Consider the following 72,089-nt stretch of genomic DNA (forward strand, 5'->3'; position numbering starts at 1 on the left):
CAGGCTTGATCCCCTGTAGGGGGAGTGCAGGAGGCAGCTAATTGCTGTTTCTCTCTCATTGGTGTTTCTATCTCTCTCTAAAAAAAAATCAATAAAATCATATTTCAAAAATAAATAAATAAGAACCTTGTTGTCCTGATATTGAACTAGAAATATCATTATAACTTCTAATTTTATCTTAAAAAATAAATATTTCCTAGCTCTGCCCATTAAAAAGGCCCACTACAATGATTCTTTCAGTAGCAATGAATATCCTTGCACCAGGATTTTGTCTCCAAATACCATTTTCAACTAAAAAGAACTAGGGATCCTTGGAGAAATGTTTGATTCCAGATCGGGGGCAAGGAAGATAGAAGTTGATCCTGGACAATCTTGTCATAACAGATAGCAAGTGGAGTGTCAAAGGGCTCAGGAGCATACCTGAAGAGGCTCCCAATGGCCAAAGATGGGAAATTTTGAAACTTTACCCTAGAGTATCTGAAGAACTTGAAACAGAAAGTCTCCAGACAAGAAGAATCAGGCAGAGAGGAGGATAGAGATGCAGGACTGAGCTGAAAACAGAAGGACTAAGTGAAAATCTGGATTCTGGATACTTCAAGTCCAGCCTTTTCCACTGCCAACTCTAGAGCATAACCAGCCAGTCTTACATTCCCAGGCAGGAGATGATAGTATCCTTCTCTGGAGGAAATGAGCTAGAGTAGAAAATACATGCTAACGTGTGGGGAGTTCAATTAAAAAACTTTATGCTCCCCAATTGTTCCACAGCATGATCTACCAATTGATTAGCCTGAATATGCACAGAGCTTACAACCAGCTTTTAGTGCCCTATTCTTATCCATAAATGAACAAAGATTACCAGATATTGAGAACAGCCTCAAACGTGAGCAATCAAAATTAACTAAGGAGGGAGGAGGGACACAGAGATAATGCAGAGTACAGAAGATCATTTCAATAATACTACAATTGATAGTTTCAAAGGAGAGAAAATGGTAGCAAAAATGACAAACCCAATGGGGGACTAGAAAATAAGGTCTAGGAAAAATCAGGAAGTTCAACAACAAAAAGAAAGAGATTGGCATTAAGAGAGGAAAGATAAGAAAATTAGAGAATCAACCCAGGGATCCAGATTAATAGGATAGAAAAGAAATTATCAAACAAATTAAGAAAAGTTCCTAAGACTTCTGGGCATTAGTCTCCAGATTAAAAAGCCAATAAAGTTAATATTAAAAATAAAGACCTGCATTATGAAATTTAAAACACTAAAAATAAAGAGTTTGAAAGGTTCTGGGGGATGGAATGAGAAGAGGAGAACAATTATACCATGGATCACAACATAAAATGGCATGAGATTTCTAACACTAAATTTAAAGGACAATGGAGCAATGTCTCAAAAATTCTGAACGACAATGACTTTTAGTCTAAAATTCTCAACTCAATCAAATTGTTAATCATATGTGAGTATAAAGGCTTTTTAAAACTAATAAATTTTGGGGCACTCTCCCCCAGGGGAGCACACCCATGCATTCTCTTCCCCACTTCTTCCCTGTAAGGGACCCCACAGGAATTGCAAGCAAAGGAGCATTGGGCAGCAACAGCTCATCCCAGGCTAATTTCCTGAATCTGTCTCCAAGGCCCCCTTTTCTTTGACTTCCCAGTGAGCCAAGTCGGCCCAGCCTCAGCTCTCCTGTTGCTTCTTCTAAGCCTTTCCTGGTGTCACTGTCCTAAGTGTGTTTTTGTTGCAGCCAGTAAATTCTTGTTTGCTTTACTGCAAAATAATTAATTAATTAATCAATTAAATTAATAGACTTTATATTTAGAGCAGTTTTAGGTTTACAGAAATTAGAGAGTCCTTATATATTGCTTTCCCTCACACTTCCCCATTTTCTCCCCACCAACCACATAGTTTTCCCTATTATTTACATCTTATAATAATGTGGTACATTTGTTATAATAGAGAAATGAATAGTAATAGATTATTATTAACTAAAGTTAGTAGTTTACATTAGGTTTCACTCTTTGTGTCATACATTCGTGTTCAAATATGATGTCGTATATCCATAACAAAGTAGTTTCGCTGCCTAAAAATCCCCTATATTCCATCTAATCATTTCTCTCTCTCTCCTCCAAACCCCTGTCAACCACTGATGTTTTTACTGTCTATAATTTTGCCTTTTTCAGAATGTCATGTAGTTGGAATCATATGGTGCATAGCCTTTTCAGACTAGCTTTTCACATTTAGCAGTCTGTGTTTAAGTTTTCTTCATGTCTTTCATGACTTGATAGATTTTTTTTAATTGCTAAATAATTTTTTATTTATGGATGTTCTACAATTTGTTTATCCATTTCGCCTATTGAAGGAATCTTTGTTGTTTCCAAGTTTGGGCAATTATGAATCAAATCGCTATAAATATTTACATAGAGGCTTTTGTGTAGACATAAATCTTCAACTTAATTGTGGTAAACACCAGCTAGTGTGATGGCTGGATCATATATAACTGTCTTCCAAAATGACTGTACCATTTTGCATTCCCACCAGCAACAAGTGAGAGTTATTGCTGCACAACCTTATAGCGTTTGGTATTTTCGCATTTTAGATTTTGGCTATTCTAATAGCTATGGAATGCTGTCTCATTATTGTTTTATTTGCAATTCCTTACTGACATAGTGATCTTGAGTAGCTTTTTATATGTTTATTTGACATCTGTATATCTTCTTTGGTGTGGTATCTATTCAGATCTTTAGCCTATTTTTTAACTGGACTATTTGCTGTCTTGTTGAGATTTGAGGGCTCTTTGTATATTTTGGACACACATCCTTTATCAGATAAGTGTTTTACAAATATTTTCTCCTCAGTTGTATTTTTATTCTCTTATATAAAGACATTTTTTAGACAAGTAAAATCTCAGGAAATGAATCTCCTTTGCACCTTTTCTTAGGAAGCTACATCCAAATGAGAGTGAGAACTCAGAGGAAGGAAACATGGAATCCAAGAAGCGAGGTCTCACACAAGAACTAGCCCAAAGGAATTCCTAGACTGATGGCAAAGAAAGCTCGCAGCACAATCACTGTGAGTAAGCCTAGAGCAGTGGCCTCACACCCCAGCGAGTGAAAGACAATCACTGGGGGCACAAGAAGGAAACATTTTTAAAAATTTATTTTTATGTTAGTCTATCAAAAACTTCTTTTTTTGTTTATGATCCATAATATACATATTACTTTATTACATAAAAATATATTTATAAACAAATAAATAATACAAATATTGGAGGTATGTGCTTTATAAAACAATTGATAATAGTTCACCACTTTAAAAATCTACAGGCTCCTTGCCTAGGGAGAAGCAGTCCAGGATGGAGCCAGAGGTCAGAGGCCTTAAAAGGAATTTTGCAGAATAAAATAGAACAGATAAATTATATGACAGGTTTGGCCATGTGGAAAATTGTATAGAGAGCCATTTTACAGAGCTATTGAAAGGTAGCGAGACTTAACACATGTCAAAGAAATTAACGCAAATGAACATGACAATTATTAATTCCAAGAAAAAAAATACACAAGAAAGAAAATATAGTCATGCATATTACTTACATTGGTAATAGACAGTACTCATATAATTATCATGAAAATACCATATATTTAACTAAATAATAAAATATAATTACATTAAGAAGATTCAAGAAAGAGAGGGTACAGTAAGCAAAGTCCTCACTTTATGTACTAAACTGGGCAAATGAAGAAATAATAAAATATTAACATTAGTTTAAAATATGGAGGTAAATATCAAAAAAGGCTGCTATATAAGAATTGGAAGTAATTCCTCTTGAGATAAGAAAAAAATATGTGAGGGTGAGTAGAGAAGGAATTTGATTATTTTTTATGACATTTACCACGATTTCATTTTGTAGAACATTTGCATATAATATTTGCATATTATATTTTAATAAAAATGTAAATGACTTAACATTTATAGTAACCTCTGTAAAGAAATATGCATATTAAATCATATTTTTATAATAGTGAATATAGAAAAATATTCAAAATATAACGTTAACTGAGAAAGATGATAAAACCCTGGCCAGTTTGGCTCAGCAGTTAGAGTGTTGGCTTGTGGACCAGAGTCCCAGGTTCAGTTCCCGCTAGGGGCACGTACCAATTGCAGTTTGTCCCTGGCCCAGGTTGGGGTCTTGTGGGTGGCAACCAGTCGATGTGTCTCTCTCGAATCAATGTTTCTCTCTCTCTCTTCTACTCTCTCGCCCTCCCACTCTATCTGAAGATAAATGCAAAAATGTCCTCGGGTGAAGATAAAAAAAAAGAAGGAAAGAAAAGAAAAAGAAGATACAAATTTGTAAAATTTTTATAGTAATATATAGCTATTTAGATAAATTTTCAAAAGTTAGCCAATTCCACCCAGCCAGTGTAGATTGAGTGTCGTCCCATGGACTAAAAGGTCCCAGTTCAATTCCCAGTCAGGGCACATGCCTGGGTTGGGAGCTCGATCCCCAGTAAGGGCACATGCCTGGGAGGCAGCCAATAGGTGTTTCTTTCTTATAAAAATGTTTTTCTCTTTCTCTGTCTCTAAAAAAAAATCAATAAAAACATATATCTTTTAAAAAAGTTAGCCAATTCTCACTGTGGCCGGTTTGGCTCAGCGGTTAGAGCATCGACCTGCGGTCCAGAAAGACCCGGGTTCAGTTCCCACTAAGGGCATGTACCTAGGTTGCAGTTTGTCCTTGGCCCTCGTTGGTCGTGGGGGTGGCAGCCACTTGATGTGTCCCTTTCACATCGATGTTTCTCTCTCTCTCCTTCTCTCTCTCTCTCTCTCTCTCTCTCTCTCTCTCTCTCTCTCTCTCCCTCCCACTCTATTTGAACAAAAAATGGGGAAGAAAGAAAAGAAATAAAAGAAATGATTCACAAAACTAAAATAAATTAAAAAAAAAAAAAAGTTAGCCAATTCCTAATATACATGTCTCTTGTTGGTATAAAATCTGGATGCAAATACATCAAAATACATTTTTTAAAATACCTGAAAAGTAGTCATCACTGCATGATAATGGTGATTTTAATCTAATTTTGTATCTTTCTACATATTTTTTTAACTATCCACAAAAGTAAATAAGTATTACTTTCTTAGGTAGGAGGAACATTTTTTGAAAACTTTTCTGACCTTCACTTACAATAGAAATTGCTGGATTGCAATCAGGATTAATGTACCTGATGTGCCCCAGACCACAAAAGCCTGAAGGATACGAATTGGGCAGCACTGGGTGATAACAATTCTTTCGCTGACTTTTAACCTGCCTACTTTTATTACAGGGCCCTTCTCATGCCAAGAGCTACCACCCTCAGGAATTTCTGGACATTCTCAGGGACTGTCTCGAATGTGCTCAGGAACATGCCATCTGGTATCAGATGAAGCTGCTGCTTCTGCTGGGTGAAGATCTGCCAGGCACCTCTGCCACCCAGCAGAAGCCCTGGGGCCCTGACACTGACAGTATTGGCCTGTGGCCTCCAGAGCCGTCAATAGACCAAAGCCAGCCTCTACCCTCCCGTCACCCTGAGTTACAATCTGTTTAAGGGCTAGGAAAGGAACTCCACCAATCCCCAGGCTTTTAGAGAGCTTTAGGTAAAATAGCTCTTCCAGGATTTCATTTATTTGCTGTAAACCCAAAGTTTGCGCACACACTGCAAGAGTCAGTGCACAGAACTGAGCCAAAAGAAAATATTACATTGCTCAGATGTTCTGCTTGACTCCCCTAATTGACTGGGGCTTCAGTTGAGCCAGACCTGCCAGCCTGACTCCCGCTTCCCTAAGTCCGCTCTCCCTAGTTCTTTCTTTGGGGGCTCCCATGGTGTATCAATGAAAAAGGTTGTTGAGCCCACCCACAGACCTGTGGAAATGTTCAGTCATGTCTGAATTCCAAAGGAGAGAATAGATAGGTGCTGTTATTTACTCACATTTTACAGATGAGGACACTGAGGCACCGAGGAGTTGACTGAAGCATCCAGGTTGAGAAAGCTACGCAGTGGCAGTGTGGCTGCAGAGAATGTGTTCTCATCCACTGCACTGCACTGGCGCGGGAGCAGGCGTGAACTCTGCTCTGTGCTAGGCTCCTGTGGTTACCGAGAGACCGCTGCCCTCAGAGACTCGACCACCTAGTGATAAAGTGACAACCCCAGCTGCAGATATCTGACAGAAATTGTAGGAATAATCTTATGCAACCTTCAAGTCCCAGTTAGATTACCACCTTCTCCATGTAAGTAAGGATCAGCCTCCAGATGCACGCGCCACCTTCACAGTGAAGTCTTCCCGGGGTGCCCCAGGCAGGAATGAATCTCATCCTCTCTTATTCTCATAGCATTTCAACTCCAGGGAATGTATCCCTGTCTGCTTCTCCTTACAGGGAGTGATTCGTGTTAGCTTCTCACACTAGAACACGAGCTTTGTAAAGACAGGACTCATCTGGTTGCCCTAATGTTTGCTACAGTGCGCACCACCCACCTGGCGCAGAGGAAGTGTTCGATGGACGTCTTTGTTGAGATGCACTGGCCTTGCGCTGACACTTGGTGGGTATGCGATGATTGCTGGTTGCTGATTAAATGATGAACAATGTGTGCTGAGGCCTCTCACAGGAGGTCCTGCAGAAGCAAGTAGTAGGTCAAACCCTGTGAAATTGTCATTTTATCAGCCAAATTGTTCAAATATGAACAATTTCACGAATCATTTCGATATAAGAAAAATATTCTAAGGAATAGCCGATAAACCCTGGAAAGTGTTTCCTAGCAAAGTTTTGAAATCTCCCTTCTTATATATCTTTTATAGTCTACCTAGAGCAGTTAAATATATTTTGTAAAAGTACCCAAAAAGTCCAAATTATAGATCATAACTCCTCAAATATTCCAAAGCCTGGAAAACAAAGATGAAATTTCCTTCCAACAACTTTGTTCAGCCTTGAGTCCCTAGGGTCGTGTGCACAAAGCCAGTTGCGAACAGTCCATCAGAAGAGAAAGTAGTTTTACTCAGTGAGTAAATCTTGGCCAAAAGGCCAGCTGAGAAAAACCCTCTGGTGCCTGGTAAGTTGGGGTTTCTATGTGCACTAAATCCCTCATTGTTCCCTCCATTCCCTCTTCTGTTCCCTGACTTCCTTTAGCAGATGATCTGCCTACGTATTGGTGTTTGGGGACCAACATCTGTTTGGAAAAGATGTCAATAGTGGGAATTCCGTCCAATAGATGAGAATTTTCCTCAACTGGCAGGTTTTTGTTTTTTGGTTTTTGCCTGGTTCAAGCCTCTGGAACTAATAGCAGTAAAGGTAGATGACAATGTAATTTGTGGACATTTCACCTGGAAACAGTATCTTTTCTTCTCTAGAAACACTTGCCGGAAAAAGTTCCAAGATGCCTGTGAGACCAAACAATACCTATCCTATTTTATTACATGGGATGAAACATAAGACTTTATGCTCCATTAGAAGAAGGTTTCATTTTCACTCTAGGAAGGTAGTTCAACATCACAGCATCTTATCTTGTTCTTTCCTTTGTATTTAATATAAAGGACCTTAAAATTCCCCAATTCTATCCCCCATACCCACCACCTCAGGCCTTCTGAAGCTTTATCATCCGATTTTACCATCTGAGAGAATGTGCTTTGTAAGAGTGCTGATATATGTGTGGTGTATTTTTTAAAATAAAACGACAGCCTGATAAAAAGAAGAAGTTTGCTCTCTAGTGGCTGACTTACAAAAGGCTCTGAAAGCCACTATACAATAAGATGTGGAAGAAAAAGAGAACATTTAACAGAAACACTTATGGAACAAGGTCTGAGTAAGTATTTGGTGTTTTTTTTTTAATTTTTCCTTACAGTGAAAAACTACACCTTAGAAAATGTGCTCTGGATACTTTTACTATTAAAATTTTTCTTGTCATTGAGCTAATTTTAATTCTAAATTCTTAGAGTAGCAATTAGGTTTCTGGTGGTTTATTAGCCTATTGTACCTTTAGAAAGCTCTGTGGATTAGTTTAATACCATATAATTAATGTCTATTATAAACATGCTGCCCTGGAATATAATATCATTAGAGCTTTTTAAACCACTTTTAGTTCTTTGCAGAAAGATTATATATATTCAGGGATAAATAGTGTAGTTACTAATATAATGCTGATTAGTACTATTTTATTACTCCTTTTACTATAACCAAATTTATAAAATTTTACTATAACATGAATTATTAAAAAAAAAAATTACTATGTGCCCCTCTTAAACCTGCCTGCCACGTTACTTCCTCACTTATTCTCCAACCGATCCTCTTCCGTCTCCCCGAGTCCACATTACTTTTCCCAACTTTCTCTAGTAACTTCATCACATAATAAGAAAGAAACATCACCATTGGTCCCTGGAGTTCCCACCGTCCACGCTTCAAAAAAGGGAGGGCGGCCTAGGAAGCTTTCTGCCTGCACAGTAATAAATACTTTAAAAGATTTTCAGATTTGTAAATATTTCTGGCCTCATTTCACCTATGAGAAAGGAATTCGATGGCAGAAAGAGGCTTAAACTCCTCAGAGGCTCAGGACGACAGTGGAAGTGAAGTGCTGGACAGTGCAAAGAAGAGCTTGTATGGGGTGGAGGAGCAGGCATGAAGGGACAGTGTGGTGAGGCGTGGTTAGAAGAGAAATTACACAATCTGATTTTTATTTTTTTAAATTATTCTGGCTGCTGTATGGAAAAAAATACCACAATAAAGACAAGAGTAGACACGGGGAAACCGCTTTGGAAAGTATTGCAGTCATGAGCACAAGAAAGAGGACAAGCGTGATGGCAGTGGAGCTGGGAAAGTGCATGGATTTCTGATGTGTTCTGGAGATAGAGGGGATGGTGGTGGATTAGAGGTGGGGTTGGGGTGTGACTTTGAGCAACTGTGTGGGTGGTGATGCCACTTAGTGGGATTGGAAAGGCTGAGAGAGAAACACGTTGGGGAGGTGAGTGGCAGAGCGAATAAAGAGTTCTGTTTGGGTTGGTCGTGGTTCAACTGGAGAAGAGGAGATGTTGGGTAACCTTCAGGAGATGTTAAGAGAAAATGTCAGGAGATGTCTGCACAATCAGATCTCTTGGTAGAAGTCTGGAGCTTTGGAGAGAGGTAGGGCTGATGATTCATACTTAGAAGCCTTCAGGATATAAATAACATTTAAAGGTGAGATCCCCAAGGAGAGAGTCTGGATGGAGAATAGGAAAGGTGTGGGCCTGACCATGGGGCATAAACATGTGAAGTAGAGAAGAGAGGGTCAGCCAGGAAGATTGAGCAAAGGGGGTCGGGTGTGGGAAGGAGAGCCGAAGGTGAGACAACTCTGCTGGGAGGTTGGGTAAGATGAGGACACAGAACTGACCATCAAATTTGGCCACACAGGAGCCACAGGTGACTTATACATCCCAATATAAGCATAAAGTTTTTTCTCAGTACAAATATGCAAGACAAAGAAACTAGACATTTGTACATAGTGTTTGGGAAATTTCCCTGTTGTTCATGTTGATAGATAGTTAATTTATACTTAATCTTAGATCTGGAATAATTTTCTTTGAATTCTTTTAGAGTCAAATTGGGCAAGAAAAAGGGATGTTGGATATCAGAAATGGAGTTGTGTTCCATTTCCCAAAGTAACTTGTCTTCTCACAGATTAGGTTTAGGGAAGCTGAGATACAGGAGAAAATAACTAGGAAAGGGTAAATTTGACCTAGAAATTCAAGAAGATACAGGGAAGGGGGAAGCAGAGGTAGGAAAAGAGTACCTTGGGGAAGAAAGAAGATATAAATAGGAAAAAAAGAACTAAGGATGGACTTTTTCCGTCAAGCACAGCCCGAAACGAAATTTGAACTACCTGCCAGTCTCAGAGGAAGCAGACCCAGACAGACTAAATATGGAAAGCATTTCTGCTTCAGACTACATGCCAAGGGGTGGGGAACAAGGACAGAGAGTAACACATTCAACAGGAGAAAGAAGTTGTAATGTGAACAGGTGGATTACAGAAGTTGCTTATTTTCTGTGAGCCTTTTTAAAGTTCACATAGCTATTTAAAACACACACCTTAAACCTCCTTACTGGCTAGTTTCTGCACAGCCGTGTCTCTTGTTCGGCTGTGGGAAGGCCTAGGAGGACTCAGGTGGGAGACAGAACTGAAGAATTGTGGCCAGCAGAGTCCCCCCTCCCTTTTGAAACTTGATGTGTGATATTTTTAAGAGCTCGAAGAAGCACATTTTGAAAATGCAGAAACTTAAATAACAACTAAAGGAACAAAAACCAGTTGATTCTGCTTTCTCACTCAGATGGGTCTTTGTTCAATTCACATTACGCTATATGCAATTTAATGCCTCACTAATAATATGATGCTGAATGAAGACTACTGGGCTTCACTGGAAATGCTTGTTTGTGCTGATTCCATAGACAGAGACATCAGTAAGTCACAGTCAAGGGGGGTAACTTTCAGGACTGGCCAGAACCCTCAAACCAGGCTTGGAATCACACTTCTCATTTCCAATCATGACCTCCAATCACCAGGCAACTCCAGGTTTTACCACTGCAGCCTCCTTTTGCCAGGGACCCCAGCAGGGGTTGTTCTCGAGGTCCAAGGTTAGAAGCCTCTCTTTACATGGTTTCTGTATGGGATTGCAATGCTGGTTCACTTGACCCATTTCTTTGGCACATCAGAAACTCAAAAATGTCATTATTCAGGTTCTAACTTGTTTCTCTTTTTCTAATTTGTGGTCATTGATTTTTCCACTGGTATTTAAAAAACAGAGCACTCTGAATAACAGTGGGGAAGAGGATCATACGTCTCAGCTCTCCAAACCAAAGAAACACACAGGTGGTCAGTTGTGGCTACATAGGTTTCCCTTCTGTGCAGAAGCGCAGGATTGAAGCAGAAAGCTTCCTCCCCAAAAGGAAGGAGGTCATACTGTGCTTCACTGGCAATAATATCTGTAGAGAAAATAACAGTTGATGAAATGACTTTAAAATTATTTCATAACTTCTGTCTCTCCTGCAGTTCAGAAGGGAAAAATCAAAAAAAGGTTCAATATTGATTTATGGCCCTACTGTCTAGAATAGACCAGAAATATTACCTTCTCAGTCTACCGTGCTCCCATCCCTGAAGCACCTCCTCAGCCAAGAATATCCCCAAGTCTTCACCTCCAGAATCAAACTTCAACCAGCATGTTCCTGAGAATTTTTCTGGTTCCTTACTAAATTAATTTCAAGAGGGCTCCAAGCTTATGCAATGCCAGATCATACCAGAAAGTTATGTTCTTGGATCTTTGCTGAGACTTTGCAGACTAATTTTGGCATGTTAAGGTAAGTCTCCTCTCCATCACAGAAAAGTAAGAACTTAAAACAGAAGAAACCTCAAGAAGCTTCCAATAATTAGTTCATATTACAGAGGGTTTATCTGAAAAATAAATAAATAGGGCAGCCCAGCCCAGGGGCTAAATATTATTTTATAGAATGACAATAAGGCATATATCTTTACCTTGTTTTTATGGCTTCAAATAAACATTTAATTTGCCTCAACATTTATACATGGTGGTTTTTATGGTTTTGGTTGTTTGCATTTCGAACTGACATTAAGGCATACGTGTATGGAAATCTAGAAAGTTCAAGAAAAAAGGCCTTTATAGGTTGTTTATGTTCCTGAACAGTTTCAAGGAGGGAAAAAAGCTAGATATACATGTGCTTTAAATACAGCATCCTGAACAGCAGTGCTATGTGCATTTGTATAAGCTGGGTTTACCCCAAATTATAAATAATTCTTATAGGAATGCATAAGTCTATGTTTTATCTTACAATAAAAAAAGGATGATTAAGTATAGTTGGGGACTAGATTTGGGGATAATAAAAATAGGGGTAACCCCACATTCTTGATATATATTTCTTACTGCAAGTGTTGCTAAGGAAACCGCTTCCTATGCATACACTGCACATATATTTCCCCTATTTGTTATTCTCGCAAAGTGCATTATATCACATTTTAAAACTTGAGGACAAGAGCCCAGTGACACATATTCAAGGACACTCAAAGCTTAAAATAATTTGGAAAAGATTAATGAGGTTGTCCCAAGAGTTAGGGAACACAGTGCACTTAGCAAAGAAAAAATCCTACTCTCTATTGTCAGTATTTACTGTCCAATCCAAGCTAGACTCAATGCCCTTGAGCCTCAAAAGAGAGGTTTCTTCTATTTCTATGGCTCTGCCTCTCTCTCAGGTAAGAATGTTCAAACACATGCTTCATAGAATCATACAGAATATGACAGTTTAAAATAATCTAAGCTCCTCATTTTACAATGAGGAGACAAAGAGACTTTGCCACTTCATGGAGAAACTCATGAAACAAGAAGTCACTTTCCCAATACAGGAACAGGAATTCAGGGAGTGTTGTCTGATGTCTGGAATCTTAGAGTGAGATGACTCCTTGTCTTTCTCATTCAACGTGCCTTGCATTATAGAAATTTCCATGTAGTTTCGTTTTTATTTACACTACGGGCTTGGGCAATCATAGCTTCTTGCTTAATCCATCAATAAAAATTGATGCAGAGCTCACAGTGCCTGGGAAGACAGGAGTTTGAGGGTAGTTCAGATCCCAGTGGAACAGATGTAAACACGATTACTTGTTCATCTCCCAGGAGTACTCCAAGGCTGGTGGAATCCTGCCCGCAAAGCTTTTCTCACAGCTCTAGAAACTGGTTAGTTCGCATTTTTTCTCTTCCTCTTCTCTTTCCAGTTCCTTCTCATTGTGCCTTTATTGGCTACATTAATATCCAAAGAAATGTTCCCCAAAGGAAAGACAAATAAGAGAAGGGGCTAAGAACAACCAAGAGACAACCAAGAGAAGAACCCGGCCTTTGATGTAATACTACATGATTAACAATGATGATGGTAAAGAAGAATGTTATACCAACTTGGCTTTCCATTGCTGAAAATCTAAATTATTCTAAACAACTAGCTTCAACAACAGTTATCTAATCCCTTTTTTTTCCTAACAAGAAATCCCTTAAATTACCTGAAGTTAATTAGAAGCGACCAAACATTAAATACATATTTCTTTTTTGAATTATTGCATTATCTTTTTCACAAATGCTTGATTGAAATATTTTAGCCCAATATTTATCAGTCTGTCAAATGTCCATACTTTCTAGGAATGCAGTCTTATTTGTGTATTGTCTGAAATTCATTAGTCCTCTCCTTGTCCATACTCTCTGTCACCCACCCACCCTACCAATAAACATGCACCACACACGCACCACAATATAGTATTTTGCCTCGACCTTCTGGAACTTGTTTTTAAATCCAAGAACTCTGAGGCTCTATGGAATACAGAAAAAACTTATGCACTTAAAAATAAATGTAATTGAAATTTTTCTGGGTTAGATTTTTTTCCGTTTATGATTCCAAGCCTGAATATGGGCCCATAGAATTGCTTCCCTTAATCAGCACACTTGACCTCTGGCTAACACAAGAGGAACATAGTGAGTGATGAAATAAAAACAAGAAATCACAATGACATGAAACTAGAAATCAATTGCAGCAAGAGCATGCAAAGACATTTGTACACATGAGGCTAAATAGCATGTTATTAAACAATGAATGGGTTACCAAGGAGATCAAGGAAGAAATTAAAAACTTTCTGGAAACCAATGAAAATGAACACACAACAACACAAAATCTATGGGATGCAGTGAAAGCAGTTCTCAGAGGGAAGTTCATAGCACTACAGGCCTTCCTCAAGAAACAAGAAAAACTTCTAATTGACTATCTAACCTCACAACTTAAAGAACTAGAAAGCAAACAGAAAGAAAACCCCAAAGCAAGTAGAAGGAAGGAAATAGTAAAGATTAGAGCAGAAATAAATGACACAGAGACCAGAAAAACAAAGGATCAATGAAACAATGAGCTGGTTTTTCAAAAAAATAAACAAGATTGATGGACCATTAGCTAGACTCACCAAGAAACAAAGACAGAAAACCCAAATACACAAAATCAGAAATAAAAGAGAAGTAACAGCTGACACCACAGAAATGCTAAAGATTATTAACAACTACTATGAACAATTAATTACATGGCAACAAATTCGACAATCTAAGCAAAATGGAAAAATTTCTAGAAACACATAGTCTCCCAAAACTGGACCAGGAAGAGATAGAAAACTTGAACAGACCAATAACAACTAAGGACATTGAAGATGTAATCAAGACTCTCCCAGCAAACAAAAGCCCAGGCCCAGATGGCTTCACAGGGGAGTTTTACCGAATATTCAAAAAAGAACTAACACCCATTCTCCTCAAACTATTTCAAAAAATTCAAGAAGAAGGAAGACTTCCAAACTTGTTTTATGAGGCCAGCATAATTCTAATTCCAAAACCAGAAAAAGACATTACAAAGAAAGAAAACTACATACAGGCCAATATCCCTGATGAACATAGACGCCAAAATCCTGAAAAAAATACTAGCAAATGGGATCCAGCAATACATCAAAAAAATTATTCACCATTAACAAGTGGGATTCATCCCAGAGATGCAAGGCTGGTACAATATTTGCAAATCAATAAATGTGATACACCACATAAACAAACTGAAGAATAAAAACCACATGATCATATCAATAGATGCCGAAAAAGCCTTCGACAAAATCCAGCATCCATTTCCGATAAAAATGCTCAGCAATGTGGGAATAGAGGGATCATATCTAGACATAATAAAGGCCATATATGAAAGACCTACAGCCAACATCATACTCAATGGCAGAAACTAAAAGCATTACCCTTAAGAACAGGAACAAGACAAGGATGCCCACTTTCACCACTCTTATTTAACATAGTACTGGAAGTCTTAGCCACAGCAATCAAACAGGAAGAAAAAATAAAAAGGATCCAAATTGGAAAGAAGGAAGTGAAACTGTCATTATTTGCAGATGACATAATATTATACATAGAAAACCCTAAAGACTCCATCAGAAATCTACTAGAGTTAATAAATGAATTTGGCAAAGTAGCAGGACACAAAATTAACGTCAAGAAATCAATGGCATTCTTATACACCAATGATGAACTCACAGAAAGAGAAACTAAAAAAAAATCCCATTTATTATAGTGGCAAAAAAATTAAGATACCTAGGAATAAACTTAACCAAACAAATAAAGGACCTATTCGCAGAAAACTACAGGTCATTGAAAAAAGAAATAGAGGAAGATATAAAAAAGTGGAAGCACATACCGTGTTCATGGATTGGAAGAATTAACATCATTAAAATGTCCATATTACCCAAAGCAATCTATAGATTCAATGCAATCCCCATCAAAATACCAATGACATATTTCATAGAACTAGAACAAATACTTCAAAAGTTCATATGGATTCAAAGAAGACTCCAAATCGCCACAGCAATCTTGAAAAAGAAGGACAAAGTAGGTGGGATCACAATACCAGATATCAGGTTATACTACAAAGCTACTGTAATCAAAACAGCCTGGTACTGGCACAAGAACCAGCATATAGACCAGTGGAACAGAACAGAGAACCCAGAAATGGACCCAAGACATTATGCTCAATTGATATTTGACAAAGGAGGCAAGAGCATACAATGAAGTAAAGACAGCCTCTTTAATAAATGCTGTTGGGGAAATTGACAGCTACATGCAAAAGAATGAAACTAGACCATCAACTTACACCATACACAAAAATAAACTCAAAATGGATAAAAGACTTAAATGTGACCCGTGAATCCATAAAAATCCTAAAAGAAAATGTAAGCAGCAAAATTTTAGACATCATACGCAGCAGAATTTTTACTGATACGTCACCTAAGGCAACAGAAACAAAGGAGTAAATTAACACATGGGACTACATCAAACTAAAAAGCTTCTGCACAGCAAAAGATACCACCATCAAAATGGAAAGGCAACCCACTGTATGGGAGAGCATCATTGCTAATGATACATCAGATAAGAGGTTAATTTCCAATATATATAGAGTACTCATTCAATTCAACAAAAGGAAGACAAAGAACCCAATTAAAAAATGATCAGAGGAGCTGAATAGACACCTCTTCAAATGGGACATACAAATGGCTAAGAGACATATAAAGAAATGCTCAGTGTCACTAATCATCAGAGAGATGCAAATTAAAACAACAATGAGGTATCACCTCACACCTGTCAGAATGGCCACCATCAACAAATTATCAAACAAGTGTTGGCGAGGTTGTGGAGAAAAGGGGACTCTAGTACAGTGCTGGTGGGAATGCAGACTGGTGCAGCCACTATGGAAAACACTATGGTGTTACCTCAAAAAATTAAAGAATTGCCATTTTACCCAGTGATCCCACTTCTAGGAATATACCCTAAGAAGCCTGAAACACCAATCAGAAAGAATATATGTACCCCCATGTTCATAGCAGCACTATTTACAATAGCTAAGATCTGGAAACAGCCCAAATGTCCATCGGTAGATGAATGGATAAAAAAGCAGTGGTACATATACACAATGGAGTACTATGCAGCTGTAAGAAAGAAAGATCTCTTATCCTTTGAGACGACATGGAGAGACCTGGAAAGTATTATCCCAAGTGAAACAAGCCAAGCAGAAAAAGACAAATACCACATGATCTCACTTATTTGCGGAATATAATGAATATAACAGACTGAAGAATAGGGTAGACCCAGAGATGTAGAAGTAAGGTACAGAATGACAACCCTTCGGAGAGGGGATGGTGGGGGAAGGGAGGAGATAAACTACAGAACTTATATGCATGTACACATAACCAATGGACATGGACAACAAAACCGGGGATGGGGTGGGGGTTTGGGGAGGAGGGTGTCAATGGGGTAAAAAAGGAGAAACATATGTAACAAAAATAAAATAAAATAAATGTTAAAAAAAAAAAAAGAGAAGTCTTAGCAACCCAAGCTGACTTTCCATTCTTTTAGTTTTCTACTTCTGTGCTTTTGAGACATTGTAACATCCCTGATATCATTAACTATTTGTTTCAACTTTATTTCTTGTACAATTTCTAATCCTATGATGAAGAACTTGATGTTGGTCCTTAGAAACCATCTGAGAAACTAGCTATCTCTTTTTCAAACCGGGTCAGAATAACTGTTGTTATTATTATGAAATCATTGAAAGATGTATGATATAAAGTATTATAACATTTATAAAACCTTTCCTCAAGAGCAGTTTCCATAGAATAATGTTTTTATTTGTATAAATATATGTACTGTCTAATAATAATAATAATAATAGCTAACATTTTATTGAACACTTACTATCTGCATGACATTGTTTTACATACTAATACCTTTCATTATCTCACCCATATTTTAAAAAGAAAACCAAGACACTGTTTCCTATGTAAATTTTAGTTCCTCTGCTATAAATAAAAAATTATCTTACTTGAGCTTTCATCAATTTGTAAGAAAGATTAGATCTTCAGCTTCTGGTCTCTGCTATTGTACTTTATCTCTGAGTACAAGAAACCAAAACTCACCCAGCTGGTGTGGCTCAGTGGATTAAGGGTCAGTCCCATGGACTGAGAGATCCCAGTTTGATTCTTGGTCAGGGCACGAGCCTGGGTTGTGGGCTTGATCCCCAGTAGGGGGCGTGCAGGAGGCAGCCGACTGATGTATCTCTCACACAACATGTTTCTATCTCTCTCCAAAAAAAAAAAAAATTCAATAAAAGCACATATAAGAAAAAGAGAAACCAAAATTCACTTATTTTATCTCAGAGAATTTATTATATATTCAGCCTATGTATTTGGTTGTGAAAATACAAATTCAATTAATATATGTAATAAGAAATGAACAACTTGAAATTAAAGACATTTTTCTGTTAGCCCTATAAGACTAGGCAAATTGTTGCTGTAAATAAAATCTCTGCTTTGAACAGAACAGAAGGAAGATTCTTGAACATAGATCTTGAGCAAAATACAAAACTTTTGGAATTCTTGGGCTATAAGCAAAGCTATAGCCTTCCCTTCAAGAACTAGCCTTCAAAACAGTAGGCTAAAAACCAAAATGTGTGCATTTTATCTACTTTTTTTTTCTTACTGAAAACTTTCTGTATGTGACCTTCAGCAGTGGCTTAAGTGCATCTGTGTTTATGTCTGTGTGTGCAGAAAGACAGAAACAGATGGACAGTTAGAATATAAAGCCCTTGGAGAGATATCTGGCCATTTGTAACTGGAAGTCAGATCATTTTTTTTTTTTTTTTTTTTTTTTTTTTTTTTTTTTTTTAATGAATTTTTATTTATTTTTTTGTTACAGATATTTTACCTTTTTACCCCATTGGCACCCCCCACCCCACCCCCTCCACCCTGTCCCCGGCTTAGTTGTCCCTGTCCATTGGTCATGCATACATGCATATAAGTTCTGTGGTTTATCTCTTCCCCCCCCCACCCCCCATCCCCTCTTCTGAGGGATGTCAGTCTGTGCCCTACTTCCATGTGTCTGGGTCTACTGTATTCCTCAGACTGTTATGTTCATTATATTCCGTATATAAGTGAGATCATGTGGTATTTGTCTTTTTCTGCTTGGCTTCTTTCACTTAGGATAATACTTTCCAGGTCCCTCCATGTCGTCTCAAAGGATAAGAGATCTTTCTTTCTTACCGCTGCATAGTACTCCATTGTGTATATGTACCACAGCTTTTTGATCCATTCGTCTACTGGTGGACACTTGGGCTGTTTCCAGATCTTAGCTATTGTAAATAGTGCTGCTATGAACATGGGGGTACATATATTCTTCCTGATTGGTGTTTCAGGCTTCTTAGGGTATATTCCCAGCAGTGGGATCACTGGGTCAAATGGAAGTTCAATTTTTAATTTTTTGAGGTAGCACCATATTGTTTTCCATAGCGGCTGCACCAGTCTGCATTCCCACCAGCAGTGTATTAGAGTTCCCTTTTCTCCACACCCTCGCCAACACTTGTTGTTTGATGATTTGTTGATGGCGGCCATTCTGACAGGTGTGAGGTGATACCTCATTGTTGTTTTAATTTGCATCTCTCGGATGATTAGTGATGTTGAGCATTTCTTCATATGTCTCTTGGCCATTTGTATGTCCTGTTTGGAGAGGTGTCTATTCAGCTCCTCTGCCCATTTTTTAATTGGGTTCTTTGTCTTCCTTTTGTGGAGTTGTGTGAGCTCTCTGTATATATTGGAAATTAACCCCTTATCTGATACATCATTGGCAATGATGTTCTCCCATACAGTGGGTTGCCTTTCCATTTTGATGATCGTTTCTTTTGCTGTGCAGAAGCTTTTTAGTTTGATGTAGTCCCATGTGTTCATTTTCTCCTTTATTTCTGTTGCCTTAGGTGATGTATCAGTGAAAATTCTGCTCCGTATGATGTCCGAAATTTTGTTGCCTACATTTTCTTCTAGAATTTTTATGGATTCATGGGTCACATTTAAGTCTTTTATCCATTTTGAGTTTATTTTTGTGTATGGTGTAAGTTGATGGTCGAGTTTCATTTTTTTGCATGTAGCTGTCCAATTTTCCCAACACCATTTATTAAAGAGGCTGTCTTTACTCCACTGTATGCTCTTGCCACCTTTGTCAAATATTAATTGAGCGTATTGCCTTGGGTCCATTTCTGGGTTTTCAGTTCTGTTCCACTGGTCTATATGCCTGTTCTTGTGCCAGTACCAGGCTGTTTTGGTTACAGTCGCTTTGTAGTATAACCTGATATCTGGTAATGTGATCCCTCCAACTTTGTTCTTCTTTTTCAAGATTGCTGTGGCTATTCGGGGTCTTTTTTGGTTCCATATGAACTTTTGAAGTATTTGTTCTAGTTCTATGAAATATGTCGTTGGTATTTTGATGGGGATTGCATTGAATCTATAGATTGCTTTGGGTAGTATGGACATTTTAATTATGTTAATTCTTCCAATCCATGAACAGGGTATGTGCTTCCACTTTTTTATATCTTCCTCTATTTCTTTTTTCAATGACCTGTAGTTTTCTGCAAATAGGTCCTTTACTTCTTTGGTTAAGTTTATTCCTAGGTATCGTAATTTTTTTGGAGCGATGGTAAATGGGATTGTTTTTTCAGTTTCTCTTTCTGTGAGTTTATCATTGATGTACAAGAATGCCGTCGATTTCTTGACGTTAATTTTGTATCCTGCTACTTTGCCAAATTCATTTATTAAGTCTAATAGATTTTTGATGGAGTCTTTAGGGTTTTCTATGTACAATATCATGTCATCTGCAAATAATGACAGTTTCACTTCCTCCTTTCCAATTTGGATCCCTTTTATTTTTTCTTCATGTCTGATTGCTGTGGCTAAGACTTCCAGTACAATGTTAAACAAGAGTGGCGAAAGTGGACATCCCTGTCTTGTTCCTGTTCTTAATGGAAATGTTTTTAGTTTCTGTCCATTGAGTATGATGTTGGCTGTAGGTCTTTCATATATGGCCTTTATTATGTCGAGATATGATCCCTCTATTCCTACATTGCTGAGCGTTTTTATCAGAAATGGATGCTGGATTTTGTCGAATGCTTTTTCAGCATCTATTGATATGATCATGTGGTTTTTATTCTTCATTTTGTTTATGTGGTGTATCACGTTTATTGATTTGCGAATATTGTACCAGCCTTGCATCCCTGGAATGAATCCCACTTGGTCATGGTGAATAATTTTTTTGATGTATTTCTGGATCCGATTTGCTAGTATTTTGTTCAGGATTTTGGCATCTATGTTCATCAGGGATATTGGCCTGTAGTTTTCTTTCTTCGTAGTGTCTTTTTCTGGTTTTGGAATTAGAATTATGCTGGCCTCATAGAACGTGTTTGGAAGTCTTCCTTCTTCTTGAATTTTTTGAAATAGTTTGAGGAGAATGGGTGTTAGTTCTTTTTTGAATGTTCGGTAAAACTCCCCCGTGAAACCATCTGGGCCTGGGCTTTTGTTTGCTGGGAGAGTCTTGATTACCTCTTCAATTTCCTTAGTTGTTATTGGTCTGTTCAAGTTTTCTATCTCTTCCGGGAATAGTTTTGGGAGACTGTGTGTTTCTAGAAATTTGTCCATTTCGCTGAGATTGTCGAATTTGTTGCCATATAGTTGTTCATAGTAGTTGTTAACGATCTTTTGTATTTCCGTGGTGTTGGTTGTTACTTCTCCTCTTTCATTTCTGATTTTGTGTATTTGGGTTCTCTCTCTTTGTTTCTTGGTGAGTCTAGCTAAGGGTCCATCAATCTTGTTTATCTTTTCGAAAAACCAGCTCTTTGTTTCATTGATCAGATCATTTTTTTTTTTAATTTAGAGACATATTTAGTATAATCCTAAATTCATAATATTATTAGTTTTAACTTGAATTATACCCCCCAAAATACCTTGTAATCAGAAAATTTCATGTTGCTGACTTAATTCATCAAAATACATCTGCTTAAATAGCTGACTAGTCAGGTTCTCAAGTTGCAGAAGTGTAAGAATTCATCCTATTTATCATTGTATCTCCTGTAACTCATAACATAACACCATGACTTGATGGCAGAACCACAAAACTGAAAAATGGAATACCCGAGTTCTTGTTGTTGGTTCTCCAACTGACTAGCTGGCTCTAAGCCCCTGCTCTAACCCAGACTATGACCTTGTAGAGCTGAGGACTTGATCTTGTAAAGAGAGGACAACAGTACCTATTTGTAAGTAAATGAAGAGAGCAATCTATGATTCTAGTTGGTAATCACAAATACTTCTCCATATTGGAGTCAGAGTTGATATACCATTTATATTTTAGTGCTCATAAATAATGGTCAGTATGAAATTTGTAATAGGAACTCAGAATGCATTCAGGCATTTTGGAAAGAACTCAACTGGCCACTTGCCGATAAATGGCCATATTTATAAATAAGGGTGAAAACTAACATGTTCTCATTAAACTCATTCTCTCCCCTACCAAGAAGCCTGAAGGGAGATATATACCTCCATGTTACGAAATAAGAAACTAAAATCAGAAAAGTTAAGTGATTTGCTAAAGTTCACATAGCTAGCAAGTGAATATGCCAGAATTTAACACCAGACTGACAGATGTGGAGAGCAATTCCTTTTTGCTATGTATCTTGCCACATCAACGTTTCTGTGCCAACACATATATTACAGTAATACAGCTCTTCAAGGTCAGGGAATAAGTTCTGTCCATCCTTGTATTGCTAGTGTCAGCACAGTAATGAACAAAAACATACTGAATGAAGGAATTCACATTCAACAACTCGTAGTTTCCTAACCCTCCTTAGAAATGTTGCCCGGACACGGTTTGAGGGCAGTTGGACAGGCCTCCATCTGTAAGCAGCTTCACCTGTTACCCCAGTGTGTCTACAAATACTATCATTTTCTCTGTGTGCCGTGCTGTGGGAAAGGTTGGGAAGCACTGCGGAACTTGTCAATGTGAACAAGGGCAAATTATGTGCTCGTTAAAGTAAGAGTGATTTCTAAGCTGGGAAGAAAGGAAATCACAAAGTTTGAAAGTCACAGCCTGGCCACAATTGGAGTGGAAACTCAGAGAACCAATGGAAACCATGATAATGAGCTGCCTGGAATCGGGAAGAGAGAAAGAGAGACAAGCAGTCACTTGGCAAGGGAGAGAGAGAGAGAAGAAACCCTATACCAAAAACAAAGAAGGAGGAAATAACATAGTAGATCATTCATCAGAGCTGTGGATGGCACTGAGAGAGAGCTGGGTAGTGGGTGAAGGCAGGTAATGTGAGCTCCCTAGGACTAGGACACAAATTGTTTTGGCCTGAGTAGTATAGAAAACTACTATGTATCTTCACAGATGGTCCAATCCCCTTATATCATTCATTATAGTGACAGTAGTTGCCATTTATTGTGTATGTATTACATGCCAGGCATTTCACACACATACAGAATCTTGTTTTTAAAGATCACATGATTCTCCAAAGTGTATATTATTGTCCCCACTTACACAGCAGGAGCTTTCATGTCAAATGGGGTAGGTAACTCGCTCAGTGTTTTTATACATCTGGTAAGAAAGGAGTAGCCAGGACTCAACCCCAGACTGTCGGACTCCAGAGCTCACACTCTTCCCACTGTGCCTTGCTGCCTCAGCCCATCTTACCTCCATCTGAGAGACAGGTGATGCCCTTCATCTTTCTTAGCAAACACCTTCCAGTAAGAAAAAATGGGGGAAAGACTTATCTAACTCCCAAAGCTCGATTACAGCTTAACCAACTGATGGTGGCAGAGTGCTTTGAAAACACCATTGCAGCTCCATGAACACCATTCACTTTCGGGGCTCTGAGGCCCTGGGATGAAAGGCTCTACAACTTCTATGTTCTACCACAGCCACGAGTAAGGATTTCAGAGAAGAGCAGGAACATCTCCCTGGGAGAAGCCTTCAGAACCCTGGGCTGCCGGGGTAGTGGGAAGGCCCTTCACAGCAGAGCTGTCTTCTATGAAAGCTCCTGGTTAGCAAAGGGAGAGAAATAGGCTTTGTGCTACCAGAGTATCTCAACAATTTCTATAACACATGCTGAGCAGAAAAATGCTGGAAGGATTTGAGTGACATAATTTGAGTCTCTGATGGAAAGGCTAAAAACAAAAGAAAGTGAAATTTCCCAAATAAATATTGACGGACAATTAAAAGCACCTACTACTGCCTAAACCTCTGGGCCACCAACTTCTTACTGTTATAACCTGACCACAAACCTCAGAAAGCCATCCAGAGAAAATATTGCTTTAGACAGCAGAAGCAGAGACAGCAGCCTTCTTTTATTTTATTTTTTGAGGCAAACCCCACCAGTAGCTCACATGAAGAGTCAGATTGATTGAGCAGTTGAGCAGCATACAGCTCATTATGTTTATTGAAGAAAGGCAGGGTACTGATTCTAGAAGGTGGAGAGTGGAAAAGCTTAGAGACAGAAAGCAATGAGTATTCAGCTCTGTTCTCATCAATCTTAATCTTGTTTCCATCACAACATGCACAATTCATGACATGATTTCCCAACCTCCATCGCACATCTTCTTTGCTTTTTTCCTACTTCATTGCTTTCCCAAGCCCAAAGTGGGGTATCAATTAGTTTTCACTGTATAACAAAACACTCCAAAGCCTAGTGGCTCAACAACAGCCATTTATTTAGCTCACAGTTCTGTGGATTGGTCAGCAATTTGAGCTGAGCTCAGCTGAGTTGTTTTTCTGTTCTTACCTGAGCTCATCCATGCTGCTCCTTAGCTAAGTGACTTTGTCTCTGGGGTTGACTGGCTGCCAACAGAGACTATGGGGACAACTGAGCCGCATCATCCAGTAATCCAGCCTAGACTTGTTCTTAGGGAGCTCAGCAGGGTTCCAAGAGTTAGAGCAAAAATATGAAAGTCCTCTTGAGGTCTAAACTCAAAATTGGCAGAATTCGGGTCTCTCGAATTCTATTGGCCAAACATGTCACAAGTTTGGCCAAATTCAAGGGGGAGGAAAATAGACACCATCTCTTCATGGGAGGACCTGCAAAGTTACATTGCAAAGGGTCATGGATTTAGGGAGGGAAATAATTATGCCTCTTTCTGCAAAACATCTAACACATCTTGGGTTTAAGGGAAAGTCTACCATTCCCGTTTCTTTCTTTTTTTTTTTTTTTTATCCTCACCCGAGGATATTTTTCCATTTTTTGTACAGATAGAGTGGGAGGGAGAGAGAGGAAGGGAGAGAGAAAGAGAGAGAGACATCGACGTGAAGGGACACATCGAGTGGCTGCCACCCGCACGACCAACCAGGGCCGGGGACAAACTGCAGCCGCAGTACCTACCCTTAGCGGGAACCGAACCCGGGTCTCTCCAGACCGCAGGCCGACGCTCTAACCGCTGAGCCAAACTGGCCAGGGCCCATTCCCGTTTCTTAACTTGCACCATATTCTGCTTCCCATTCCCATTTTATACTAAACTATTCACTCAAATCTCTAAGTCTGTACTTCATGATTCTGCCAAACTCTCCTGAGATGATCTGGTCAGCAAGGATTTAAGCAGCTACCTCTCTCTGCTTATCCCCCCCCCCCTTTTTTTTTTTTTTTTAATATCAAATATCTTGCTGAGACAAGACAAACATTAGGAAAATAACAGATTTCCTGAGCCTTAGGAATCCAGTTAGTATTATTTTCTAAATTAACAATACAGTTTTCATAGAGTCCAAAACCCAAATCATTCTCATATTATTCTCAATAGCTTCAAGCTTACTTTTAAATTATTTGTGATCCTGCTGGAAATCATTTCATAGTGAGTCATGGGAGCTCTCTGATGGCCTCCAATAATTATTTTACCATCCACACCAGAACTTTTTCTAAAGTTCCATTTAAAAAGTTTAATCCATACTGAGATTTTTTTCTTGGGAGGTTCCCAATTTTTTTCTCTTTTTTCTTTTTCCAGGAGGAACCTCAGGGTCAGTGAGCCCCTGGCACTCAAAGCCCTCCAGTGCCCAGCTGCCACAGTCTGATAAACCAAGGTAACTCCTGAAAATAACACTCGCTGCTGCTGTTTCTGCCCCTTCTTATATTCTGGAACGTATCCTGAGATGTCCCTCGCCTCTCCTTTCACCTATCTCCTGCTTTCAGAGCTTCCAGAAAGATCATTCTGAGCTTAAAAGTAAAGCTTGTGCTGGGGAATTGAGCTGCTTAAACCTAGATCTCTGTATATATTTGTGTGTGAATAGACACTGGAAATGCATCAGCACCAAGTTCCATAATTCAACTCTTAGCAGAAAGTATTATTTGAAAAGTCTTCAGACTCCTTTGCAAGTTCTCAATGTATCTTTATCTCCTCTACTAATTGCTACCATCTTCCTTTATGTCCCAGGGAGAGAGGAAGCCCTGCTCCTTTTCATGGGTAGGGAGCCTTTACTTCACCCCATCTACCATGCAAACATCATAGCATTAGTATCGTCTCTTCTCTTCTCTCTCCTCCCTCGGATCTGTGCCCTCGGCCTACAGACACAATCAAAAGTTCCTAAACTTTTACAACCCACCCGCTGGCCTCTTCTGGCTGCTTATCTACCCTTCACATCTCCACTTCTTCACTTCCTATCCATAACTCAACTCTCTGACATTTGTCTTCAATCCCCATCACTCCCTAAGTCAACGATGGACAAACCAAAAGACTTTTCCTCAGCCCCTTTTCTACTTGTCCTCTCAGAAGCATTTGCCACTCTCGATAACTACCCCCTTCTTTAATCTCTTTTCTTGACTTCTGAGAGAGTACCTTTTCCTAATTCTCCTCTTACTTCTCTGTCTTCTCTTTTCTAGTTCCTCTCAGAGACTCCCCTCTTCCTCCACTTCATCCTTAAATGTTGGCCACCTTTTTAAATTCTCCTTGGTCAAGATTCTCTTCCCCTACCCATCTTACTAGACACCTAATACTAGATGTTCCAAAGGACTTTTTTTTTTTTTTAATCCTCACCCAAGGATATTTTTCCATTTTTTGTACAGATAGAGTGGGAGGGAGAGAGAGGAAAGGAGAGAGAGAGAGAAACATCGACGTGAAGAGACACATTGAGTGGCTGCCACCCGCATGACCAACCAGGGCCGGGGACAAACTGCAACTGAAGTACGTGCCCTTAGCGGGAACCGAACCCGGGTCTCTCCGGACCGCAGGCCGACACTCCAACCACTGAGCCAAACTGGCCAGGGCAAAGGACTTTTAACTTTAATACTTTCCAAACATTTTTTTTCTTCCCACAGTTTTCTTACCCAACTAGCTCCTCTTTCTACATTCTTCATTTTAGTTAGAAATACCATTTATTGTATCCACAATATTTATTTATTCTATAATAATAGTTTTATTAGGGTACATGGCCATTCAGCCAAAGACTACGTTTCCCAGCCTCCTTTGTAGCTAGGAGAAGTCATGTCACCAGGACATGACAAGTGGAATGTGAGCATAAGTAGTGCAACCTGTTGGTCATGCCCTTATTTGCCAGTGTGGATTCTGTTGCCTACAGCTAAAAACACTGACCAACATTTTAATTGGTACAAAAGTTAAAGTTTGTAAATTGGGGGTTCTCGGTTATGCAGATTATACCCTGGATATGACTTTCAGCTATATAAAATCATTACTGTGAAATAAAGAATATTCTTCAGGAAAACCTTAAAAGTTTCTTGGTCTTCTGATCATTCATTGAGCTAAGAATTTAAAACTTGAACCTGTTATTTTCATTAACTTCTCCAGGGTGCTTTTAAACAGTAAGCCAAGCCCAAAGGTCTTATATTTTTCATGTTCCCTCCATAATGATGTGTTACAATAGCCACCCTTTCCCAAGACTTGCATAGGTAACCATTTAAGTAACTCTTCTACCATAAGTAACAAGAATGACCAATGCCCCATATCTAGTAATAACTGGATTCTTATTGCCTTCACATTCCAACTCAGTCATATATCTTATCCTATATTCCCATTTCCTTGAGGATCTGTCTAGAGTAAGTGTGTTTGATATATGAGAATGGTGTATATGAATGTTTGGATATTAAAGGGGTAGACTAAAGCAAAGAGTGCTAGTTCCCTATCCTTGTATCTATTTCTCCCCTTCCACCTTAGTAACAGAGCTCTGATTTTATTTGGGATGTCAAGACTGCCAGCTAAAAAGTCACATTTCCCAAAATATTTAGTTGTTGCATATGGTTACATGTCTAAATTCTGGCCAGTGGGACTTCTGGGATTTCTGCTTTAAGGGAACAGTCTCAGGAGGGCAGAGTCATTTTTGCCCTTGGTTTTTCCTCTTGTTTATGGCCTGCATCTCAAATATGATGCGTTGGCCCCCAGCAAACATCCTGGATTATGAGGTGAGCTTGAGAATAAAAATCATGGACTAGAAGAGTGGGACAGGAGGATAGAAGGTGCCTGTGTTTCTGATGCCCATGGAACCTCGTGCCTACTTCTACATTTTACGTACGTGACAGAGAAGTAAAAGTCTCACTTGTTTAATCTTCAGTTATTTGGGGTTTTACTGTTACATGTAGCCTAACTTAATTCAAGTTGATATTCAATAAATGTTTCAAAGACCAAAAAAATTAAGAAGATAGAGCTTTGGTAATGAAAGTGTGCAGGAATAACAGCAGAGTTATTATAACCCAAGAATGTCCCTTATCTAAAGACTAACTTTTACTACAACCTTTTTCAATAACCCTGTAAAGCGATTCAATTATATTATCCCCATCTTTCAGTTGAGATAATACAAGCAATGAAAGTTTAAAGGATCACTTCCAGAATTGTGGACCCATGTGACAGAAAGGTAACCGAACTTAAAGTGCATTTGCCTATACGCATAATCCCCATAGTCACCCAATAAAAGCACCAGATATACACGAAGACCATAATAGGAACAGCTAAACCTTCTCTCCTACAAGACTAAGACTGGTTTAGATTATTTACCACCTGGCCTCTGTTGAATAAGCTATTTTCTGTAAAGACTAGTCAGGCAAGTCCCTCTATGGGTCATAAAAAGAAAGAAGTAGTTGGTCCCAAAGTCATTTTAGTCTCCTTCTGACCTTCTTCCTGAGAAGCTCTGGCAGCTCTTCTGCTCAACACATCTTCTGATTCTCAGCACAACCAAAGGAATCCGAGAGAGGGTGTGGATCAGCCCGACTGCGGGTTTCAATCCTTTCCTAACAGAGTTTCTTACTCATTTACCCAATGTCTGGCTGAGGCAGGGATCATGTATACAAGTTTTGTATTAGAAGCACAATGCCAATATTTGGTGGAAAAGAAAAGAGAGAAGGACTTTGCCTTACACATTAGGGAAAAGTATAACTAGGAAAACTGAAGGATTCTAAATTGGAATCAGAAAACCAAAGTTGGGTTGATGTTTTCACTGTTGATAATTTCATACTAAAACTAAATTCATTTTTCAGAGGCAGGCATAGCCAGTTGTACAGTCTGGCTCATCCACCTGGGTGGATACAAGGATTCAGCATCCCCTGCTGCTTCAGAAGATTTGAAATGTTCAATTTGGCATATTTTAAAATACATTTAGACATTGTGAATCTTAAAGGAACAGGCATTAGTGAATAATAGAAAACATCAAACAAACAAATGTTGCTTTCGAGACACATAATCAACAACTCATTTGATCATAAACTTCCTGTTAGAAACCAGCTTGCTGCCTCTTCACAGAGGGTTCAGTCTACTTTCCTGTGACTTTAAAGCAGAACCTTCCTCAAGGACATCAGAGAAGCCCCAAGTAGGGATCTGAGGCTCTAGGAACAATTGATTGTTGATGATTCTAGCACCAGGTTTGGTGATTTTACTGGAAAATCATGTTATTCAAACCATTGGCAAATTCTTCAGAGAAGTCAGAAAAAGTCTGCCTCATCACTCTGAGTTGAAGGCTGCTACATTGACATTTTTAAAAGTCTTTTTGGAAAACAAAATTGTTTTGGCCATTAAACTGTTTTGAAATCATGGTCTTTAATAGTCCACTCACTGGAAATAGGAGATTCTGCATCAGTCTTCTTTATGCCCTGAGTTTTCCGCCAGCCTGCTCGGTTTCCTAATTACACGGTGCTTGCTCAAAGCCCTGTGCCTTTGCCCACACTGGTCCCTTTGCCTGTGACACCCTAAACTCACCCATTCTTTTCCTGGCTACTTCCACTTGACTAATTGTCACTTCCTTCAGAAAGTTTTCTTCAACAGCCTCAGCATGAGAGCAATAAGCTGTCTCTGAGTCCCTACACCCTGGGCACACCAATGTCACAGCATTTAACACACTGTATTATACTTCTCAGGTTATTTGAAGGCAGGTTCTGATTTTTATCTGTGTTGTCATCATGCCAAGCACAGTGCCAGGTTTGTAAAGATTCTCAAAAACTGTCAAGCCTTGTCTGGTTTGGCTCAGCGGTTAAAGCGTCAGACTGCGAGCCAATGAGTCATGGGTTCGATTCTGATCAAGGGCATATACCTCGGTTATGGTTTGTACTTGGGTTGGGGTGGTGCAGGGGGACAGCCAGTCGATGTGTCTCTCTCTCCCTCTCTCCCTCCTTCTCCCTCCCTCCCACTCTATCTCAAGATAAATAGAAAAATATCCTCAGGTGAGGATTAAAAAACAAAAACAAAAAAACTGTCAAGTAAATGAATTAACCACTATCCAGGTGTTAGGAATACTGTGTGATACAGTGTAATACAAAGAGCACTTGGCGTAGCATCAGAGAACCCACCTCCAAGGCCTGGTTCCCTTATTACTTACTTACCAGACTACTTAAAGCCTCTCAAACTCAGTTGTTCCATCTGCAAATTGAGAATTATAATCCCTTTTTCCTAGGATGGTTGAAGAATAAAATAAGATACTATAAGTAAAAGCACTTTGCTCATTTTCTAGTAGCCACTTACAAGAAGTCATTTAAATGCTACTTGAGCATTAGTTATTAACCCCAACATACAATTTGTCCCTTCTGCTTTGAAAAGGGATTTCTAGTATCAAAAGTAAGAGGAGATGCTTTCTTCTTTATCTAAACTTGACTCAGTCTAAAAGAAATGATTCTTCTAACACTGACTCCTGCACTTTGTTATGGGCTGGGATCCCCACCCCCCCACCCCCCACCCCCATCCCCATCCCCATCTGCTGTTCACCTTGATGTTTCTTATACATAACTACAATTCCCAAAGGATGGGCAGTCTCAGATTCCTAATTTGCAAAATAGGAATCTGCCTTTGATTTATGATCTGTGCACTTCAAGGTTCCTACGGGCTAAATCCTTATGTGTTCTCTGCCGTATCCCCAGGGCCTACAACAGTGTCTGACATATAGTAAGGCCTCAATAAATATTGCTTGAATGAATACACACATGAATGGGTGAATTAATGATGCTTAAAATAAAATAATGAACATATTTTTCAGTGTCTTCCATAAATTAATTTATGACACTCTGGAATAAATAATTTCTACATATACTTTAAATAAGAATCCTCATAGTAATAGATTTTCCAAAGCAGCAGCAATTGTTCTGTTTGTTCTGCTAAGCTGAGGACAAATGACATGTAAGCTAATGAATGTTGAGGGTCTCCTCGCTAGTGGACACCATTGCCTTTGCCAGATTGCAGAAACAAGGTGGACGCCTGTTCCCTTGACCTCCTCTAACTGTTTCCACAGAAGACCCAACTGTCTACAACCTATTCATAGTATTGTGATTATGACAGTGAAGCAGGTGAGGACTTCCAGATGTTAACTGCTTCTAAAAGACAATCTCCATTAGGTTTCTCTATGTGTTCACATGTTGGGTCTTCTGTGGAAACAGTTAGAGGAGGTCAAGGGAACAGGCGTCCACCTTGTTTCTGCAATCTGGCAAAGGCAATGGTGTCCACTAGTGAGGAGACCCTCAACATTCATTAGCTTACATGTCATTTGTCCTCAGCTTAGCAGAACAAGCCTGCTCCCTAAAACATCCCAGATTTGAGAACAAAGGGAGAAGTCCAAGTCTCCCACAGAAGGTAAGTGATACAGAAATTAAGACTTCCTTTACCTTCTCTTCCTTTCCTTGGGGTGGGAGAAAATTTTGAACTCCAGGGAGAAGCTGGTCTCTGCCTTCAATCTATGTTCCATAGTCTCAGCCTTGCGATTTAAGAGTCTGTTTCATTTCATGTTTGTCAAGCCCTAATAAATGAGTTGGAATATAACTGAATAATGTCACACACTGTAATTTTCCTCCATCTTGTGTAGAAGAATTAGGATCTCAGAATCCGAGAAGCAAATGAGGATAACAATGGACCTCTGGTGCATACCTAACCTCTTATTAGAGTCTGCATTCACTTCCACTCCACCCAAAATGGGCAGGAGCTGTGTTTAAAGGCTGGGTGATTGTGTTGGGAGAACAAAGTACTTTAAGGCATAGTGCATTGATAAAAGACTATATGAACCCAAGTCCAGAGTCATTACCTCTGTTGGCTCCTTTTCCTCTGCTAAAAACTTATAAAAGGCATTCATGCCACCTGAGTTATGAACCTATTCCTGTGTACCAATTCATTTCACTGAATGAGCCCTAATCACTCATGTTTTGAAGGGTGTAGTCCAGTTGTTAGAGCTGACTGATGAACCTTTTTCCAAATCATGCACACCATTTCCTGTAAGCCATGCTAGACCAACACAGTTAAATTACATGTAATTTAATCTCCAAAAAAAGCAGGGAGATTGAATAGGTGGGATTCAGCTCTGAAGCAATTACTTAAAGGTTTACCCTGTAATCTTGGTGTTTGGTTAACATTCAGGAAAAAGAATAGCCATACAAGTCATTCAAGATGGCCCAGTAGGTTGGAAACTAGTAGGTGTGAATGAACACAGAGCATATGATTTTCACAGCCTTAACTGAAATAATTTACATTTTTGCAATGCTGTGAACACTGTGCATAAATAACATGCCTTATCCACTGGCTTCTCAGCTACCAAGAACATAGGCAAAACTCTGCCTTCATTTTGAAAACATGCTTCAAAGTGTAGCTATACAAAATTCATCCTCATCTAAGTGCAAGGCCATGAATCAGGCACTGCAGGGCATGCAAAGTTGAGTCCATTCAGAGTCCCGTCCCTCTAAGGAGTCCACATCCTAATGTGAGATGGACATTACACAAGGCATAATGGAGTAAGTGCTTACTACAGAAACTAGCTATTTCTGTAGAGTGAGGAAGGAAAGAGACCTTAAATTTGATCAGCAGATCAGAGAAGGGGACAGAGAGGAAGTGGACCTAAAGGATGAGGGGGCTTCAATTAGGGAACAATGAAGAGGATAGCATTGCAGGAAGATGAACTAATAATAACAGCATGAGGCCTGAAACCCTTACAAATGCAGAAAACTATATAATTACTTCAACTCCTAAATCCCACTCATATGTCCTGTCAACACTATGCTCAGAGCACAGGGGACTTGAGAAAAAAGAAGCATAATACTGCTTCTACTTCTACACGTGAAGTATCTCTAAGCACCTTTTACCACAGTCACAGAAGAAACTAAACAGTTTCTTTATTACTCTCTATGCTGATCAAGGTGATAGCCCCTAATTGACTCCCGGGTCATTGGTTCTCAGTTTCCAACCCATTCTGCACATTGAAACCTTATCAACCTTCCTAGAAGATACATTTCTTTAGGTAAGAAGAAGTCAGGGAGTGGAAGAACATATGATATTTTTCTAGGGTAGCCTAATGTTCACAAGATAAAACCTAAACTCCTCAGCCTGGACCTTAAATCTCTCCTTGATCTGGTTTCAATTGCTCATTCTCTCTTACTCTTCTGCTACTCGCCATCATAGGAGCCGTGATGGCATCTTATCACTAAGCAACTATGCAGAACCCAGGGATTTTTTAAAAAGAACGGAGGAAAACTGCTAGGATTGATCAGAGACAAGGAAGGAGTGATACAACGCCAGATGGTGTATCAGAAAGAGTGAACAGAGAGCAAGAGGCTGAGAGGCTGGGACTTGCTGGGAAAAAAGTTTCTGAGGAGAGAAAATATTTTTTTCTCTGTGAAAATTGCATTTCAAATTTGAACTTTAAAAGTAAAAATCAAATAAAATTTTAATAAGATGTTAACTCATAATTTTGGTCTAGTGAACCTCATCCATGACTATTTGAAATGATCACTTATTTATTTGTGCAGCAAATATTGACCAAGTGCCCACACTGTGCTAGGTCCTGTTCAAAGTCCTTGGGGATACAGTGGGAAACATGACAGAGTGGCCCTACAGAGTTTAGTAAAGACTAAAATGAAAATGCTACAATGAAGTGTTTCGGCCAGAAAATCTGTCTGTGATGTGCACTCACACACCCACACTCTAATTCCTCAGAGCAGTGACTGGGGCTTCTAGGTAACTAGATCAGGCAATAAAAGATGCTACTCAATTCCACTGGCAGATTGCCCATCCACCATGCTTTGCTTGCCTTTCTGAAGTCATTAATGTCTATAAACATTGCTAAAATGTCAAACGGAGACAACTTGATCTATTTTCTTATTAATGTTCTTGTTCTTTCTTATAACAAATTATTTTCAATTTCTGAGATATTTTCAATTGCACCTTTAAACAAGAGGAATGGGTCCAGCCTCCACAGAATGTCAGCTTTACAGAGACGGAATGCCTTAATCAAGATCTCTTTGGTTGACAGTAACTGAAGTCAAATGAGCTAGCTTAGTGAAAGGGAAATTTTATTCTAGAGTTATAGGAGCAATTCACAAAACCCAGGGGCCTAAAGGCAGCCAAGCTTCAGAAAGGTCCAGAACAAAGACCTGGAAAGCCATTAGAAACAGTTTTCCCTCTCCATTTCTCTTTTCTCTCAGTACACCTGTTTCTTCTCTCTCTTCAGGCAATCTTTCTCTGGATGCATTCCCACTGTTTGAGTTTTCACCACTTGTGTTCCAGCCATAAAGAGAGAGTGACTGGCTGTCTCTGAATCCCAACACCAAATCCCTGGGAGTGAGATTCTAATTGGCTCATCATAGGTTTACCCTGTTCCAACCAAGAGCGACGGGGGACTAGTTTCCACAACTCAAACGTGGCTGCCAGCATCCTGCCCACATGAGAGGCATCCTGAGATAGAAAGAGCAGCAGACAGGTGTCTGTTCTTAGGAAAATGTGTACAGGGATTCCACAGCCACCTCCCACTGAGAAATTTCTTTCAAGATTCAGTAAGTTACAAGTTTCTCTACTTGAAAGCAATAGAAAGAAAGGGGAAAATGATATGTTTAACAATTAAACCCAACATCCCTTTCTATCTAAATTTTAAGTTACACTAGAGAAGCACTTCTCCAACATTTTGGTCTCCAGGCCCCTTTACCCTCTTAAAAATTATCAACAACCCCATGTGGATTCTATCTGCATATAATAGATATTTACCATATTCAATGTTAAAACAGAATTTTTTTTTTTGGTACGTGCCTGTAGCAGGAATCGAACCCAGGACTCTCTGGTCCACAGGCCAACGCTCCAACTGCTGAACCAAACCGGCCAGGGTGAAAACAGAAATTTTTAAAATATTTATTTTAAAATAAAAATAAACTCATTAAATGTTAACATAAATATATATATGCAAAATAACTACATTTTCCAAAACAAAAAATTATTTAGTGAGACTGCATTGTTTTATCTTTTTGTAACTCCCCTTTAATGTCTAGATTTATAGATTGCTAATATATTCTCATATCTCCTTTTGCTTTCAATCTGTTGTGACATCACATGTCATGTGCCCTCTAGAAAACTCCACTGTACACTCTTGAGAGAACGAAAAAAGAAACAAATAATGTCTTAATCTTATGAAAATAGATTGGACCACACATGGCCTTGAAAAGGTCTCGAGGGCCTCCAGGTTAGAACTGCTACACACAGATTAACCTACCATCTGCATGTAAGTAGACATTTAAATTAAACAAAGCAACTCGGTTTATAGGAGTAACTTCTCTCTGTCTCCATATAAACAAGCCCATCCAATTTGGCTCCCTACTATAATCATATTATTTTGATTAATTTGACGAATCCATGAGTCAATTGAATTTGACAAATTCCATTGATAAATAACTAAATAGTAGCATGTGGACGTTACTAAAAAGAGCTTGGAAAAAAGGCAGACCTAAAGTTAAAAGCTGGGTCCTCTACGTATTAGCTGTCTGGCATAAGGCAAATCCTATAAGCCTCAGTGTCCCCATTTTTAAATAGGCATGACAATGATACTTACTCGTGAGGTGTAAGGATTGAATGACTTAGTACAGTAACGTGCTTACATAATCCACAACATATCGTGAGTGTTCAATGTTTAGCTGTTTTTATTACATTTCACTACTTGTCAAATCTGTACTCACAGCCATTAATAAATGAATCTCTCTTTATATTTGGAGAATTAGTCCCCAAAATGATGACTTATGTCTTGTATCTTAGATGTCCCTAACCCACAGAAAAAAAAAAAATACCAAGTATCTATATCACTGAGATATCTATTGGGCACACAGTGGTTCTGGAGGAAATGAAGTCCTTCCCTCCACTTGGCTTGCTTACAAAGTGATTGGTCTCCCTGAGATATTCTGGAACATGCCTTCAAGTGGGCTGGCAAAACTAAAGTACATTTGGACCCAGTTATAATAATAATGGTTCTATTCCCAACCTTTTATTTTATACCTCGATCCAAATGACTTTTTTGGGGCCTTAACAGACGTTTCCCTTTTGGTAAAAACAATAATAACAAAAATAAGTCTCTCTGATTGGTTAATTGCAAATCCAATTTCATTCATTATGTCCAAATTTCATCTTCATATGTTTCAAATTGACAGAAAATGATAAAGTGAGGATGAGGGAGGTTAAAAATCTCTTAGGGGGCCCAGGTACAATAAGTAGTTATTAAAGTGGGAAGCTGATCCCTGCTCTCTGGCTTACCTTAAGCCTTCTTTCCCTTCGTAAATTTTGTTGAGGACACAATATACACAAGTCATTTAATTTTCTTAATCCAATACCAATATATTCTTCTAAAATAAAACAGAAAAGTGTCTCCTTGGAGCACATGCTGTGTGGCCAAAGACAACCAATGTCTTTTACAAGAGACACAAGTGAGAAAGGAAGAGGAGACGTAACTTATGCAGCCGCTAATCAGTTTTACCCAGGTCTTCCTCCCACTCTATCCTGCCAAACCTCGACCCAGGGTTGGGAGCCAACATGCCATGATAAAGAGCCAGGAAATAACTTTGTTATTTGTCAAGTTATAATTACTTGATTTGAAGAATATCCTTTTCTTCCATTAATCTTTACTCAAAAGCTCTTTTCCCATAAGCTTCATAAGGAAACATTTAGATTACTCGTCACTCTATGATCTCCAGAAACAAACAACTAAAACCCAGTATCCTTGGCTTGATTTTAATGAGGAAATGCAACTAAACATCAACCCAGAATTACACAAACCAGAACAACATTTTGAAAATATTTTAATTGGCAGCATAACAAAGCACAACTGACAACTAATGCAAATGTCCATGTTTGGATTAAATAATTAAATGTTTATGCAACTTATTTTACTTTTCAGAAAACTAAAAGACTCGCATTTTTTGTTAAACGCTTTCATAATTTGGAGTATACATTTTCCGCCTTCTCCTGGGTCAGTGGTTTGTCAGGGTATGGTGAAAGTAGAACCTGGATAAAAATTGTTAATGGCCACATAAAATAATGTCTATTCTCTTCCTTTCTTACTTCTGTAAATGTATTGCCATTTGTAAAAAACATGTTACCTTTAGCCACCCAGATGTGCTTAAGAAAATACTGATATTGGGTAAAGAAAATTAAATAACATGTATTTGAGTCCTCAAAAATAGTACTTTATAATATTTTATTCATTAATATATTTTCTTTCTCATATAGAACAATATTTGTTATACCATAGTTTCCCACAAAACTTAAAATCTATTTCAGCCCACACTTTGCACAAATGAATATGAAGAGGATTTTGGAGGATGAAGTTTAGAAGTGGGCAAAATAAGAAGAGTTTCCATTTTCTTCCATGGAAAAGGGGGGGAGGGAATCACTAGAAAAAGATTTTTGAAATATTTTTGTTATTCTAAATCTTCTTGTTTAAGGTAACTATTGAATTTTGAAAGAAACATTATCCTAGATCTTTATAACTAGAACACATTTGTCAAGTCATAATTTTAAAATTACTGTACTTTTATTATTCTATTAACACTGGAAACATTTCTAATGCTGATGAAAAGATTTCCTATCCATGGTTTTACCATATTATTTTAATAAAATGAATAATAAATCAAGCCATAAGATCATTAGGCAGGAATTGATTACAAGTTTCTATTTTTAGTAAAGGCACAGTAGCTCATATAAGACCAATCCTCTCAAAGTAACAATTGTGAACTCCAGACAAAATGCAAGAAACAATATCTAAAGCCATTAGAGAGTGGCCAAAAGCAGGCAAAAACTAGAGGCGGTTGACATTTAGATGAAAAGTATGGCACTGGCTAACTGACCATTTTTATGTCCTTTTGCCTGAGGATAGTCCACAATTGATGCCTAAGAAGGTGCCTAAACTTGAATAGAAACCGTATTGGTTAATAAATCAGCAGACAAAATTCAGGACAGTAGCAGCTGGAAAGTGAAGGGAGAAACACAGGAAAGAAAAGAGCCACAGAAAGAAAGGCCCAAATTCTATGTACAAACTCTGCTCAAATCTCTGGCCAACCCGAAACTAAGCATGTGTTGGCCAGATACCAAGAAACCCAGATAAGGCTAAAAGAACTAAACAGAAATTTCACTTAACACACACCACTGGGGAATTTAGAATTTCAAATCAGCAAAGTTAATTGCCTGCTAAAATAGAAAAAGCAATATTCTTCAGAGTTACAGAGCAGAATCCAGGGTCCCTATAATGTATTATCCAAAATATTCATGATGCATTCCAAAATTAGTAGCTATAAGAAGAAAAAAGAAAATACAGCTCATATACAAGAGAAATAACAATCAATGGAGACCAACCCCAAGATGACTTAGATGCTGGAATTAACAAAGAAGGGTTATAAAGCAATGATTATAATTATAACATTAATATATAAAAGAAATATAATGAGCCTGGACGGTGTGGCTCAGTGGACTGAGCATCATCCCATGGACTGAGAGGTCCCGGTTCTATTCCCAGTCAGGGCACATGCCTGGGTTGCAGGTTCGATCACTGGTTGGGCCGTGCAGGAGGCAGCTGATCGATGTTTCTCACATCGATGTTTCTGTCTCTCTCTCAAAAGAATAAAAAATATATGTTTTAAAAAAAATCAATCTAGCCTTGGCCAGTTTGGCTCAGCGGTTAGAGAGTCAGCCTGCGGTTCAGAGAGACCGGGGTTCGGTTCCCGCTAAGGGCGCATACCTTGGTTGCAGTTTGTCCCCAGCCCTGGTGGGGTTGTGCGGGTGGCAACCACTTGATGTGTCCCTTTCACGTTGATGTTTCTCTCTCTCTCCCTCTCTCCCTCCCACTCTATCTGAACAAAAAATGCCCTCGGGTGAGGATAAATAAATAAATATAAAAAAGAATATAATAAAGGAGAAGATAGAAAACCACAACAGATAGAGATTACAAAAGAATAAAATGGAAATACTAGAATTAAAAATATATCTGAAATTTAAAAACTCACTGAATGAGTTTAACAATAGATTAAACATGACAAAGGGGTCGGGAAGTGTGAAGATAGATCAAGAGAAGTATCCAATCTAGAAACAAAAAGAAAAAAATTGAAAAAAGTAAAAAGAGCTTCAGAGACTTGTGAGGAAATTGGGAATAATAGGTACAACATACATATAATTATAATCCCAGAGGGAGAGAAAATAGGAGAGGGAAGAAAAAGCTTTTGAAAAAATAATGACCAAAAAATATCCCAAATTTTGTAAAGGACATACGTTTACAAATTCAAGAATCTCAGTGAACCCCAAGCAGGATAAATAAAAAGAAAGTTATAGCTATGTACATCTTAGTCAAAATGCTGGCATCCAATGATAAAAAAAGAAATCTTGAAAGTATCTGAAAGCCCTGGCCGGTTTTGCTCAGTGGTTAGAGCATCAGCCTGCGGTCCCGAGAGACCCGGGTTTGGTTCTCGCTAAGGGCATGTACCTCGGTTGCAGTTTGTCCCTGGCCCTGGTTGGTCGTGCGGGTGGCAGCCACTCGATGTGTCCCTTTCACGTCAATGTTTCTCTCTCTCTCTCTCTTCCTCTCTCTCCCTTCCACTCTACCTGAACAAAAAAATGGAAAAATGTCCTCGGGTGAGGATTTAAAAAAAAAAAAAAAAAAGAAAGTATCTGAGAAAAATCAACATGTTATATACAGGAGAACAATGAAACACATGATAATTGATTTCTCATCAGGAATAAAAAAGAAGAAAGGCAGAAGAGAGTGGGACAATATGTTTAAAGTACAGAAAGGAAAGAAGGAGGGAAGGAGAGAAGGAAAGGAAAACTAGGATTCTTTATCCAGTGAAAATATCCTTTCATACTGAAGGAAAAAGACATTTTTGCACAAATGAAAATCAGGAATGTTTGTTGTCAGCCTTACAAGAAATACCTAGGGAAGTTCTTCAGGCTAGAGGGAAACGGTAGCAGATGGAAAATTGAATCTCCCAGAAGAAACTTCAGAAATGGCAAATATGTGGGCAGATATAAAAAACATTCTTTCTTTTCTGATTTTCTTTCAAGTACATATGACTGTTCAAAGAAAAAGTTGTAGCATTGTACTGTGCAGTGTGTTTCACGTGCACACGTGTTACAAGTGACACTGTAGCACACGGAGGAAGTTGGAGGGAAAAGCACAGGCGACCAGTGCAAACAGAAGCTTCCCTGAGCCTCTGCTTTGTTCAATGTGCACAGTGGTTCTTTTGTCTACCTCTCATTTCTCTGTTCTCCTCTGGTCACCTTTAAGGCTGTATTGATTGTCAACGGTTCATTGGAGGAATATGTGTATCTATTCCTCAAAGTTGGAAGAACAGACAAATTAACTGCTAAAACAGGAGACATGGAGCTGAAAAAGACAAAAGGGACTGGAAAGGGGAGAAAAATGGGGATTCTTCCTCAAACATGCCTTGCCTACCAATTCCATGGAATGCAAACACCACTTCTTTTTCATTAATACTCCCCTTTCCCCAACAAGCCTGTACACAGTCACAGAGGCTGCCTATGGTGATCTCTAAGGAGTTCAGTTCCAACTCTCTCTGATTTCACAGCCTCTGCAAGTGGGCTTCAAAGCTCTTCCCCAGAGCTATCCCAACAGTGCTGAGTGCCTGCGGCAGCCAAGGGCACCCTCACTCCATGTCCCAGAATTAGTTAATGATGATGGTGTTGGCCTTGAGTGGAAGGTGGCTGACTAGGAAGCGGTAGGTGGGAATCCAGCAAGCTCTGAAGATAAGTTACTTAATTACCACAGTGTGTGCAGTTACACTAACATCAAAGCCAGCAGCATGAAGGGCCCTTTGATCTTCAGTTCAGTACCCTTTCAAGTTGTTCCCTTTATCCTGCCCAGAAAGTCTGGCTTCTTTTCCCCTTGATTTCTAGGGCAAATTCTAATAAGAGTGACCTCCAGTTTACCCACCCAGTGGTGAGGAGGAGAGGGGAAGGAGCATCATCATGGATACAGTTAGTTCCCTGTATGTCAGTGTCGCCAAAGACCCCTGTTTCCAGTACATAAAATCATACTGCAGCTTTCCTTTCCAGGGGACTTTCTGTGCCAAAAGCACTATACAAGAATGTTCTCAACAGCACTGTTGATATGAGCCAAAAACAAGAAATAGCTCAAGTGTCCAGAAACAACAGAATGAATATACTGTGTCCTAACAATGGAATACTATATATCCATGAAAACGAACAAACTGCTGCTTCATGTAACCACACGGATGCACCTCGCAGGCATAATAGCGGGTGAAAGAAGCCAGCAGTGAAATAATATATGCTGTATAATTCCATATATGTAAAATTAAAAGCATGGAAGACTAAATTATAGTGTTTCTAGGTGAATAGTTGGTGGCAAGGAAACAATTAGTATTAAAATCAGGGAGGAGGGAGGAGTGTGCCTGGAAAGAGGCACATGGAGGAAGGTGTGGTTCTGGGAGCTGGAAATGGTGTACTTCTTGATCTGGCTGATAATTACCTGGGTGTTCCCTTCATGATGCTATACATTTTTATTTTCCCAGCTCTTTTTAGTAAGTGTACCACACTTTATAGTTTTAACAAAGGGCTTTTAGAAAGAAAAGAAAAGAAAAGCCTGAGAATTTTTAAACTAAAATGATAAGGGAAAGAAAAGCCCACTCAGCTGTTGCCATGTCTAATCAAGCTGCGCGACCAGCCCAACCCGCAGGCTGTCAGTCACCAGGTGTGTGCAGTGTAGGCAGTGGAGGGTCACTGAATTAGGTTTCACACAAAACATCGGTCCTTCGGGTGCCCACCCTTCACCAACTCAGGGCCAGCCTGTTGCTCAGTGGCGTATGCTCCCACAGAGGGCTGGGAAGGCTCACCTCCTTGGAGGGCAGCCTTGGCCCTCTTCCCTCTCCCCTCTGATGGTGTCAGAAGCTGACAGAGCAGCAATCTCCCTGGAGCCAGAAAAGGAGGCCGTAGTGCTGCCTGGAGACAAATCCTTGCAGATTCTACCCTTCCCTTGAGGAGGAAAAGGATGGCTTTCAGGGCCTCCCTGCAGGGCAGCACATGCCCCTCTGATTTCCCAGTGTGTGACAGCGGGGTTCTTCCCAATTATCCTCAGGCTCAGGCTGTGGTGCATACTCTCTGCTGATCACCCGGCTGAGCTTTGTAGCATCACAGATGAAACAAATCAGATGAAGGTCACTGATCCAAAGACCTGGGTTCTACTTCACCTGGACCCAACCATCCCCCAAGAGGCTTTGACTTTAAGGTGAAGCTGGGGGAGCCAGGTGTGCCTGCACCCCTAGGTCAGGGAGGATGTAATTTTGGTAGATAGTCCCATTCCTTATAGAAGCAAAAACGTTCTTTCTGGTTGGTTTGTTTGTGTTTTTCCTTTCAACATCCAAATTAGAGACTCAAACGTGTTATAACAGGAGAAGCAGAACTTGTTTTAATCTAGTGAGGTCACTGCCTGCCATGGATGAAGTCAGTTCGTCAGATACTCAGAACTAAGACCTGCCTGTGCCGCTGCACTTTCAGCTCCGCCACTCTCGTAGCGCCTCGCACTCCCCACCTCGCACTCCCCACCTCGCACAGGTAATGACCTGTGCACTTACCATTTGCCTTATCTCCTCTAGCACTGGGCTGAAGGCTCCCAGACACACAGTCTTTGTTTCCTCCTTGGTGACAGTGCCTTGAGTCACCAGTCCCTCTAAACATCTGTAGAACAGAAGGAAGACAATTACCATCCATTCATCTCTAAGCTGTACCAATTACCATATTAAATGGTTAATGTACGTGATCTTACATACTCCTCACAACCATCCTTTGAGGTGTTATTATCAGCATTTCACAGATTTAGGAAAAAAAGAAAAAAATCAAGGCTCAAAAATGTTAGAGGATTCGCCCAAGTTCACTCAGCCAGTCAGAGTCAGAGCTAGACTTGACTCCAGAACTGTCCCTTTGCCCAGCCCCTCCTGTTTTCTCTCTGTGATGAGAGGATGAGTGACGTGGGTGATGTCTGTGAGGTGACTCATCCCAATCCCTCAAGTGCAGAGCTAGTAACATTGCCTCCTCCCAAACGAAGCTTGAGGTTCATGGGGCTTTTTCAATACCTTGGCTAGTCCCTGGTGGGGCTAGAATTAACCCAAAGGAAACAGAGAAGTGGGTTTGGCACTCTTTTGTGAGATACTCTCTGCCCACATAACTACCAGGGTTAAAGTGAATGTCATTCACTTGTGTCTTCTCTGACCCTAAGCATGACCAAGCCCACAAGGGCTAATCAGATTACTGAACTCACACAGATCTGTGCTAACTTAGGATGCCTGTCCCACCATCTGCGTGGCAAACACCTGCTCCCCCTTCAAGACCCAAGTCCTGCAGGAAGCCCTTCCCAGCTCTTGCGGCAGAGCTCCTCATCAGCTCTCCCGTTGCTGATCCAAGGAAGGGCTACACATGGTGGGGTCTGAAATCATCAAAATCCCTCTCTCGAGGAATAGCACATCAAACAGGGAAGATAAGAAAACAGACTATGAGTATAACAGGACATTATACTGTTATAACAGTACAACAAGACATTACGTGCCTCCGGGTGTGGTATAATTAAAAATATACACTGATGACATATTCTTGTCAGAAAAATAGAGCCTGACTATAATTAAGCCTCTAGATTTAACTGCCAATTGACAGGAATACAGAGAATAGAAGAACATGGTAAAAACACCACAAGGGTGGAATCAGCCAAAACCAAACTATGAAACAGAACGATTCAGCTGATTTCTTTGACAGATACATGGAGGTGGGACCAGTGATGGGACCTGTCACAGGTTAAAAGAAACTTAAGAGACAATTCAACCAAATGCAAATGTGAACCTAATTTTGAAAACAAAAACTATTAAAAGGGACATTTTTTTGAGACAACTGGAGGGGAAAAAATGAACATGAATCAGATATTAGATGACATTAAAGAATTACTGTTAATTTTGCTAGGTATAATAATGGTTTTGCAGTTATATTCTTCAAAAAGTTCTTATCTGCTAGAGCTATATCATGAAATATATTAGTGAATGAAATAATATGTATCTGGGATTTGCCTTAAATTTATCTCTCAGGAAAAATAACTGAGGGGATAGACAAAGCTGGAATAGCAAAGTGTTGGTAATTATTGAAGTGGGGGAGGGACCTTTACATTCCTCTCTCTAGTTCTTGAAATTTTCCATACTAAAATGTTAGATATTTTTCAAACATAGTAGATTGCATGCAAAAAGCAGTAATGGATAAATGCTGAGAGGCTTGGGGAGCAGGGAGGAAGGGTGCTAAACTAGCCTGAGGTGGTTGAGGACAGCTGGACAGAGAGGAGCTCAACCACTGAGCAGTTCTCATGCTGCATTATCATGGGCACACCAGGGATATAGGTTATTCATCTTTGAGACTCCAGCACTCAGTAGAGTAAGGCAAACAACAGGTGCTAAATATAAATTATTGAATGAATTAACTATAACCACCCAAAGACCCCTTTCATTTTCCCATTAAAGTAGCAGCAGCAGTAGCAAACTCTCAGTGCTGTGTTGGACGTGGAGGATACATAGACATAAAAAACGAATCCCCACTTTCAAGAGAAGACAAACCATTCACACAAAAAATTGAGCCCAGCCAGTATGGCTCAGTGGTTGAGCATTGATCTATGCACCAAGAGGTGTACAGTTTGATTCCCAGTCAGGGTACACATCCAGGTTGCAGGCCAATCCCGAGTGGGGGCGTGCAGAAAGCAGCTGATCAGTGTTCTCTCTCATCAATGTTTCTCTCTCTCTCCCCCTTCCTTTCTCTCTAAAATCAATAAAGAAAAATATTTTTAATAGATTTTCCAAAGAAGCGAAATGTGCTAAGCACTAAATGAATTGCATGACATGCTGAACATTGCATCTCTGGAGGACTCTTCTGAGAATTTGTGTGCAGAATGGCTCAGCGGGGTAGGGCGGCCATCTGGATCCAGGCATGCAAGAGTGAGGGCCATCTGCAGCGGTGGCTGTGGAAGTATAAAGGAAGAAAGGGGTGGGTGTGGAAGAACTGATCACACTGTAAGGAAGTGTGTAGAGCATGATATTGGTGCTCTCAAAATTCTTCCCGGCCCATCAAAGCTCACATGGATCCTTCCATCATCACTGCCAGGAGCCTGGTGAAGGGAGGGCGGAGGGAAACACATGTTCACAGACAACAGGCATTAATCCTTGCAAATGAAAGATGCAGCAGAGAGTAGGAAGAGAGGGTGAAATGTACTACATTGCCACTGAGCAACTGGGCTCTTCCTCCCTACTCTGGCTATTGTGGGATCAGAATTCCAAAACTTCCATTTCCTTTTATAAACATTATAAGAAACCTACATAGAAAAATGCCATCTGAGTACACCTTTGGTTTTTTTCTACGTGATCAGGACAAGCTTCGCCAGGACCGAGAAGGGGCCACTAGCCTGCTCTTCCTCATGCCTGGAAGAAGTGACTCCGGGCTGATCAGCACTTGGCGGTGTTTTTCTGGCCTATCTTTAGAGGCTCCAAGGGAGCAGCTTTCCCAGACTAAGCTCCCCACTATATTTATACAATCTGAAAATGGGCAGAAAAAAAACAATGACTCAGCAACCCAGCAGGATGTAGGCCCGAAGATAAAATTAAGTCGATTTATAGAAAAATTTAAAAGGCTGTATCTCTTGCACATCTGACTCTGTGAGCTGAGATTTATGACCACTACATAAGGAAGAGACCCCTTTCAAGTCAGCGTAAGCAGAAAGGAGGTTTATGGTAGAATACATGAAAATCTAGAACTCTATATTAGGCAGCATGGCCAGGCTTTAAGAGGGATTAAAACCTGGTACAGAGGACTTCTGGTCAAGATGGCGGCATACGTAAATGCGGTCTCACGTCCTCCCACAACCACATCAAAGTTACAACTAAACTACAGAACAACCATCATTCAAAGCTGCCTGAAATCAAGCTGAGTGGAAGTCCTACAACTACGGAATTAAAGAAGAAGCCTCATGGAGACTGGTAGGAGGGGCATAGGTACCACGGGCTGGTCCCACACCCATGTGTGGCCGATAAAAATCAGGAGGACACCTCGGCTGGGAGGTCCTCCCTGAGGACTGAGGTGTCCCCGTCCCACACCAAGCACCCCTCTCAGGGTTCCAGGGCCAGGAAGAGAAGTCCTCATAACTTCTGGCTGGAAAAACCAGCGGGAACTTAGGCCCAGGGAGGCTGAGGTGGCTGGAGCCCCAGGCAGCTCCTCTTAAAGGGCCCGTGCACAGACTTACTCAGACTTGCTCCCCCTAAGCTCAGAGGGGAAGCAGCTTGAGGGGCTTAGGGAAGAGGCATCTTGTACCTGGTGAGAAGGTGGGTGAGAACAGAAGGATTTAGAACTCTCTGCCTAAACCTTAAAGAAAAGGAAATGAAGACAGAGTCAGGGATTCCTAACTTTCCTGAACTCTGGACAGTGAGGTGCAGTGGAGACCCTGGGGGCCAACTCTCCCATCCCAGGCTGTTGGCCACCCCCCACACTCATGGGAATGAGCCTGCTCCTACACTGTGGTCACTGCCAATAAAGTGCTTCTTTCTGTGGAAAAGGAACGCTGCTTTTGAAAACTAAAGTGTGATATATATCTTAACTAGCTGATGGGAACTCCTGTGTTCAGACTAGGAATCAAAGTATAGACTTTGTTACATTATAAACATTTTTCCTACTGCCTACTGTAAACCAGCTCCAGAACTTGCCACATGAGAAAGAAGCACCCAACGGCCTAAACAGAGAGCTGTCCATTTAGAGCCTGGCTTTGATCCTGTCCCGGACACAATCCACTTTCCTCTAACCCTTCTTACCCAGAATCAAGTTTTAGGACATCATTCCAAGTGAGCTGAGCCAAAAGGCAATGAAGATTAAAGCTAACAAGGAAACCAACCGCGTGTTTTTAAAAATACACAAGCAACGCCTGGCTTTCCATAGGATCTGGGCTCTGGGTTCTGAAGCACAGCCCAGGAGACACCACCACAGAGAACTGGTAACAGCCTGGAGTTAATGGTGTCCGATACAGTGGTCACTAGCAGCTGTGCATGTTGAGACTTGAAATATAGCTAATTCGACGTATGCCGTACATGGAAGAGACCCGTCAAGTTTTAAAGATTTAGTACAAAATGATGCAAAATATCTCCTTAACAGTTTTTATATTGATTATGTGTTGAAATGTAATATTTTGGATATATTTAGTTAAAGAAAATATATTCTTCAAATCAATTTTACCTGTTTCTTTTTTATTGTTTTAGTGGGGCAGACTAGGCTACTATGTAATTTAAAACTGCATGTGGTCCCGGCCATTATGGCTCAGTAATAAATGTCACCTGCGGACCAAAGAGTCCCAGGTTTGATTCCGGCCAAGGGCACGTACCTCAGTTGTAGTTTGTGTGTGGGTGGCAACCAATCGATGTGTCTCTCTCACATTGATGTCTCTCTCTCTCTCTCTCTCTCTCTCTCTCTCTCTCTCTCTCTCTCCCTCCCCCTCCCTCTCTCCCTCCAGCTCTGTCTGAAGATTAATGTAAAAAATATCCTCAGGTGAGGATTTAAAAAAATAAGAAATAAATAAATATTTTTTAAAAAACTGTGTGTGTGGCTCACGGTATGTTTCTGTTGACAACACTTGCCTAGAGGGCTCAGCCCACGCCCACTGCTCTCAGCTCCTCCTCATTTTATTCTGAACCATATCAGTTGGTTCTGTCTTTAATTTTTTAAATTCCTTGCACATTCTAGTGATAAAAAAGAATTTTGAAGGGCAAGTCATTCAGATTTATTTTGGGCAAGTTGTGATGATAAAAAAAAATTAGAAGAGGGAGAAGAAAGGAACATGTCCTGGTTTACTGAGAAGGTAAGAAACAAACATTCTGCTCATCTGTTACAGAGGATGTGCTCCCCTACGCGACAAATTGATATTCCTCCTAGAGAATAAAGAATAAAGAATGTAATAATGACAGATGAGTTTCTATTTGGCATTCACTAAAAATGAGTCCGTTAAATTTGAAGTCTCCCACCACATATTAGCAAATGCTCAAAAAGCTGGAACAAATTACCAGTTAAATGTTATTACTTGGTGCAAACAAATCTAAGTAAGTTCTGACCCAGAGCATCAAACTGCCGGGTGTCGGGAGGGCAGAGAGGAGGGAAGGCAGACAGTTGCTGCATGAAGTTCTCAGTAGAAAACCTCTGTGTGACTCCTCAGTCACACTTCAGTGTCTTAGAAAAGCTGAAGGATATTTGGGCCATCTAGAGGAATTCTGTGTCTTTGTCTTCAGACTTTCGATAAACCTTTACTCAGCAGAGCCCAAAGCAGCCTTGAAGATTAGGACAAAGGTTAACAAAGGATGAGATAATAGTTGGGTGACATTAGTTGGAATACAGAGAACAGCTGACTGACAAAGGTTTGGGGTGAGGAACAGCAACACTTGCTGTCATTTCCTAGAGGACTGTGATATTGCATTTCCCGGGCCCCCCACTGTCACAGAGATGACCTTCGCCACACTCCCAGAATGACTCATGTGCCATCTATTGGACATCTCTACACTAATCAGAGGCTTGTTAAACAAGTCGTACAGAAGCCTGCAGGTAGCCCATCAAACCCAGCAGTGAGGTGTGATTTCTCCTCCTCCACCTCCTCACCCCTCCCATTGATTCATGATCTCCTGAGTAATCCTGGGGACCTGGTTTAGCTATTGAAATACTTTATTGAACAAAGCTGTACTGTGTAGGAAAACAAGAATCCAGGCAGGAGTACAAATCTTTACAAACCAATGCTCCCAGACTTGTTTCTATCCATCCTTCACCCTATACCTGGATGGGTTTCCTCCTTTTTTATTCATTCCTAGTGCCTGCTTGATTTGCTCAAGGTGTGTGCACTGTTTGCTGTGAGGTGTCCCCATCTTGTTGGTCTTTGGCAGCCTCCAGTTAGCATTTCCCAATGCCCTAAGTCTTCTGCCTGTACCTGTGTTACCCTTCCAGTTGCCTAGGTACAACCCTACTTTGCAAGTTACCACCTGTGGATGGGCTGGATTTTGCTAGGATGTTTTGAAATGACGACACTGATTCCTCCCCTGAGGAGACTGACTCAGCAAAGATCATGACAAATACTCCAAGTCTTATAATCATGGGAAAGGAACATTAGAGTTGGGATTAGTTTAGAAGATCCCATTTTTCAATATTACACAACTGGCTCTAAGATATCTTAGAGAAGCCATTCTCCAAAGAAAAATAAAAACTGCTCCTTAAATTTAAATGTGTATATGGTACAGAGATGTGAAGTACAGCTTAGGGAATATAGTTAATAATAGTGTAATAGCTATGTATAGTGCCAGGTGAATACTTGAAATATCAGGGACACCACTTTATAAAGTATTTGGTTGTCTAACCACTAGGCTGTACACCTGACACTAATATAAATTAATAGTAAATATAAACTGTAATTGAAAAATAAAAATTTCAAAAATAATTTGAATAGATATGCCAAATAAATAAATAAAATAAGTGTGTCTATGGTATAAAAATACTTGTCTATACAGACACAAAAGCTTAGCACTTATTCATGTATCTTCAAAATGTGCTACAAACTTTATATAATTAATCCTAACCCATACCCAGATAGAGAAGTCAGTACTAACAATTCTTTTACATTGTCAAATGGAGAAATTTAGGCACACTAAGGCTTTAAAAATTGTCCAAAGACACTGAGAACCAGCACGAATTAGCAGGTGTTGCTTATTCGAGGGCCAACACCAGGCAAACAATTATGTAGAGAGGAGGAAAAAAAAAGACAGGGAGTGAATATAAGACTAGTTTGTTTTTTTTCATGGACTAGTCTCCCTTAAAATAATTGCAGATAATGCATTCATTCAAATGGACCAAATCGAGCCAGTGTTTCCTAGAAGACACCCTTTCTTGCTTGGAAATACCCTAGATTAGCCCATGCTGCCTTTTCACAGGACTTCCTTTACTTCTTCCCAAACATTCTTGTTTTCCTTCTCCTTACAGTATTTTGCTTGAATAACTATGGGAGACATAAACTGGTGGCTAAGAGCAGGACAAAGAACCAATGAAAATGCGTTCAAAAGCTGGTTCCACTGCTTACTTAACCACACCGAACATGGGAAAATGCTTAACTCTAAAACTGCTTCTATCAATGAAATAGGATCATAATGGTGCCTACCTCTCAGGATTGCTGGGAGGATTCAGCAACATAATATACATAAAGTGTTTAGCATGGTACCTGGTATGTACACACACAATAAATAGTAATAATTACAATAATTCTGTTTTAAAGCCAGAAATTCCAGCTTCTCAAAAAATAAAAATAAAAAAAACAATGCCAACAGCCAAAACGTGCTACTGAAAGATTTTAAGGGTCAACTTATAACAGTTTAACTGAGATACGGACACAGAGCTCAGACAGGGAGATCAGAACATTGGTTTGATCACTGATAAAAGCGTGGATAGTAGGACATGGCTTTGCTGTGTGGCCACAGTGGGTGTGTACGTCTTTACCTCTGGCTTAAAGAGGCACAGCTGGACCACCACAGGCCTTCTCCTCAAAGGCAGGTCCCTTAAATATGGCAGAAAGCAGAATAGTCAGGAGAGTCTTTTAAAAAGAAAGGAAGAAACTGTACAGAGCTGCTCAGTCTTTCATCTCAAGGGTAAGGAGAGGCCCGAAGATAAGTCTAGCTGAGGTTCTTCCACACAGACACATAAAGAGCAGAGAGAAGGTTCTGACTGTACCCTACCCCCAACAAGAAAGAATTTTCTTACTGGGGTTGTTCTATAAAATGCTGCAACTCCTCTCTTCCTCTAAGACATTCTTCCACATTAGAGTTCTCCTCTTTTGCCTCTTCTCCATAGCATGTTCTCTGAGTTGAACTATAATGAGAGCAAAAATAGACTAAAAAGACCAGACACAGAAAATATATAGAATTCAATCATCATTGATCACCCAATATGTACCTTCAGGGCTGTGAATAAGACAAACTCCCAGCTCTCTCCCATGAGCTTCCACTTGATGTGGGAGAAACAGGGCAAGCTACCTAAAGAAGTCCATTTCTGCATACATGGAGTAACACACCCAAGCTCTGAGTTCTTGCCCAGATTCTTCCATTAACTGACTATGTAATAAAGTTTTTACAGGCCTCCATCAAATGAGGGAATAGCATTGGAACTATGGGATGTTGACTGAAGTTCCCAAAGTTTCCCTCCTCCTTGGGTTTTCCCAGGGAGATCTTCTGGAAGGCAGTGACATCAAATGCAGGTATATGTCACCTGGCAGCTGTGCTAGATAGACACCAATGGGAAACTTAAAAGAAGTCACAATTTGCCCTGCTGGTGTGGTTCAGTGGTTGAGCATTGACCCATGCACCAAGAGGTTATCAGTTCAATTACCGGTGAGGGCCCATGCCCAGGTTGTGGGCTCCATCCCCAGTGAGGGGCATGCAGGAGGTGGCCAATCGATGTTCTCTCTCATCGATGTCTCTATCTCTCTTTCTCTCCCTTCCTCTCTCTCTAAAATCAATAAAGAAAAATCATTTTTAAAAGAAAAGAAAAGAATTCATAATTCAAATGCTACTTACTTCTATTTTAGACAAAATTCTTTTGAGTTCGGTGATCCCTTTCTAAAGCTATTGGGGATATGAAGAAGCTAATTGGAAAATATCATAGATGCAAGCACAGCAACAAGAAGTGCCAGACCGTAGTGGCTCTGCCTTACTTTAGTCCTGAAAGCCTCCTGTAATAGATGGGAAACAAAAGGTAGTTATGCCCCTGCCCCATATTTCAGATATATGTTTAAATTATGTTCAGTAGGCCCTGGAATATATATTAGAAAGATTTCTATTCAGGCGAATTAAGATTAGAAATGTTTGGTACTTTAAGACATAAATGTCTTTATTCTGAAAAATTAATCTGTAATTACACAGATGAATAACTGGGTTTTGCCATCTATTTCTTTTCTAAGCAGTTGCAAGCTCACATGCTTCAGGGATCAAAAAAGTCACAGATGTATAAAGTATATGTAGGCATTCAAACTCAAACACAATAGAGAGTCAAACTCAAAATCGTTTGAAAATTGTGATCTTCATTTTAATTAATGTTCAGAAGAGAGAAAGGTACCCCTTGAACTTAAAAGTAAGATCACCCTCTGAGAGTGATCCTGGCAAAGATCAATACATAATAGATGAAATGAGCCATTAGTGGAAATCACCTTTCCTAAAATTGGTCTGTAAATATATGGCTGAGAAGATTCTAGTCAAGTCATTTAGAGTAAGTCTCAAAGAGACAGGAATGATGGAAATTAAGAAGAAAACAAGAAACAATCCCTGGCCAGTGTGACTCAGTTGGAGCATAGTCTTGTGCCCCAAAAGGTTGCTGGTTCAATTCCCAGTCAGGGCACATGCCTGGGTTGTGGGTTCGATTCCTGATAGCGGTGCCTGTGGGAGGCAACTAATCACTGTTTCTCTCACATTGATGTGTCTCTTTCTCTCTCCCTTACCTTCTCTCTAAAATCAGTCAAACATATCCTTGGGTAAGGATTTTTTTAAAAAGAAGAAGATAGGAAACATAATTTCTGGGTTGCCTTTCCAATAGCCATTCCTTTGCCCTTTTTCATTGATATCAGAACCTGCCTCCTATAGTTGGCTGTAAAAATACCAGAGACTGCCTGTCCCAGCTTCTCTTGCAGCTAGGGGTAAAAAGTTAATACTGTTCTAGCAAATAAAAACACAAGGGACAATCTTCTGGGAGACTTCTGGGATGTTTTCTCTGTGCTAATACCAAAACCACCCAAGCAAAGCTTATTCCTTTCCTGGGTCCAGAGACTAAGAAAACTGGAGAATCTTCAAAGCAGGTGGAGGCATAAGTCAGTGTAATTTGAATTTCAGAAGGGTTGATATTACAAATCTATCTTTGCTCTTGGAGAATGCTTTACAGATCAAAGGGTTGTATCTCTCTTCAGACACTCTCCAAATCGAACTCTGTGTTAAATAAGAAACCATGTTTGGAAAAAATGAAAATTCTGAGATGAAACTATCATGTTCACTCAGAAAAGAGCCGACAATGATTTGCTTTTTCTGGAACATCAAAGTGCCCTAGAAAGACCTACAGCGATTTTTATGCAGATGCTCCAGCAAGATAAGATATACTGCTTATCACAAATATTGTGATAGACTGTTCAACTGCGGTTAGTGATCTCTGTCAAAGAAACTAATAAATCAAAATGTAAGAATTTGACTACTTCTTCAGCTTTTTTTCACATAAAAAAGGACATCAAGAGACCATTCCTACTACATCAGTCACCTCTTAGGTGCCACTTCAGATCCTCTCGGCCTTATCTTTCTCTGTGATCTTTGGCCTCTTGTTCCAGCTTAGCCAACTCTATGTAAATTTAACCAACTTCATTTGGACAGACCAATAGCTGCTCACTTCATGCATATCTGTCACTTTCTGTCCTGTGACTTTCCTGTTGATACTATGGTGTGAGACCCCAAGAACACACTCAGTGCTTACCCATGGACACTCAGGAAGTTCAGGGGAATGAGCACCCATTGGGGAGAACCCTTGACCAAAGGGAGATGAAAGCCAACAAATAATTATTCCCCCTTCCTCCCTTGGGAATACTGCCCTGAGAAGCAAGCTGTTATGTCTCTCAATAAATACATCCTCAAAGTGAAGGAATCAGTCACTCTAAATAAACATTCTCACATTGCATTTCCCTCCTTCCCTGCCTCCCTCTACTTTCTCTTTATTCCTGCTCCCTATTTTAGATTGTACTCCCTAATAAAGTGGGGGCACATAAGCCTTGGCCTCAGGCTCTGCTGTCTAGCAACACAGGTTAAGGCTGTGAGTGTGTGTTTTTTCCCCTATTGCTATGTAACAAATTACCATAAACTCAGTGTCTTAAAACAACACCTATTTACTAAGTCAAAGTTCTGTAGGTCAGAAGTTCACCATGGTGTGGCTGGGTTTATTGCTCAGGTTCTCACAAAACTGAAATCAAGGTGTAGATCAAGTTTAGGTCTCATCAGGAGCTTGGAGCCCTCTTCCAAGCTTACCTGGTTGTGGCAGAATTCAATTCCTCATAGTTGTAGGACTGAGGTTCCCATTTCTTTTCTGGCTATAGTCTGGGTGCTGTTCTCAGCAATTAGAGGCCACCTGCCTTCCTTTCCATGTGACTCCCTTCATCTTCAAAGCCAGCAACTGTGCAGCAAATCATTCCTATATTCCAAATCTCACTGACTTCTGTGTTTCTGATCTCTAAATCCATATTTGAATAGCTCATGTGATTAGGTCAGGGCTACTTGGATAATCTCCCTGTCTTAAGGTCAACTGATTTTGGAACATAATTATGTCTGCAAAATCCCTTTGGCTATATAATGTAACATATCCACAAATTTCACCCATACTCAAAGGGATATGGATTTTACAAAGACATGAGTTACTGGGGATCACCTTAGAATTCTGCCTATCACACATACAGTTTGGTAACAAGAGTGAACCTAGAAAGCAGACCCTCAGGGGATGAAATTTTGGTGCTCAATTACTCACTAATCGGAAAGCAGTAGGGTTCAAATTATTGGTGGTAAGTGGGGTGAAAAATCCTGGCATGCAATGGCATCACAAGTATTAATGCTTTCACTTAAATTTAATATTAGGTGGAGGGTGAGGCAATGGGTTATGAAATTGCTGTGGTGCTTGAAAAATACGCAATTATGGGAGCAATTATGACTATAAAAATTGTGGATTGGCCTTAATGTTACTAGCAGAATTGGAAACCTTGAAAAAAGGAAACAGATTCAGGCTAACCAATTGCCAATTCAAAGCCTGCTTTGAAATCCAGAGGGCCTGTGAGGTAACTTTAAAAAATATTCTCATTTCCTGTCCCCAAAGGGCAGTTGCTAGGGAGACAAACACTGTGCCTCATTCTTAATGGTATGAGGTGTGAAGTGCAGCCTTTTATTTTTTATCTTAGAATGTCCTGGCATTCTCCAAACCACTGGGATCCCTAAAAACTTCACCAATGTGGCCAATCTCTGAATCTTCATGGGATCCATCTCCCTTTCTCAGATACACATGATTCTACTAGGGTACATATGTGCTTGCTACCTCTGGCTCATCATTTAGCAAGATGCCATGTGGTAATCTAATGATAGTCAACATGATTGAAGCCCTTGTGATAGAAAACAGAAGCATCTACATAGTCCTAGGGTAGAAACATGAATGTATACTGTTCCCTTGCTTATGTGAAGGTGAACTACTTTTGATCCTCCCTTTTAATGGGGATTGAGAAGTATGTATTCATCTTATCAGTAGCTGCTTATCAAATGTGATAGAATGTGTTAACCTGAACCAGTAAAGATTCCACATCCAGGACGGGAGAATACAATTGAAATTAATGCCTAGTTAAGTCTATGAGAGTCCATCATTTTCCATGATCTATCCAGATTTTGTGGGAAGTATACAGGCAAAATGAAAGGGGAAGTGATCGTAACCATAACACCTATATTTTAAAAATATTTTGTGATGGTGCCAATTTCTAAAGTTCCTTCTGGCATGCTATATGCTCCTGATTTATTAACCTGGCTGGAGGGGGCAGAACAATGGGGAGGAGGAGTTTTAGGAGTTTTCACTTGGCACTTGGCCTTTCCTACTCTAATGGCCCTCATTCTGCTGATTAGGAAACCAATGTGAGGATTCTTTCAGCACTAAGTATATCTATGATACCACTGGGGACTGGGAGATAAGAAGAAGATGGGACAGACCCATTGGACCCATTATGAGATAGAGTTGGTAAAAAAAATTCCATTTAACACATGGCCTCCATCTCCTCTGACCTTCAGATTTATTCCTCAGCATTAGGCCAAGTCAGTTCAGCATCTTCACCTATTTACCTTAAGTCATCATTATATCCAACTTTGGTTCAAGGAGAATTGAAAAGTTTATTTAGACAAATTTGTGTGTCCTTCATATAACACTGAAACCCAAAATGTATAGCTTTGCTATCCAGGTTTACATTCTGCCCTCATGGTCTAATTTCCTCGAGATTTACTCCCTCCCATGTTCCCCTAGTTCCACTCCTATGTTTTAATCAGGCCCAGCAATTCCTCCAGTGCATAAGCTATTTTCTTCCTTTTTGAGCTGTTGTGATACCTGACCCTCTTTACTGGTCTGCAGAAGTAGATCTTGATGAGAACAGAGGCGTCTGCCTCAGTAAGCTAAATGCTTAGTCTCCATGCAAACGCAAGCTCCTCACCTTAGCAAGAAGAAAGGGGATTTTTTTTTTCCAACCCAAAAGTTTAAGAGGGTTTGGAAGAGTCAAGATTCTTAGGCTTTTTCACCTAAATATCTTATCCTAGGTCTCAATTGTACTTGTGTCCCATCAAAATCCTGATTTTGACATAGGAGACCTACCAAATCTGTATATTCTGTCTCCTCTGTAACTCTGCCTCCCTTATAATTAGATCCTGGTCCTAATTTCTGCACAGTCTTCTCTGCAACTACAGGAGATAAAAGTCTCCTTCAATTATCCTACAGAGGCCTTCTGCCTTGAGTTAATAGTTGCCTGACCCACACCTGTCTTATTCTTTTCTTAAGGGCTCCAAAGCAATCTATAAAAGCCGTACAAATTTAGTCTTTATAATTATCATTGCCCCTGTATCATTCAGATTCATAACCACTAGATAACTTAGTGTTCTCCTACTGGTACTTCATCCAATCCCCCATGGATGAGTCTTAGTAATTGTGATGCTATTACATGCCAGGGTTAATCACCATCCACCTACTACTGCAATGGGGTTCTTACTGCTGTCTGATTGGGGAGTGACCCAGCTCTAAAATTTCACGAGGGCCTGCTTTCTCGTGTCATTTCTGATACCAACTGTCTTATCCCAGATTCCCTTGAGAGATGAACCCAAAACAAAGTCTGTCTACAAAGAGTTTTGGGGAAAGTGATTCCAATGAGCAAGATTGTGGAACAGGAGGAGCAAAATTCCCTGAAAATCATTTCAAAACTGCTTGCCGTCCTCCTTGGCTGGGTTGCTCAGTCGGCTGGAGCATCATCCCATATACCAAAAGGCTGGAGGTTCAATTCCCCATCAAGGCACATTCCTAGGTTTCAGGTTCAATCCCCAGTTGTGCATGTACAGAAAGCAACCGACCAATGTTCTTCTCTCACATCTCTCATGTGGATGTTTCTCTCTCTTGCTCACTCCCTTCATTTCTCTCTAAAATCAATAGAAGCCTATCTTCAGGTGAGGATGGAAAAAAGAACTGTTTGCCGAGTACAAAGGAAGGAAGTATTTATCCATTGACTCCTATCCCTCATTGGTCAAAGATGGCACCATGAATATCTACTCCCCTGCACTTCTTGTTTTCCCACACATAAGGTTCAGAGATTCTGTGGGTATCCCCCCTCAGCCTCAGAGAAGCTCTAGGGCAGGAACCAGAGGTTTAGATGAGGCACTATCAGAATAAGCCTGCATGCAGTTAGTCCAGACTTGCAGGGAACTAGTTTCCACAGCCGTGGCCAGAGTAGGAGATGGGGCCACAAGGGTGTAAGTGTGCACACAAAAAGTGCTCAAAGGTATTATATTTGATAAATCCGAGACAAGTTGATTCAGATCAGAAAAATTTGTGTGTGGAAGAATGCTGAATCCTGGAATTTAGCATTTTTGTACCCCAAAGAAGAAGTTCTGACCTCTGCTTAAATATAGTTAATTGAACACATGTATTTTATTCCTCTCCCTGTCATAAATCTCACCAAGTGAATGTAAAAGGATAGAAAAGTCTCCAGAAACAGAGAAAATGAAAGCAGACAAAAGAGATCAACACAAATGTTGGATGCTAGAATACAGATGGATAAGTAGTAACTGGTTTAGCAAAGTGGAAAAAAACTGAATTTCTAAACTTACAACAGGTCAGAGAGGGAGTCAATCATAAACAACTCTGATAGCCTTAAAAATGGAAGCCACCAGAATATGCTGGAGGCAAGCAGAGAGGTAGTGCAGAGAACTCGGTCATTTCAAAGGTCTATATAAGGAATGTTTAGAATGCCTGATCCCTTCTCTCCCATCATTTTCCTCCTCCCTATGCAGCCAAAAATCACTCGTTCCCTAGCCAGGCAAAAGACTGTTGTTTACTTTTGGAGAGGTTGAACCAGACAGATTTCAAGGGTAGAAATTGATTGAATACCTAATGTGCTAAACATTGAGGGGAAACTTTCACTTCTGTCAGCAAGTTTCTGGATGAGTTACTGATAGGTAATGTCAAAAGAAGACTTGGAGCAGAAGCATTTAGAAAAAGAAAGAAAAATGTTACCTGCAAGATTACAGGGAAGTCAGACCCATAAGAACCAGCCACAAAATTAAAAACACAAGTTTTTTAAAGGAAAAAAAACAAAACACAAAATCACCAAGCTACCAAGTTTACATTACTCTGTTCATGATGAGAAAAGATTTTTTTCACATGAGTATTTCATTCATAAAAGTCCTGCCTTGCCCTGGCCGGTTTGGCTCAGCGGGTAGAGCGTCGGCCTGCGGTCCCGAGAGACCCGGGTTCGGTTCCCGCTAAGGGCATGTACCTCGGTTGCAGTTTGTCCCTGGCCCTGGTTGGTCGTGCAGGTGGCAACCACTCGATGTGTCCCTTTCACGTTGATGTTTCTCTCTCTCTTCCTCTCTCCCCCTCCCACTCTACCTGAACAAAAAATAGAAAAATGTCCTCAGGTGAGGAAAAAAAAAAAAAAGTCCTGCCTTATTTTCAGACATCCTCACAGTAAAAATCATGGATAAAATTATTTTTGTTAGGAAGTTTGGGTTCACAAGAAATATTGAAATTTTTATTATTTGAAAGACCAGAACCAGATGGCCCCTGTTTTTTGTTTTTTTGTTTTTTCGATTGTCTCAGGGTGAAAAGTGCTTAGTCATATTGGTATCAGGGCAAAATATCAGTTTTTGTTTCTACAGTGCAATAAAAAACTTAGCATGCCAATAAACAACAACAAAAGTGAGACAATGATTAACTTAAGGAAAAACAAAAAACTGTACATGCTAGCTTGCTCCACTCTCTATCCGTCTTGGTTTCAGGCAGTTGACCTCCTGCAGAATGCCTGACCCAGGACCCTTTATCTTCTGGTTTCTAGGTTGGTTCAGCCAGTGAGACATCACCCACTGCTATCAGTGTCTACAACAAGAGATCAAAGGGCAGGAGAAGTTGAGATATTGATTCCGCCTTCCCCCTCACTCTTGTCACCAGTCCATGGAATTTTGGCGACAGCCTTGTTTCTTAACCTTTGGCCACAGCTCCTGTCTGATGACTTGGGGTAGAGTGGGTGTTAAGAAAGCTGAAACTTTATCTTCCATAGTAGGAAGTTTATAGGTAAGATCTAAAGCTGAATAATAATAATAATAATAGCTGTATATTATTTAGAAATACAGAAAGAAATACCAGAAAATTGCTAGCTTCTTATAGCTATTTCTGAAGCTGTTTGAAAGTTTTTACCTCTTGGGAAAAAGACTTAGGACATGCAGACAGATGGAGCCCAGCAATATTATTGTACTTTTAAAACTATGTACATGTATTTACCTTTAAAAAAAGTAAAATTTCCACTTTAACAAAGATTTCCTAAAAATCCAAAAAAAAAAAGTCAATGCTGAATTCCCCTTTTTGACTTTTTGACCAATAGAAGAGGGAAAAATGCCCAGATATACTCTGGAGTCTGTTGAGACTGAGAAACGCCCCCACTTGCAATGGCCGGCATTTCAGGATCGCTGTCCAAGGCCTTGGCAACTGTGCTTAGCTAGCTGAATGCTTTAACTCAGCGTCAAATTCCAGTTGGCTGCAAATGTTTGTTCACCTTTGAGAGACCCCAGTATATGTGAAACTAAATCCACAAGGCAATCTTTTCCCTCAAACATTAGTACTTTGTTATAAGAAGATACTAAACTACCCCATTTGGACTTAATTTAGGGTGATCATTTCAACATTTGGAGAAAGGTAAACATTAATTTAACTTGATCTGGGAAGTTATTAAAGAAAAATTAACCTACAAACATAAAGCCACTGTAAGCTCCTTAAAGGCAGTGTGTCTAGAGCCATTCTCTGGAGAGTCAGCCAAAACCTTGAATTTACAACAAAGTCTTACCTTACCTTAAGGTTAGGTTCAAATGTTAGCATATGCAGAGAAAAGCACGTTAGCAAATCCCCTTGACAATCCCTGAGGAAGCCTCCATGTTAGAGACCATCGCACTCAATCAATTCCACAGCCACAGTGTTTGTTCCGTTGTTGGAACAGATTGCTGTTGCTTGAGTTGAGCAACAGATGAAATAACTGACATGCATTTGGGATTGTAAAAGTAAAGTATCTTCGGCAATAGAATCATGCTCAATTTGATGAGATGTTCGCTCTGAGAAGCCCTTAGGTATTGAGCAGAGCTAGGGAATGGCTTATTCACAGGTTTCAGCTCACGTTCACTGGGGAACATACATTCACTAAGTGGACTGGTAGGTGGACTCTCCTATACTAATCAAACATTTCTCTCTCTCTCTCTCTCTTTTTTTTTTTTTGCAGAGTATTTAATTAACACAATTAAATGCATATATAATGCAAAATACATGTAATTTGGAATTAAATGAGGTGTAATCTAAATAGGTACAGTGGGCACCCTGGCCAGGTAGCTCAGATGGTTGGGGCATTGTCCTGTACACCAAACAGTTGTGGGTTTGACTCCCCGTCACAGTACATACTTAGGTTTTGGGTTCAATCCTAATCAGGGCACGTATGGGAATCAACTAATTGATGTTTCTCACATCAATGTTTCTCTATTTCTTTCTTTCTCTCTCACTTCCTCTCTCTAAAATCAATAAACATATCCTCAGGTGAGGATAACAATAAATTAATTAATTAATTAAATAAATAGGTGTAGTGGGGATAAATATTCACAGAACAAGAATCCAGATGTGCAAGGATATATTTTCTTTTCTATGGTTGAAATTAAATTTAGCTCTCAAGATCTCATCTCCTCAGATAACAGAACACTCAGCTGTGCCAATTCTAGAGACTTAAGTCACTTCCATCTTAAAATGTAGTTTCTTAAGGTTCTCTTCCTTCCCTTTTCTTTCTATTTTTCCCAGAATAATCAAAGTACCAGAGAGGATTACATATTATTGTAGCATCAAGAAAAGGTCATTGGTCCATGTGTCATTTCTGTCCTCACTGGCCTTCCTGAGGTGTGGCTTGTCTCACCAAATCTTGGACAGCAGCCTCTGTTTCCATTGTGACTGTGCACAAAGTCAGCTGGAGTAATAAATCCTCCATGAAACTTTGGTGCTCCAGAAATCCTGGGGGCATGGTGGTCTCTCCCACACCAGCTCTCATTGCACTGCATGTTCTCTGCCACTTAACCACATCTCTCATCCCAACGCTTATGGGACTGTTCTCCCATGACCTCAACTCTGGGTCCCCTTGTTCCATACCATGGTGACCCTCTGACAGATACACCCACCCTCAGTTTGAACCTTATTCAGGTTACCACTAAGACATGCAAAAGAATTTTCAGATCTATTCCAGCCCCATGGATGGAGCATTAGAGAGAGAGAGAGGACAAGCAAGCCAACTTTTTCACACCCTTCACCTAAACATATTGTGTTTCCTTTTATTCTCTATTATGAACCACAGATTAACTCAGAGCACACTTCCTGAATCTCCAGATGGAGCGAGGTATCCATAGACTATCTGAGATTTCCACCCACATCAAACCAGAATTTCTATCTTGAGAGAGAGGGTGTCAAGTACAAAGCCCCACATGAGTATTGAACTCTAATTTTCCTCTTCAAATGCTCTGAGCCTCTCCAACTAGCCTAGAAAGGGGTCCTATCTCCAGTCTTTCTGGCTGAAAATATCTGACATCATTATGCATGCTTCCTTATACCCTGTGTAAATAGTATGTCAAATAAAGGGGGGCGCTTCCCCCCTCCCCAAACTCTAACTCTTGCAAACCAAAAACTCTTTAATTCTCAGACTATCTCTATTAGAGACTTTTCGTCAAATTTGGAGAGTTTTCAGAGATTTCATCAAGTGTTCTTTCTGCCCTTATCTCTACCTCCTCTCTTTCTGGGTTCCCATTATAAATATATGTGCATAATGATGTCTACAGGGTTCTGAGGCTCTGCTCATTTTTCTTTCTTCTTTCTTTCTTTCTTTCTCTCTCTCTCTCTCTCTCTCTCTCTCTCTCTCTCTCTCTCTTTCTTTCTTTTTTTCTTTCTTTCTTTCTTTCTGATCCTCAAAACCAGATAATCTCAACTGGTTTATCTTCAAGTTTTATGATTCTTCCCTTCTGCCTACTCAAATCTGTTGCTGCATCTCTCCATTAATTTTTTCACTTGTTATTATACTTTTAAAATATAGAACTTCTATTTGTTTATTTTTATTTCTTTATTGATATTCTCTACTTGGTGAAACATTATTCTTCTGTTTTCCTCTAGATCTTAAATATGATTTCCAGAAGTTCTCTAAATATATTTAAAATAGCTGATTTAAAGTCTTTATCTACTTCTTCAAGGACAGTTTTTATTGATTTTTCTCACTCTATATATGGGCCGTATTTTCTTTTTTCCTTTGCAGGTCTAGAATTTTTGTTGAAAACTAGATATTTAAAATAATGTGCCCTGGCCGTTTTGGCTCAGCGGTTAGAGCGTCGGCCTGCGGTCCTGAGAGACCCGGGTTCGGTTCCCGCTAAGGGCATGTACCTTGGTTGCAGTTTGTCCCCGGCCCTGGTCGGTCGTGCGGGTGGCAGCCACTCGATGTGTCCCTTTCACGTCGATGTTTCTCTCTCTCTCTCTTCCTCTCTCTCCCTCCCACTCTATCTGTGCAAAAAATGGGAAAAGTGTCCTCGGGTGAGGATAAATAATAATAATAAAAAATAAAATAAAATAATGTGGCAACTCTGAAAATCATATTTTGCTCCCTGCTCAAGGTTTGTTGTTGTTGCTATTTGTTGTTTGCTTAGTGATTTTTCTGAACTAATTCTGAACAACTTTTATACATGGCTGCTAAAGTCTCTGCTCAGTTAGCTTAGTAATCAGCTACTGATTAGATAACAGGAATCTTAAATATCTGGAACCAGTGAGTTTCCCAGTCTTTGCTGAAAGGATCTGTGGGTGCATGTTGGGTCATGTCTTAAATATTTAGCCAGACAGTTGATAATTTTGCCTTAGCATTTACTTTCTGTAGAGTCTCAGGTTCAGTCAGAGGTAAGACCTTAAGACTTTCCCAGGTATTTTCTGAACATATACACAAGTCTTGGCACACACAGAGCCCTACACAGGTGCATTCTAAATTCCCAAGAAGAATATGTTAGAGCTTTTCAAAGCCTCTATAGACATCTCAACTCTCAGTTTTTCCTTTTTAAGCTTTTTGATTAGCTTATTGTTTGTCCCAACAACTATCTACCACCTCAGGCAGCCACAAATTTAAACAATTGCCTCTAAATGTTTTCAACAAACACCTTGTCTGAGGGGTAATGAACTTTTGCAGTGGCAGTGAGAAATCTCCACATTAAATAAATAAAGACCATCTTCAAATGACTCTCTTCTAGAGAACCATCTTACAGGTCAAATAATGACAATTCTCTGGAAATAAAGCTTTGGAAGGAATTTCAACCCCATTCTCTCCTCTCTAATGGCTACCATACTGCTGGCTTTTTCCTTATTGTGGGCCATTGGTTTTCAGGCAACCATAGAGTTAGAGTGGAGCATAGCAATAGAGCAAGTTAAAATGCCTCAAAGTTTATTGTTATTGAGATTCAGCTGTTTTCTTGAATAAATTCTCCCTAGAGTGCTATAGACTTTGATTAATTTCCAGAGTTCCTTTAAAAAGTTGATTCTTTTGCCAGTTTTCTTGTTGCTTTCATGGAATTTTTGAAGGTCTTTGCTCTGCCATTTTGCTGATGTCATTCTATTACAGATTTTTTTTTTAAATATATTTTTTTTATTGCTTTTTAGAGAGAGAAGAGGGGACAGGGAGAGAGAGAGAGAAACATCGATGAGAGAGACACATCAATTGGCTGCCTCCTGCACGCCCCGCACTGAGGATTGAGCCTGCAACCCAGGCTTGTGCCCTGACTGGGAATCAAACCAACGACCTCTTGGTCCATGGGTTGGCGCTCAAACACGAAGCCACACAGGCTGGGCTTAAAAGCAATTTAAAATGCAAAGCTGCCCAGCAAGTGTTGCTCAGTGGATTGAGCATTGTCCCATGGACTGAGAGGTCCTGGTTCTATTCCCGGTCAGGGCACATGCCTGGGTTTCAGGATTTATCCCCAGTAAGGGGTATGCAGGAGGCAGCTGATTGATGTTTCTCTCTCACAACAATGTTGCTGTCTTTCTCTCCCTTCCTCTCTCTCTAAAATATCAATAAAAACATATTTTTTAAAATGCAAAACTAAGCAATGACTATTTTGTTTTCAGCTGTACCTGCTTTCTCTCTCGGAACAGTGATCATGATAATAATACAACATTTTTTGAGAAGCATGTGCCAAACATCATTCTAATAATTTTACATGTATTATCTCAGTTAATCTTTGAAATAGTTCTATTTACAGGTACTATTATTATCCTCGTTAACAGACAAAGAAAATGTGGTGTAGAGAGTTTAAGTAACTTGCCTAAAATCAGTAAGAACTAAGTGTGGAAACTGAATTTGAGCCCAAGCTTTTTGGCTCTAGAATCAAAAGCTGTGAGGTAACGTGGAACAACAAGGAATTACCAGAATAAAAAATATCTCAGTTGGTATTTCAAAAACATTAACCAACTACATAGGCTTTTATTTTTATTGAACTCTGGATTACTTTAGGTGTAAGAAGCATTCATACTATGTATTTCTTAATCATTTAAATATAAAATAATTTTAATATTTTTAATAAAGGTAAATCAGTAAGTCCACAACTAAAGATTATTTAATTTTCAATTTTATTCAAATTTTCACATAAGCACTTTAACAAATCAAAACCAAAATTCTTTAACAGACGTAACCTTTTACCTTTTGTTGAAAAAATATGAACACCATACCTTTGAGATCTGTTCCAGTGCTGAATTTTTTTTGAGGCTTTGTTTTAGCTTGTTTACTCTCAATTCAACAAAAATTTTGAAGTGTTTACTTTGCACCAGACACTAAGAATGTGAGGTGAGTAAAGATTCTGCCATCATGAGGATCAGTGTAGTGGGAAAGAGTCATGAAGTAATAACAGGTGTGATTAGTACCAGGCAAGAGGAAGCATAGATATTATGGGCTCTTACGATGAGAGACTTGAGCTACTCTGGAAAATCAGAAAAATGCAGTTTTTAAGATGTGACATTTAAAATGAGACCTAAAGGACTGGGAAGGATAATGGGAAGAGGAAACTGACATGTGAAGGCGAGCGGTCCTAAAAGAATGTGGTTTATTCAAGAACTGAGCTACATAGCGTGGCCAGAAAATAGAAACTGTGGGGAAAGGAAGTCATGGAAATAAAAGGATTTGGCTGAAGGATCTTGTTTGTTCAAAAGTACTTGTTTAGATGAACTAAAAGTCCCAAAGACAACACACTATATTTATATGTAAATATTGCTTTAGCACATCAGTGAGAGGCTGTCCAATGGCAGCATATGTGGCAGGATTCTGCTTTCTGGTTGGTAGTTTTCAATGAAGAATTGCCTGCATTCGCCAATAGAGCTAAAATCTATCTGAAAACAATGCTAAAATAGAAGGACAAAAGATTCATGAGCAAACTAGTAAAATCAAGCCAGAATATAAAACTTGGACAAGAAAGAGAGAGAACAAACCATCCCTGGAGGCAAGAATACAAGGTTCTCTCTAATCAGACTATCTTCTCAAGTCAAGTGTTTTACGATATGTCATTCATTATTTTCATGACAATACTTTGAAGTATTACATTGCTGTTTTTAACAGGAGCAAACCCGTGTTCAGAAACATAGATAAGACGTTGGCAAGTACTTACTAAGTGCCTACTACATGCTGATTTATCAGTGAACCCAAGCTAATAAAATTTATATTCTAGCAGGAATTTGTTTGAGTTCACAGAGCTGATAAACATAAACTAAGATTTTTTAAGTACAAAGACTAGATTCTGCTTCTATTGCACCACACTGACCAAGAAAGGGCTAATATTTTTTTCTCAAAAATTATCTAGAAGGTCCTTGATGGTTCAGTAACAATAAATTGTATGTTAATGTAGATTCAACTAAGCTCTTTGTTATTTGCTGATAATTACAATAGGTACCTTGATTTCTGGCTGTAGAAAAAGATATCTAATGGAAGGTTAGTTTACCCTTTTTGTCAGGGCATTAGAACCACTCAGACCCACAGTGATGAAAAAAATAGAGCCCAGCTGTGAGTTGATGCTTCTCCTTGGCTCCACCTCCCCTTCTCCTCCTGCAGTTCCTTTTATTTCCTTTTCTATTTGGAGGCTTCAAAAAAGAGACCTCGAAACCCAGATCCTGTCTGTCTTGTAGGAACATTAAAGATTCCCAGGGCTCTGTTTATCACTCTGATATGTACATTTTATTTCCCTGGTTCCAGATCTTTGTCTCCAGTCTCAACAGGACACGGCAGTGATATTTATCTGCCTTAGATTTTTAGAATTCCTCTCACTTTCCTTCTGCTGCCATCCCAACACACTGAATTAGGAAAGTGTGAAATAGTATCACACATCGCCTACCTAGAGCGACTCCCACAGAGCTGCTCCTCTAGCAGTGTCTTTATTTTGAAGACACTGATTCTTTGAGACAATAAAAGGGGAAGACATCAGAAGAAAGAAAATGTTGGGTTGACCTATGGCCCTTCCTCTTGAAGTATTTTTCTGGATTGTATGTGGGTGGGGGAGGGGTGACTAGAAGGAAGAAGGAAGTGTTTTTTGTTCCTTTTTTACTTTTTCTATCTTCTCAAAAATATAGCCTTAAAAAAATCTGTGACTATGTATGGCAGTGACTGTTGACTAGACTTACTGGGCGATCACTTTACAATGTGTATAAATATCAAATCATGTTCCACACCTGAAACTGATACAGTGTTGGATATCAATTTTACCTCAATAAAAATGAAAGAGTGTAGCCTCAATACGACACATTTATAACAAGATTTCTTTTAATCCTTACTCAAAGATATTTTTCCATTTATCATTCGATAGAATGGGAGGGAGGGAGAGAGAGAGACAGAGACAGAGAGAAGCATTGATGTGATAGAGCCACATCAACTGGTTGCCTCCAGCACGACCCCGACCAAGGCCCAGGACGAACTACAACCTAGGTACATGCCCTTGGCTGGAATCGAATCCTCGACTCATTGGTCCGCGGGCCGATGCTCCAACCTCTGAGCCAAACCAGCCAGGGCTATAACAGAGGGTTTACCATGAGACCTCTCTGTCCATATTTAACAAGTCAAAATTCTTTTTTTTTTTTTTAATTTTTTTTTTTATTGATTTTTTTTTAGAGAAAGAGGAAGGGAGAAGGAGAAAGAGATAGAAACATTGATGTGAGAGAGAAACATTGATTGGCTGCCTCCTGCATGCCCCCTACTAGGGACCAACCCCGCAACCTGGGCTTGTGCCCAACCAGGAATCGAACCTGTGACCTCTTGGTGCATGGGTTGACACTCAACCACTGAGCCACATCGGCTAGGCAACAAGTTGAAATTCTTTATAAATCTCTCTTTTATAGCTTCACTTTTAGAACCTTTGAAATTTAAGACCATCTATATATTTGTAGTATTATATTATTATTAGTTAAATTTTTTAATAAATACCAGTAAGTTATTTTGCCAGAAAGAAAAAATTGTTTTTAAAAAGATGCTCTTTTAAAAACACAGGTAGATTCATGAAGCATCAGGCAATCCGTGCAGGGGTATAGCCTCCGTCTGCCCTGTGCTGTGTGTATTGTCTTGCTAACAGCTCACATAACATCCCCACTGGCCCTTTGTGACCCTCTCACCAAGGAGACATATCTAGTGAAATTCATCCAGCCTGCACTCATACAAATAAACATAATGGGAGCAGATGAGATTAATGACCGCCACTAAAAGAACATTAGTAAAGCACACAACTCCTCTAGATTTGACTGCTCATAACTTAATGTGCCAATTTGCTGGGATCAAGAAAAGGCATAAAATGTGTTTTCTTTCTTGGTAGATGTTGGAAGTCATATGACATCTTCAGCTTCTTCATTGAAACTTTGGCATGAAAACAAATCTGTAGCTTTAGATTCTCCACATTCCATGTAATTTTTAAAAGTTTCATTTTCAGAGATTAGAGTATACCGTGAAGTCCTGTGGATTAATTTGACCTTGAAAATACTATACAGGCCCTGGCTGGTTTGGCTCAGTGGTTGGAGCATCGGCCCACGGACCAGAGAGTCCTGGGTTCGGTTCCCGCTAAGGGCACGTACCTCGGTTGCAGTTTGTCCCTGTCCCCATGGGACTGCTTGGGTGGCAAGCCAGTCAATGTGTCTCTCTCACATCAATGTTTCTCTTTTCTCCCTCCTTCTCTCCTTCCTGCTCTATCTGAAGATAAATGCCAAAAAAAAAAAAAAAATGTTCTCAGGTGAGGATTAAAAGAAAATACTGTACAGAAGCCCTCACCCCCTTATCCGCAGTTTTACTTTCCATGGTTCCATACAGTTACCCACAATTAACTGCAGTCCAGAAACATTAAATGGAAAACTTCAGAAAAAATAATTCCTACATTTTCAATTTTGCGTCATTCTGAGTAGCGTGATAAAATCTGAAGCAGTCCCGCTCAGTCCCACCCAGGACATGAATTGTCCCTTCATATGCTACCTACCCGGTAGTCACTTAGTTGCCAGCTCAGTTACCAGAGCAGTTATCAGAAAGAGAAACCACATTCACATAACTTTAAATTACATTATTATGTTGTTATAATTGCTTCATTTTATTATAGTTATTGTTGTGAACCTCTCATTGTGCCTAATTCATAAATTAAACTTTATCATGTGTATGTATAGGAAAAACACAGTGTATATAGGCTTTGGTGCTCTCCAAGGTTTCAAGCATCCACTGGGGGTCTTGAAACATATTCCCCACATATAAGAAACAACTACTATACACATGTCTACTGTCATCTCTTCATCTTCACAGCCACTTCTTTTTCTGAGTGTGTTACATCTTTCCCGGACTCTGCAACAGCGTCTGAATTGTTCTCCCACTGTCACTTCTCCATTCCATTCTCCACACAGCAGTCAGAGCTAAAACATCCATTCTTTGTGTCATCTCCCTGTTGAACTCCCTCTAAAGGCTTCCCTTTGAATAGGAGATAAAATTTGAAATCCTTACCCTGGGCTCTGAAGCCCTGCAAGAACCAACCCCATCTTCTTTGCTCCCTGAATTCCAACAACATACTGTCCTTCTTGCTGTCTCTGGAAACTAAAAATTCTTGACTACCTTAAAGATCTTGCACACACTCTTCTCTTGACCTGGAATATCTTACCTTATGCTTTACCTTATTAACTCCTGCGCATCCATCAGATCTCAGCTAAAATACCAGTTCCTCAGAGAGGCCTTCTTATTTATCCCAATCTAAATAGACCCTTTTTCCATTTCTCTCATAGCACTCACTTTCCAAATTTATAGTTTAATTTGTGTGTTTATTTGTTCCAAGTCTGTCTCCTCCACTATGATAAATCTTTATGCATGCAGGGACCTTGATGCTTGGGCCCCACTGTTTCCAGTGCCCAGAGCAGTACCTAGCGCAGTGTTATGTGCATAACAGATAATTAATCAATGAATGCACAATGAATATTTATAGAAGGAAAGTCACAAACCTCCAAAACATCCCTCAGCATTCATGCAGAAGCCTTCCCACATACAACATAAAACTTCTAGAGAACTCACCAAAGCTCCTCCTAGACACATTTCACTCCACAGTCTCTGAGGCCTTTTTTGGGATAGGGCATTCTACCCATATCACTGCAGTTCCCAGTGAATCAACTACACCGGCTCCGGGAAATCACCCCTACAGGCTCTTAACTGATTCCTCCACAAGCAGTCCTGCTCCCTACCTCCACTCCCAACCCCTAACTGTGAGGTCTGAGGGATGAGAGATCCTTTTAAAGATTCTATCCTTTAATACTGTATAGTAAATACACAAACTAGTCACACATTTATTATCATTATCAAGTGTTATGAACTGTGCATAATTGTATATGCTATACTTTTATACAACTGGCAGCTCGGTAAGTTTGTTTACACCAGCATCACCATAAACACATGAATAATGTGTTGCACTATGACAGCAAGACGGCTGCAGCATCATTAGGCGATAGCAATTTTCAGTCCCATTATTATTTTATTTTTTGTCTTAGATAAAATTGTATCTTTTTTTTATAAATTTATTTTTGTTACAGATGTTTCTCCTTTTTTTCCCCATTGACACTCTCCTTCCCACCCACCCCCACCCCATCCCCAGCTTTTACTTCAGTCCCATTATAATCTTATGGTAGCACCTTCGTTCATGTGGTCTTGCGTTGACCAGACGTTGTTATGCAGAGTATGAGTGTATAATCATCTAAAGCTCTTAATTATGTTCTCTTTCCAGATTCTGTGCCTATAAGCCACACAGGTCTACCCTTACCCCATGAAGCTATTTCACACAAGCTCCAGCCTTCCAGCTCTATTCATCAAGTGTGCCTTGGACCCAAGCTCTGACCCCACACTTACTCTTGATTCTCCGCTCCATTCCGTGTCCATCTAGCTCTGAAACTCGCTTCATCTCCAAGTCTGGCCCCACTCTCAGTGCTTGAGTTCAGTGATGGAAGAAGCAACCCACTTTGGCCTTCTCCTGTCCTAAGAGCAAAGCTTGTGTTCATCCTTTAGATCTCTCTCTGCTGTTTAGGGAGACTCTCACCATGGCACCAGGCCTCTGGCCAGCACTCAGGCCAAGCTTAGACAAGCCTCCCCACAAGACAGGAGGTCAGAGAGATGTGGCCCTCACCCACTCTGTAGCCCCATTTCCCTCTGGTCTTTCATGAATGTTCCATTTGGCTTTCCTTTGTATCCTCTGTCCTGAACACTCTGCCTCCCCACTACCCAATCACCCACTAAATCTGGTAACCAATTCTAATTCCTCTGTCAAGCTCATCTCCAGATCTTCTAAGAAGCCCTCCCCATCTCTCCTATCTACTCACTATGACTTGTTCACATTCAGCAAATGAGATTCTCTACAGAAAGGTGGGAAAGGAAAGACCCAGATTAAAATTCCATCCTTGTCACTTACTACCTGTGGGATCTTGAGCAAACAACTTAATTTCTTAAAGTCTCATTTTTTAAATCTATGAAATGAGAATAACATCCACTTATAACATGTGGCTGCTAGCACGAATGTGCCACACTGTAGGCATTCGCTAAATGTGCAACAGGGACGTAAAGAATGTATTAATTACTTGCAGGAACATGGTGCTATGACTACAGCAAAGAAATGGATGCCTTATTTTGGTGATATAATTCTTCTAGACAGTGAGGGAAATAATAAGAGCTGCATAATTAGGGGGAGATGTATGGAGAAGAAAGCTTTGCTTAAAGAATGAGCAAAATATGCCTGGCCGGTGTGGCTCAGTGCTTGAGAGTCATGCACCAGAAGATTGCTGGTTCTATTCCTGATCAGGGCACATGCCCAGTTTTTGGACCCAATCCCCAGTGGGGGGCATGCAGGAGGCGGCCAATCGATGTTCTCTCTCATCAATGTTTCTCTTTCTTCCTCTCCTTTCCTATCTCTCTAAAATCAATTGAGAAAAAAATTAAATTAAAAAAAAGAATGAGCAAAAACATAGATAAGAGCATGAGAAAGGAAAGCTTACCAAGAGAAAAGGCCTGAGCAAATCATAGCCTTGGGGCCACGGGAGGCAAAGCTGAAGAGAGAGAAAGAGTATGTTGAGGAAAAGCAGGAAATACGCCTGAATAG

At 39.8% G+C, this 72,089-nt stretch overlaps 1 long non-coding RNA gene across 2 annotated transcripts; it reads right to left on the reverse strand.

Moving 5' to 3' along the window:
- Positions 1-5,957: 5,957 nt before the first annotated feature.
- Positions 5,958-51,862, reverse strand: LOC118621801. Of its 2 annotated transcripts, XR_004957793.1 has the most exons (5): positions 51,714-51,862; positions 50,902-51,009; positions 42,696-42,798; positions 6,497-6,633; positions 5,958-6,150 (listed from the first exon to the last, which is right to left on the reverse strand). It is a non-coding gene; the product is annotated as an uncharacterized LOC118621801 (long non-coding RNA). The 2 variants fall into 2 exon arrangements; XR_004957791.1 differs by lacking the exon at positions 5,958-6,150 and having other exon boundaries at positions 6,176-6,633.
- Between the last annotated feature and the right edge of the window lie 20,227 nt (positions 51,863-72,089).

The sequence above is a fragment of the Molossus molossus genome, unplaced genomic scaffold (assembly GCF_014108415.1).
Source record: "Molossus molossus isolate mMolMol1 unplaced genomic scaffold, mMolMol1.p scaffold_m16_p_8, whole genome shotgun sequence".
Lineage (NCBI taxonomy): Eukaryota > Metazoa > Chordata > Mammalia > Chiroptera > Molossidae > Molossus > Molossus molossus.